This window comes from Mauremys reevesii, linkage group 9, assembly GCF_016161935.1.
Source record: "Mauremys reevesii isolate NIE-2019 linkage group 9, ASM1616193v1, whole genome shotgun sequence".
Classification (NCBI taxonomy): domain Eukaryota; kingdom Metazoa; phylum Chordata; order Testudines; family Geoemydidae; genus Mauremys; species Mauremys reevesii.
Genome location: NC_052631.1, coordinates 87,003,197 through 87,075,285, shown reverse-complemented (window position 1 = coordinate 87,075,285; position 72,089 = coordinate 87,003,197). Strand labels below are relative to the sequence as shown.

The 72,089-nt window shown below is 39.7% G+C and overlaps 1 protein-coding gene across 5 annotated transcripts; it reads left to right on the top strand.

Annotated features, from left to right (window-relative positions):
- The first annotated feature begins 20,872 nt into the window (after positions 1-20,872).
- Positions 20,873-70,768, top strand: LOC120371690 (phosphatidylinositol-binding clathrin assembly protein-like). Of its 5 annotated transcripts, none has more exons than XM_039487747.1 (21): positions 20,873-21,363; positions 35,674-35,816; positions 38,818-38,893; positions 39,864-39,966; positions 40,137-40,230; positions 40,355-40,466; positions 41,902-42,008; positions 42,643-42,684; positions 45,261-45,346; positions 48,780-48,903; positions 51,491-51,627; positions 52,187-52,293; positions 53,440-53,586; positions 55,835-55,945; positions 57,261-57,377; positions 57,485-57,515; positions 58,397-58,517; positions 64,455-64,478; positions 64,628-64,684; positions 64,971-65,078; positions 66,113-70,768. In XM_039487747.1, exons 1-21 carry the CDS (start codon positions 21,234-21,236, stop codon positions 66,125-66,127), a joined length of 1,992 nt encoding a protein of 663 aa, XP_039343681.1. In that variant the 5' UTR covers positions 20,873-21,233; the 3' UTR covers positions 66,128-70,768. The 5 variants fall into 5 exon arrangements, with proteins under 5 accessions (XP_039343681.1, XP_039343685.1, XP_039343683.1 ...); XM_039487750.1 differs by lacking the exon at positions 20,873-21,363 and adding an exon at positions 22,776-22,793; XM_039487749.1 differs by lacking the exon at positions 53,440-53,586 and having other exon boundaries at positions 21,234-21,363.
- The last annotated feature ends 1,321 nt before the right edge of the window (positions 70,769-72,089 follow it).

Below are 72,089 nucleotides of genomic sequence, written 5' to 3'. Positions count from 1 at the left end.
CTCTCAAAGTATTCCAGCAGATGAGTTAGGCATGATTTCCCTTTGCAAAAGCTGTGTTGACTCTTCCCCAACATATGTTAATTTATGTGTCTGATAATTCTGTTCTTTACTAGTTGCAGCTAATATGCCTGGTGCTGAAGTTAGGCTTACCGACCGGTAATTGCCAGGATCACCTCTGGAGCCTTTTTTAAATTCTGTCATTATGTTAGCTTTCCACCAGTCATCTGGTAGAGAGGCTGATTTAAGCAATAGGTTACATACCACAGTTAGTAGTTCTAAAATTTCATATTTGAGTTCCTTCAGAATTCTTGGGTGAATACCATCTGGTCCTGGTGACTTTAATTTATCTTTTTTTTCCCAAAACCACTTCTATTTACACCTCAATCTGGGACTGTTCCTCAGATTTGTCACCTCAAAAGAATGGCTTGGGTGTGGGAATCTCCCTCACATCCTCTGCAGAGAAGACTGATACAAAGAATTCATTTGGCTTCTCTGCAATGGCTTTGTCCTCCTTGAGTGCTTCTTCAGCACCTCGATCATGCAGTGGCCGCATTGATTGTTTGGCAGGCTTCCTGCACCTGATATACATTTAAAAAAATTGCTGTTAGTTTTTGTATCCTTTGCTAGTTGCTCTTCAAATTCTTTTTTGGCCTGCCTAATTATACGTTTACACTTGACTTGCAGAGTTTAAGCTCCTTTCTGTTTTCTTCAGTAGGATTTGACTTCCAATTTTAAAGATGCCTTTTTGTCTCTAACTGCCTCTTTCACTCTATTGTTTAGCCACGGGAGTGTTTTTTGGTCCTGTTGCTTTTTTTTTAATTTGAGGTATACATATAGTTTGAGCCTCTATTATGGTGTTTTTAAAAAGTTTGCAGGCATTTAAGTCTTATGACTGTTCCTTTTAATTTCCGTTTAACTAGCCTCCTCATTTTTGTGTAGTTCCCCTTTTTGAAGTTAAAGGCTATTCTGGTGGGTTTCTTTGGTATTTTCACCCTACAAGAATGTTAATTTATTTCCATTATGATTGCTATTACCGAGCAGTTCAGCTATATTCACCTCTTGGACCAAGTCCTGTGCACCACTTAGGGCTAAATAAAAAATTGCCTCTTCCCTTGTGAGTTCCAGGACTAGCTGCTCCAAGAAGAAGTCATTAACGGAATCTAGAAATGTTATCTCTGCATCCCATTCTGAGGTGACATGTTCCCAGTCAATCTGGGAATAGTTGAAATCCCCCATTATTCCAGGGTTTTCTGTTTTTGTAGCCTCTCTAATCTCCCTGAGCATTTCACAATCACTCTCATCATCCTGGTCAGGTGGTCAGTAGTAAATTCCTATTGCTATATTCTTATTATTCAAGCATGGAATTTCTATCCATGGAGATTCTCTGGTACAGTTTGAGTCGTTTAAGATTTTTACTATATTTGACCCTATGCTTTCTTTCACATATAGTGCCACTCCCACACCAGTACAACCTACTCTTTCATTCCTATATGTTTTGTACCCTGGTATTATCATGTCCCAAGATTCTGTGATGCTTATTATATCAATAGCCTCATTTAATACCAGGAACTCAAGTATTTATACTTCTTGCATTTCTACACTAGCATTTATAAAATTTGTCAGTATTTAGCTGTCTGCCTTCATAGAATCATAGGGTCAGAAGGGACCACAAGGGTCATCTAGTCTAATTGAATGAGACTCTTTTCATTTGACTATTTCTCTTTAACTCCTACCTGTACTTTATCTGCTTCAATCCTCTCCTGTTTAGGATATAGAGAATCCCCATTAATAGATCCTCCCCTAAGGGACATTCTCTGTTTGAACCATGTGCTCCTCTGCACTTGTCAGCTTTCATCCAGCCCTTAGTTTAATAACTCTTCTACAAATGTTTTTAATTTTACATGCCAGCAATCTAATTCTGTTTTGGTTTAGGTTGACCCCAACCCTCCTGTGTAGTCTCCTTCTTGACCAAAAGGTTCTTTAGTTCCTAATAAATCTAAAGCCCTCCTCCCTACACCATCGTCTCATCTACAAATTGAGACCCTGCAGTTCTGCCTATCTAACTGGCCCTGCTCCTGGAACTGGAAGCATTTTAGGGAATGTTACCATGGAGGTCCTAGAGTAGGAATTAATGGTAAATTCTCAGAATGGAGAGGGGTAACTAGTGGTGTTCCCCAGGGGTCAGTCCTAGGACCAATCCTATTCAATTTATTCATAAATGATCTGGAGAAAGGGGTAAACAGTGAGGTGGCAAAGTTTGCAGATGATACTAAACTGCTCAAGATAGTTAAGACCAAAGCAGATTGTGAAGAACTTCAAAAAGATCTCACAAAACTAAGTGATTGGGCAACAAAATGGCAAATGAAATTTAATGTGGATAAATGTAAAGTAATGCACATTGGAAAAAATAACCCCAACTATACATACAACATGATGGGGGCTAATTTAGCTACAACGAGTCAGGAAAAACATCTTGGAGTCATCATGGATAGTTCTCTGAAGATGTCCACGCAGTGTGCAGAGGCGGTCAAAAAAGCAAACAGGATGTTAGGAATCATTAAAAAGGGGATAGAGAATAAGACTGAGAATATATTATTGCCCTTATATAAATCCATGGTACACCCACATCTCAAATACTGTGTACAGATGTGGTCTCCTCACCTCAAAAAAGATATTCTAGCACTAGAAAAGGTTCAGAAAAGGGCAACTAAAATGATTAGGGGTTTGGAGAGGGTCCCATACGAGGAAAGAATAAAGAGGCTAGGACTCTTCAGCTTGGAAAAGAGAAGACTAAGGGGGGATATAATAGAGGTATATAAAATCATGAGTGATGTAGAGAAAGTGGATAAGGAAAAGTTATTTACTTATTCCCATAGTACAAGAACTAGGGGTCACCAAATGAAATTAATAGGCAGCAGGTTTAAAACAAATAAAAGGAAGTTCTTCTTCACGCAGCGCACAGTCAACTTGTGGAACTCCTTACCTGAGGAGGTTGTGAAGGCTAGGACTATAACAATGTTTAAAAGGGGACTGGATAAATTCATGGTGGCTAAGTCCATAAATGCCTATTAGCCAGGATGGGTAAGAATGGTGTCCCTAGCCTCTGTTCGTCAGAGGATGGAGATGGATGGCAGGAGAGAGATCACTTGATCATTGCCTGTTAGGTTCACTCCCTCTGGGGCACCTGGCATTGGCCACTGGCGGTAGACAGATACTGGGCTAGATGGACTGGATAAATGCATGGTGGCTAAGTCCATAAATGGCTATTAGCTCTCAGAGGATGGAGGATGATGATGGGAGAGAGAGATCACTTGATCATTGCCTGTTAGGTTCACTCCCTCTGGGGCACCTGGCATTGGCCACTGGCGGTAGACAGATACTGGGCTAGATGGACCTTTGGTCTGACCCGGTATGGCCATTCTTATGTTCTTATGTAGACTTTAATCTCTTACCTAGCAGCCCAAATTTGGCCTCCAGGACCTCTCTCCTACTTTTCCCTATGTACCACGTCCACTGGTTCCACCCCAGCACCGCAAATAAGTCTGTTTAGATGTCTCGAGAGCTCCACAACCTTCACACCCACCAAGCAATTCACCATGCATTTCTCACAGTCATCACAAACCCAACTATCCATATTTCTAATAATCAAAACCCTTGTTCAAATAATAAAAATAATAGTAATAAAAAAAAACCCAAAACACAAGATGCTGAACATTGGCAAATAAAACTTTTTAAAGGGCCAATAACCCAGCAGAAAACTGATAGGGATTTTTGACATATGTTGCTCTCTCCTCAAAAAGGGGAGAACCCAGATTTAGAGCCTTTAATAGAAAACACATTTCTATCATGATCAGCTTTTTGAAGTTCAAAAATAGTAGAAAGGGAGAATTTTTTTAAAAGATTAAAAAAAATAGAAAAAGATTCATCATCATGCTTTCCGGGCTGATTTCCTCAATAGTTAGTCATCAGGAAATGCTACCTCAGGAAATACTTCCTGCATGATCAGCACAAGGAACTTGTGCAATCAGAGAAGAATGGGTACGGAGTCAGTGTTACCAGGCAAGACAATGGGGGAAGCTTGAAGAGATAGCTCAGAGCAAGTCGAGGTGAGGTATAGAAGGCAAACATTCATGAACAGGAAAATACAATAATGATGTATTATAGCTTTCCGCAGTTCAGAGTATAACCAGGGCCAGAGTCTGATCTCTGTACACCAGTGTAAATCTGCAGCAACACCACTGATTTCAGTAGTTACTTCAGATTTATGCTGCTTGCTTGTGTTACAGGTAAGCAGCTAGCTCTGTAACTTCAGCTCCTCAGGCTTTACTGGTACGTTCCCCCCAACCTGTCCTGTTTCCTGCTTGAGATGAACCCTAGGTTGTTGCTATAAATCCATTTTATACCGCAGAATTCCCAAGCCATCTCTGTTCCGCTTGGTTGGCTGCTGCTGTACCTGTTACTCTTCATACAAGCTACAGCTGGGTTGGTTCTCACCTAGTGACGGTCATTTTCAGAGAGTGGCTGAATACCAGCTCCAGATTCTCTGAATCAAGCTGGGGAGAAGAAGCCACTGCTATTTCCTCATCAAATACAGTAGTCTCTCCAGCCATGGGCTGAAAAAAAAGGAGAAATACAAATGAATATGAGGATCTCTCTTTTCACTGGGAAACGCTAGTGTTTCCCATTAGCTTTTGCTGAACTGTGGCTACAATGAAGCACTCCGTCCTCCAGATAGCCCCTAGGGAACAGGTGGGAAGAAAAATCCATTCCTCTCTACACTGGGAGAGGGTTAGAAAGACAGAACCATGCAGTAATTTAAAGAAAAGAGGAAGGATTAAACGGAAGAATAGTTGCACGTACCATACCATTCACATCACACCTGCAAAAGCCAGGAATCCCCTGTGCAGAGAAAAGTTTAGAAACTAAAAGGAACATTCCTATGGTCTAATTGGCCTTTATGGCACGGTGAAAGGCCTAGCTCTTTTCTCTGGCTCTGCCTTGAGGGGAATTGATTTAATTAGTAGCAATATTTATTTGTTTATACTACAGTAGCACCCAAAATATGCTGGGTGCTTTATGGACACATAGAAAGGGATAATCCCTCCCCTTAAAATCTTGGAGTCTAAAAATACAGTAAGCTATTTTCAGAAATGACCTGAGCACTGAGGACCCAAAGTCTCACTGAAAGTCAAAGAGACCTACGATCCTAATGGCCAGATTTTTAAAGGGATTTAGGGGTCTATGGACAGAGATAGGTGCCTATTGGGATTTTCAAAGGTATCTAGGCACCAACTCTCATTGATTTCAATGGGAGTTAGACACCTATGTGCTTTCAAAAGTGCCTCTTTTACTATGTATGCACCAACGTCCTTTCAGAGCTCCTCACCCCATGTGAAAAAATGTCTACAAAAACAAGCAAAGAGGATCAGAATAAAGTACTCTCACTGGGGAGTTAATGCAAAAATATAGTAATTCCTTGCTAACTATGTTGTTTGGTCTTCAGCTAGGCTGAATACTTTTATGTCAACACTTTTCAAGCAAAGTTTTCTAGACAGACTAAACACTGCTGCATATCACAAGCCAAATCAGCAACATGTTCAGTAGGCTTCTGTTCTAGGTACATGTTTAGCAACTCAGTTGTAAAATAATAGTTTGACCACTTCCTGATGTGATGCTTACTTCCTCTGTGTGCAATACACAAAAATACAAAGGCCCAAGTTCAAAGGTGAGTCTAATCAAGTTAGAATTGTTGTAGATGTCCCCAAAAGAAGAATGTGTTAAGAAAAGCAACTAACAAGGTGTAAAACTGTGCAAGGTAAAGACAGGCCTAGCTCTCTGTAAAATACTTCTTTCAGCAATTTGGCATGTCAATTACAGCCTCTCACTCTTCCTTATGCTCATTTACATATTGGTAGGTGGTTGTAAATAGCTTGTAGGATCTACACTAATAGGAAGCAGTTCTATACTAACTGAGCACGTGGGCACAGGCGCCGACTTTCCAATGTGCCAGGGGTGTTTGACCCCGGCTCTGCCCCAGGCCCTACCTCACCCCACCCCTTCCCCCAAGCCCTGTCCCACCCCACCTCTTCCCACCACCCCTTCTCCCAAGTCCCTGCCCCCACCCCGCCTCTTCCTGTCCCATTCCACCCCTTCCCTCGAGCATGCCGCGCCCTCGCTCCTCCCCCGACCAGAGCCTCCTGCATGGCACGAAACAGCTGATCGCGGGTGGGAGGCGTGGGGAGAAAGGGGGAAGCGCTAATTGACGGGGACCACCAGCAGGCAAGAGGCACTGGGGGGAAGAGGGGAGCTGATAGGGGGGTTGCTGGTGGGTTTTCAGCACCCACCACTTTTTTCCCTGTGGGTGCTCCAGACCCAGGGCTCTCACAGACACCTATGCATATGGGAGTCTGTGTGTAAGCAAATCCACTTACACTAATTTAAACAGCACATCTTACTTTGACCCAATGGCTTGACAAGCATCTTGGTACCCTGTGATCTATCAGAAGACTTAGGCCCAGACCCTCCAAGAGGCTTAGACGCCTAACTCTCATTGAAATCAAGGAAGTTAGGCTCCTAAATACCTTTGAGGATCCGGGCCTCAGAACCTAGACTCTCTTCTCTGCAGGTACCTCTTGGCCTCACTGATATCAGCTCATTTAGAGGAAAAAAGAAAAAAGCTTTCAGTGAAAGAACATCATTACCTCTTGTTAGCAAATTGCTTGTGCTTATCAATAAGAGACAGCGAAGATCTTATGGATGTATCATGTCATACCAAATTCCGCATTGACCTTTAATGGCAATAATGCTTAAAAACTATTGCTGTGACAGGCCCATGGTTCATAAGTTAACTGAAAGTGAACATCTCTCAGCCTTTATTTTATCAAGGCAAATAAGATGGGCCTTGATATACCTTCCTAGGGCTTCTTAGTTAATTTTATTTTCAAGTTGATGGACTCTCTTTAATTGTGACCATAGCTGTCCTGATGAACTAAAGAATGTGGTGATAGCATGGGGAGAAATGAAGCATCCCTTTTTTTAACTTTATGTTTGCTATTGGAAAAACATGTTTAAGTGCTTTGCTGGATTGAGACCAAACTGAGCAGCACTTTGTAGGATTGAGCCCTGAACCTGGTCCTTGGCGTTGGATTTTAACCGTCCTAAATTCCTAGGCTACCATTCTGCTTTCAGCTGCATAACTACAAACCCACTGAAGTCAGTGGTGTAGCAAGTGTATATGTGAGAGAATTTGGCCTGCTGTCTGCACAATTCTCCAAAATGAAATTTTGCATTAACTTTCAGCTGCTTCTGTTTCACGCTTGGAAGATTAAAACAAAAGTTAGTTGACATCATTGCAAGCTGTGTCGATTATACTAAATTTAATTACCTTTTCTTGATCACTACCGTACATTACACTGGCCATACGTCATTCTTACACTTGTGTTGTTTGCATAGGTAATTCTCTAGTAACAGTGGTTGTCATTTCCTGTCTGCCTCAAGCAATGGTACCATTTATACTTTTATATCTCACCAACTGGCCCGTGCGAGCTGGCAACTAAAACACAGCAATTTGAATTCTAAACAAGAGAAAGCATGTGTATTTAACTATCTGCATATTCAGGTCACACTAGTGCAAAGCTCTCTCTTAGTTCACCAGAATGTTTCTAGGACTTTGTCCTGGATAGATAACACACTGAGCAATATCTCACTCTACTCAGCTATAGTGCAACGTACTGTACTCTGGATAGGGTTACCAGACAGCAAATGTGAAAAATCGGGAGGGGGTGGAGGGTAATAGGAGCCTATATAAGAAAAAGACCCAAAAATTGGGACTATCCCTATAAAATCAGGACATCTGGTCACCCTAATTCTGGCTCATCCCTTAATGTTTTGGAGGTTTTGCTGAGTAGCATCTGTATAACATTGATCAGCTAACACTTTGAAGGTGGAATGGCTGTGATGTGTGTCACACAGTGTATGTATGTCTGTCAGCTGCTGTACTTTAAGTTCATTTTCCTTATTTTGACTCTTATCTATATTCCTTCTGATTCTTCTCTTTATCATTTTCTATGTTGAGTTCATTTGTCCAGCCTATGTCTCTCCTTTGTGCCTTTTTGAGTTGTAGGAAGTTCAGCAGCTTCTTTTCACAGGGGTTCACGTGAATATTTTATTCATTTGGATGCATGGGGATTTGTAACCCCTACTTCTTGCTTTTACTTTTGGGCTCTAACTCCTAAAACTCAAAGACAGACAAAACTATGAGCATGGGAATAGCCTCTTCTGCCCCAGAAAGTACTAGGGCCACTATTATCTTCTATTGGGGGCAGCCTCCCCACCCACATGTTCCAGAGAAGTCAGTTGGCTTCAGTTCTCCGATATCTTCAGGTGCAGATGGCTGGCCTATTCTCCTCCACTGCAGTGGTTCGCCTGCAGCTCCCCACCCCTCCCATTCCCCTCCACAATCTATAGAAACCATCTGCATAGAAATGAGTGCTTTGCCCACTCCAATTCAGCAGCAGGGAGACTCTAAATGAAAAGGGGAGGCTGATTCATGGCACTCCAGGATAAGAGACTATTCTGTGCCCGGGGCCCCTCTAGACATTTCGCCGCCCCAAGTATGGCGGCATGCCGCAGGGGGCGCTCTGTCAGTCGCCGGGAGGGCGGCAGGCGGCTCCGGTGGACCTCTCGCAGGCGTGCCTGCGGAGTGTCCGCTGGTCCCACGGCTTTGGTGGACCTCCCGCAGGCATGGAGCCACGGACCCTGCGCAGGCACGCCTGCAGGAGGTCCACCGGAGCCGCCTGCCGCGCAACCGGCAGAGAGCCCCCTGCGGCATGCTGCCCCAAGCACGCGCTTGGCATGCTGGGGCCTGGAGCCGCCCCTGTCTGTGCCTACTGGCCAGTAATGCTTCGTAGCTCCCCATCCTCAGTCTCTAACATTGTCTTCTTTGTTTTCTGTTTCTTCACATCTTAGTTTAAGCAGAGGAACAATCAGCCACTCCCCCAGCAAGTTAGGAAAGCTGGGTACTCTTTCTTCCACAACCGATGTAACTTACATTCCTGTCAGACTTATAATAGTCTCACAGAATCTTACAGATGGAAAAAACCTGTCACACTGTCAATCCACCCTGTCAGTTCAGGATTGTTCCTTATGTTCTATCCCCAAGAATCCATCAGTTCTGAGTAAATTGCAGAGAAATATCAAAGGACTGGACTTAGAATAGGGGTTCTCAGGACAAATTTTTGGTGGCCTCAGAGTGTGGCCACCAACTCTTGCTGAGGGCCACTCTCACACTTTTTCCTAAAATACTTAATTAGATTTAGGGAAAACAAATAAATATGCACAGAGACACGTCCAAATCATTGTAATTTATTTATTGCTAGCTAGTAAATCTGTTGTGAAAAGTGATATTAACAAATATTTAAGTATCACTTTTCATAGCAGACTCAGTCCCAGCAAGCCTGGGGACAAATTAAGCCCTGGATGGGAGGGCCAAGGAAGGCAGTGGAGGGCTAGAGCCTGGAGCCCTGCCACCGGAGGCTGAGGCCTGCTGCTGTGCAGCCAGAGACCGGGACTGGAGCCTGAAGCCCCACAGCTAGAGCCTGCCACCCTAGGGTTGAACCCCAAAGCCTGAGCCCCACCACCCCTGGATAAATGGAGGACCCACTGGGTGCCTACTCCTCCAGCATTGTGCCCCAGGTGTCTCCAAAGGATAGCAGGGCCCAACACCTGCTGACGGCCCCAGCAACCAACACCAAGGCAGGGCATCCAGGAGCAAGAGGGCGAGGGAGTGGCAGAGGTGCGTAATGACTTCGTTGTTTCAGTTTTCACCAAGAAGGTTGGTGGCAATTGGACGTCTAACATACTGAATGCTAGTGAAAATGAGGTAGGATGAGAGTCTAAAATAGGGAAAGAACAAGTCAAAAAATTACTTAGACAAGTTAGATGTCTTCAAATCACCAGGGCCTGATTAAATGCATCCTAGAATACTCAAGGAGCTGACTGAGGAGATATCTGAGCCATTAGCAATTATCTTTGAAAAGTCATGGAAGATGGGAGAGATTCCAGAAGACTGGAAAAGGGCAAATATAGTGCCCATCTATAAAAAGGGAAATAAGGACAACCCCCTGTCAAGGTTCCTTCCCCACTCTGAATTTTAGGGTACAGATGTGGGGACCTGCATGAGAACCTCTAAGCTTAATTACCAGCTTAGATCTGGTTTGGCTGCCACCACCCAAATCATTTAAGAGTTATTTGGGAAATTCTGTCTACCTCCCCCCAGAATATATCCCTCCACCAATTGGTGAACACTGATCCAAACCCTTGGATCTTAAAACAAGAAGAAATTAACCATTCCCCCTCCTTTTCCCCCACCAGTTCCTGGTGAGTCCAGATCCAACCCCCTTGGACCTTAAAACAAGGAAAAATCTATCAGGTTCTTAAAAAAAGAAGCTTTTAATTAAAGAAAGAAAGGTAAAAAATCATCTCTGTAAAATCAGTATGGAAAATAACTTTACAGGGTAATCAGATTCAAAGAGCCCTGAGGAACCCCCTCTAGCCGTAGGTTCACAGTTACAGCAAACAGAGGTAAATCCTCTCAGCAAAAAGGAACATTTACAAGTTGAGAAAACAAAGATAAACTTAACACGCCTTGCCTGGCTGTTACTTACAAGTTTGAAATATGAGAGACTGGTTCAGAAAGATTTGGAGAGCCTGGATTGATGTCTGGTTCCTCTTAGTCCCAAGAGCGAACAACCCCCAAAACAAAGAGCACACAAAGATTCCCCCCACCAAGATTTGAAAGTATCTTGTCCCCTTATTGGTCCTTTGTGTCAGGTGTCAGCCAGGTTACCTGAGCGTCTTAACCCTTTACAGGTAAAAGAATTTTGGTATCTCTGGCCAGGAGGGATTTTATAGTATTGTACACAGGAGGGCTGTTCCCTTCCCTTTATAGTTATGACACCCCCCCAGGGAATTACAGACCACTCAGCTTAACTTCCGTACCTGGAAAGATAATGGAGCAAATAATTAAGCAATCAATTTGCAAACACTTAGAAGATAATAAGGTGATAAATAACAGCATGGATTTTTCAAAAACAATTTATGTCAAACCAACCTGATAGCTTTCTTTGACAAGGTAACAAGCCTTGTAGATAGGGGGAAAGTGGTAGATGTGGTATATCTTGGCTTTAGTAAGGCTTTTGATACTGTCTCACATGACCTTCTCATAAACAAACTAGGGAAATACAATCTAGATGGCGCTACTATAAGATGGGTGCATAACTGGTTGGAAAATCATTCCCAGAGAGTAGTTATCAGTGGTTCACAGTCATGCTGGAAGGGCATTTTGAGTAGGGTCCCACAGGGATCAGTTCTGGGTCCGGTTCTGTTCAATATCTTCATCAATTATTTAGATAATGGCATAGAGAGTACACTTATAAAGTTTGTAGATGATACCAAGCTGGGAGGGGTTGCAAGTGCTTTGGAGGATAGGATGAAAATTCAAAATGATCTGGACCACTGGAGAAATGGTCTGAAGTAAATAGGATGAAATTCAATAAAGACAAATGCAAAGTTCTCCACTTAAGAAGGAATGATCAGTTGCACACATACAAAATGGGAAATGACTGTTTAGGAAGGAGTACTGCAGAAAGGGATATGGAGATCATAGTGGATCACAAGCTAAATATGAGTCAACAGTGTAACACTGTTGGGAAAAAAAGCAATCATTCTGGGATGTATTAGCAGGAGTATTGTAAGCAAGACACAAGAAGTAATTCTTCTGCTCTACTCTGCACTGATTAGGCCTCAAGTGGAGTATTGTGTCCAGTTCTGGGTGCCACATTTCAGGAAAGATGTGAACAAATTGGAGAAAGTCCTGAGAAGAGCAACAAAAATGATTAAAGGTCTAGAAAACATGACCTATGAGGGGAGATTGAAAAAAGTGGGTTTGTTTAGTCTGGAGAAGAGAAGACTGAGAGGGGATATGATAACAGTTTTCAAGTATATAAAAGGTTGTTACAAGGAGGAGGGAGAAAAAAATGTTCTTCTTAACCTCTCAGAATAGGACGAGAAGCAATGGACTTAAATTGCAGCAAGGGCGGTTTAGGTTGGACATCAGGAAAAACTTCCTAACTGTCAAAGTAGTTAAGCACTGGAATAAATTGCCTAGGGAGGTTGTGGAATTGCCATCATTGGGGATTTTTTAAGAGCAGGTTGGAAAAACACCTGTCAGGGATGATCTAGATAATACTTAGTCCTGCCTTGAGTGCAGGAGACTGGACTAGATGAGCTCTCAAGGTCCCTTCCAGTTCTATGATTCTACTTTGCCCCCCGCCCTCCAGCCCAGGAGGCCATGGCTGCAGGAGAAGTCCCCAGTGGCTGCAGGAAAAGTCCACAGTGGCCGCATTTGAGAAACGCTGACCTAGAAGATATGACAGTGGCATCCATTTTAATCAAAGTTCAGCTACAGACTCAGGAAGAGGCACTGACTTCCGTTCAAGATTCACTCATTCTTAATCTTTTACAATTAGTAGTTATTGTGACATTTTATTAAATGTACTATTCAATTGTTTACCTCCTCATGCTAACATGCTGCTACTTTTCCCATTGCCATAAATATCCAGTACAGTGTGAAAGATGCACTAGTTCAAGAGGGAACCTGTGAATGATGACTATACTACTCTTTACGAAATTAGGTCAGTATTATTACAACTGATCCCTACGAGGCGGGAGGTGTTGGAACAGAATGCCAGTTGAAGCATCTTTCACTAACCAATCCACGTCATATGCAACTGCATGTTCAGTGTTCTGTGAATAATACAAAGAGAGCCGATACTGTCAATACATGTTACAGGCTAAACTCTACATTACATAAAACATAGTTTCTATTAAGTATATAGGAGAGTATGTTTTCTCATTTGTAAGATGAGTGTCTGGAACGGAACCCTAATCAGCCTAAAAGTAGCATCAAAGGGGAAGACCCTGTCTGTTTGTCCCCTTGACTCCAATGCGGAAAACACACACCTGCATTAATCTGACAAAAGCTGCATCTGGGGCAGCAGTCTTTTCCTTTAATAAAAGAAGAGGAATTATTCCTTTATCAATCAGTACCATGGAATTACACACGTTGGATGCTCAGAATCAAAAGCCAATGCTCACTCCAAGTAAAAAAACAAGGCACAACAAGTGTCAGTTTGGATTATTTTTACTGTAAAAATAATCACATTGGGTTTCCTTCCTAAGAAAAAGAGACAGAGTGTTATCACACAGAGAATGAATCAAATTGCTCTTGCTTTACACTGGGAAATCTGGAGTTACATTGTATTTACTGTTACTAATTAGTTCACTGCCATCACCATTTTTATTATGTTTATTGTGGTGTCCACAATGTGCAAAGTACTGGCTGAATGCACAGGAAGACACAGACCTTGCCCTGAAGAGTTTACATAATCAAATAAAACAAGGAACATTAGAGGGGTGGGGCAGAGGGACACATTAAATGCATCTGTTTGTAACATATTGCATATTTTTTATAACAAATGTAAATAAATATCAACTATCTCTGACTGTCTGTGATGGAGTGCTGGGAATCAGCAACTGAACCAGAACGCTGGTCACTTTTTAACCAATTTGGCCCGATAGGAGAGCCTCAATAAGGAGAGGATTTCCTAATCACCAGATCCGATTGGGGTGGGTAGCTAATGAGCTCATTAACCAGGAGACTGGATAAAAGAGCACAAGAAGGATGTGCTGGTGGGGGCTATCTGGTCCTGATAAAGGAAGTGGGGTGGGTGTGTGTGGTGAGACTAGCCTCATCTCAAAGGGATAGTTAAGCTGAGTGACTCTGTAAAGAGTGTATATACAAATGTCCCTAAAAGCCTCTTGTGAAGGACCTAATCAGCTCTTTTTGAAAATCCAAATGAGTTATATCAACCATTTTGGTTCTGTTAGCTGCTATTTTGCCAACATGCTCAAAGAATTCTGTCTATTTAGAGAGACAACATTTCCCTTTACAGGGATCATGTTGGTTGGTTGCTATCCTATCATGTTCATACAAGCTTTATATTTCCAACCAATTATTGTTTTAACCAATTTATTTGGTAGTGAAGTAAGGCTTGATAGTTTGTAATTCCTAGGATCACTCCAAGCTGATTTTAATACGATATTCCTTTTTGTTGTTGTTGTTAGCAGTTTTGTGAGTTGTTCCTCTCTGTTTTCATAGAGGCAGTGCAGACCTGCTACTCAGCAATTGAGGGCTAAATCATTCTCCCTTTGAATAGATGTTTTTTCCCTCCTTAAGTAACAGTAGCAGTTCCAGGCTCTTATTTTTACCCATGCTAGTCAGAATATAGGCTGCCCATGCTACAATCACCCCCTTCCTTTGCTGTGTAGATGTACACGCAGAATGGCCCCGCACCAGTGGGAAACATACTGTACCTGGGTGAAGAAAATGGAGAAATAATTAAGAAATGTATTGGTTAGCTTCTGTTTTGTTTTGTAAATGGAAAAAGAGCTGCAATGGAGACTGGAGTGTAATTCCTAAGATAGTTGCTATCCTTTGTTACTGAGCTGATGATGATACCAATGACTGTTAATGTAGAAACTGCATCTACAAACAAAAATATTACTTTACAAATTGTGTGTAACTGTGTATGAGGAGCGAGGATCAAGCAACAACTGCTATTCCTGAGTTAAAGCTTAAACCACTCAACACCTATGTAAAAGGCATAGGCTACTTTCATTTAAATAACTATATATGGATATAAGACCTTGACTTTTGACCCCCAGGTTTGGGAATGCTGGCTTAAATCTACAGTTTTAAAATTAGTGTGGTGTATGGAGTCTGAGAACTCTGTTTGCATGATTGTTGAATCTTTAAAATCTGAGACATAATTTCTGGAGTAGAAGAGTTCAAAAGTCTCTTAATTTGAGTTAGATACCAAACTAGCTATGGCTTTGTTCATCTCAAAAACACAGCCCTTATAGAAAATTAATCCATTTACTTTTGCTGTGTCATGTTCTTATAAACTGTATGCAATCACATCATTTGGTGGCCTTCCTTGTAAAGTCTTTAAAATACCTTACCTTACCTAGATGCATTTTAGAAACTATACTGAAATTCTATCTAGTGTTGTGGCACTAAAAATCCTCAAGAAACAAGTTCAATTTGAAGCAAAGAACTATAAAACAGCTTCCATACCTGGAGATCCAAGAACGGGCGCCTGTCTTTCTTCTATGACATTGTAAGCATGGCTTAACTACATTTTTTATTTGTTTCTTCAGAATTTCAGCAAATTGCTTTACAGATTGCAGCAATAATACTTGCAATGGCTGCACCCATAGAATTCTGTGATACTGAAAATCCCCAACTGCAAAACTATGGACAACTCCTGAGATCCACAACAAGGCAAAACTTCCATTGTTTATCAATGAGAGTTTTGCCTAACTAAGGAGCATGTGAAGTATGATTTATCAACATGGGGCAGATACTGAGAAAGTTAATGTGGCCTACCAAGTACTACCTACATACTGTTATGCATTGGAAGTACCACAGACATTTTAGATATTCTAAGTTCTTTAAAACTAAATAGAGCCAAAGACACCAGGTTTTGTGTTTGATTGCAAACATAACCCCTGAAACATGGGTGATTGGGATTTGAACTACCAATGTTCAGGGGAGTTGGATAAAAGGTTTTGTCCCATCTCAGTAGGGTCTGGTGAGGCTTAGTGGTACACAGACCTTGTATTTCACACTCAGTATTTTGGGCCATTACTAGAGTATTGCAGTGTTTTCATAAGGGCTGCAAGCTCAGCAACAACTATTTTTCCTCTGAGGAATTCTTTTCATCCATGAGGATTGTGAGGGACTGACATCAAGTTTTTGACTGAAGGTAGGTTTTGTGTGTGCGCGCGCGCTCTGGCATGATTTCCCTCAGACTTCACAGAAATCTGCACTTAACTTAAATTCTTTCCCATGGTAGTATAATGTGCCTGTCTGCCCACAACACACACACACACACTCTCTCACACACACTTTTTAAAATATTCTTTTTTATCATACTGCATTGAAGGCTGACAAACATTTCCCTTCATTACAGTTAGTTGGAATGTCCTTAGTTGTGATGAGTTCACCATGAGTTCACGCTGTCCTTGTGGTATCTTGTAACTTTGTTCACCTTTTTCCTTATGTGATCCCACAGATATAGAATTTCACCCATTCAAATATCTCCAGTTTACTAGCAAAAATGTCTGAATTATGTCACAGATGTAGAAATGCATCTTGGGATCAATGGATTACAGATCAAGTCATGCTCTTGTCATCACACCCTTTCTATTTATGCTCTCACTTGCTCATCAAGGCCAGGTCCTCCATTCCTTTTCTTGCTCAAAGGTTCCATTGATCCCAGGATCTGTGGTAAAGTGGAAAAGAACTTACTTGCACGGTGGAAGATGCCAAACATGTTCAGAGCTGAATCTGGTTTGTTTCCCTTACATGATTTTTTAAAAAGTTGGCACTCTTTCCTTTATAAAGCAGTAGTGTGAGTTAATACTCATGCAATAATAATTCATTAGCATAATTTAAAACCTGTGTCCTTTAAAACACACACACACACACACACACTCTCTCTCTCTCTCTCTCTCTCTCACTCTGCTGAACAAATAAATGCAGAAGCTAAGAAATACCCTACCCTAGCTGCATTTTCTTTTATCCCCTTGTAACATGCTAAGGAGTCTTTCCTTTCAATGCACCAGCATAATTCACTGGTGGAAGCGGAACAAGAGTTACACAAGCACACAGAACAAGATGACTCAAGTATTATCTTACTAAGAGTTAGAAATATTTAGAATGTTTGTTTAATCTGTTCAACTTCTCTTCTGGTGAAGTTCTGATGTCAGGCCGTGATGATTCAAGCTTTTTCTAAGCACTACCAGTCTCAAGGCAAAACTGAGGCAGCGTGAGATTTCCAGTTGCCAGAGGGACTAATGAAGATTTCTTACTTTTTTTTTAACTGCAGGACGTGTTTGTCATTACTAACAGCAGTGATCATGTTTTAGTGCACTTATGCCCTTGGGTTATATGAATCTTTCACCTGTCAGGAGTTGTATTTTTTTCCTGAGAGAAGAGTTGGAACACTTTCTCCACACATGTGTTGGATCACAGGACTGCTAATATCTCTGCACTGCTTCTTTGACAATATACTATGTATGGATTATTTGATAAACAAATACATGAGTGTTTTCAAAACAGTCATTCTGATGAGCCTTATTTCGAATGTAAACTTCAGGACAGGGGCTGTCTCTTACCAGGTGTTCGAAGGGTCTAATATAATAGAGCCTCAAGACTGACTGGAGCCTCAAGGCGCTATTGAAAAACAAACAACAATTCCCGGTGTGACAATGACACCTAGTCACCATGGGACTCAGAGGAATGCCACAGTTTGGAACTGTTAGTACAGGATAAATAACTACAGGTCTGTCGCATCTGACGCTGGGGTTACGTTCCGCAGTCAGCGCGTAAAGCAAAAATCACGTATAGTCAAAATTACATTGAGTGTAATGGGCAGAATCACCCGCGCTACAGGTACAGTATTAAAATTGTTAATTTTTCTTTTTTCTGTTTTTGTTTTTGCCGACCGCGTAAAGCTGAAATCGCGCATGTTAAATGCGCATAAGATGCGACAGACCTGTATAATGTCACTGTCACAGTTTCAGGGTAACTGTACCTGTATTCCCCCACTATGGTCTGCCAAGAGCACCCACTTTTATTTCTGGCTCCCAGCCATCACCTTTCCTGGGTAGAAACCCCCATCTTTATCCCTCCGGACCAGGCTCCACAGCTCCCTGGTTTAACCTGTGATATTAAGGCTGCACAGCTCCCTGGTTTAACCTGTGATATCCCCAGCAAGCCTGACTGCCTATAAGGCTGCACTGTGGTTTCTCTCCAAAGGCTATGAGCACAGTATTGCCCTCAGTTATAAGTCACCACACAGCTCCTTCTAAGCAAGCATATTTATTCTTAAAGTAAAAGCAAGATAGAGAAAACACATTAAAGCAATAAAAGAACCTATACACATGCTAAAATGCTTATCAAAGGTCAACCTAACACCAGCCTAGGGCTTTGGTAGGTTTCAGTCCTTCCAAACCCACAACTGGGTTTAGCCAATGATTACAAGTTCATATCTCCCAAGCCCCATTTTTTATACAACTCCAATCTGCCAATTTTACACTAACAAACTCTCTGGCTGTGTAACAGGTAATGAACAGACAAACACCTCTTCACCCTCTGGGGTCAAAGGATGGGGAAAGACTGGGGTTAGGTCTTGATTAGATAATTCTCTTAAGGATACCCTAGGAAAAATCAAAATCAACTTTATACTCCAAAAGTCCCAACTTTTCAGTCCATTTTTTCACATCCCTCCCATCTTCCTGATCTCACATCTCTGTCATCCATCCCAGAGATCGTTGACACATATCCCAGCTCACGATGATACATAAATAATACATATTAAGGAAAGCTGTATATATCAATATGTTATCATACACGCCATAGCAACAACATACAACATAAGAGAGCAGAGCATTAATACAGTTTAAGAGATTTGTTTTGTCCCAGGGGAAGGGTGTCCAATTTAATTTAATTTTAAAATTTAAATTATTTTGTCTCTGCTGCTGCTGCTGCTCTGCGTAGCAATTTGCAGTAATGTACTACGGTCTGATTTCTTTGTGAAAGCAAAAAGTATCTTTTCCAAAAAAAAAAAAAAAAAAAAGATAATCTACTTTTTGCTGTTCCTCCCAGTTTCCACTCCCATTGAAGTCAATGGGAGTTTTGTGACTGACTACCATTGGAGTGGGAGGAGCAGACGCTCAATAAAAGATTTCCTTCAAAGAGCTGCTGCTTCTCTCATGTCTTATTCCAAGAGCTGCCATTTTTTATGAATATAGACAGGAGAGTGTCTAAGACAGTCTTTCAAAATCACAACCAACTGACCTATGGGAAGCAATCCAAACCCCACAAACCAGACTAGTGAATTTCAGCTATAAAATTATTCCAAGTAGGAGAAGGCCCTGACTCACTTTTACAGTTCCCCTCAACCATCTGCACTATTTTAGCCAGCTGATCAGATGGCATAAAGACAGCAGGAATGGATGGATCAAGGGAATTGCTAATGAGTTCCACAGTCTATCATTTCTAGACTGTTTAAATCCAGTGGCCAAATATCATCACCATTTGATTGATTATTGTTTGACAGCACATTTGAAATGAGTTGTTGGATACAGTCCAGTTCCTAATGGACAGGTGTCCATATCACAAAAGACCACTATCACACTTGACAGTCACCACTCTCCTTGTTGGCTGTCTCAGCAAAGAACTGAATGTACGTATGTAGTAAGCTACCCCGTTTCTTCCATTCTGACTAGATCTATCCCCAGGTACCATCCTGTTTGGCTTCCAGTTACAATTTTAAAGAAACAGGACATATCCTCATAGTCAAACCAATGTCAGATAGCTTCCACTGTGGTTAAAGAAAGGTTTTCAGTCTCCATGAATCAATGTATGCCCTCTGTGAAGGAATCACTCATGAAGCTCTTAGTATATTTGATCATACAGAGACTCATCATAGGATCACTGGGAAGAGACTAGCAAGGGAGCCAGCTGTTCAGGCCAAAGTTTCCCCTTTTGTATCAGAGCAATTCCACTGGAGCCAATGGTGTTGCACAGATGTAGCTGAGAGACCTTGGCCACAGAAACTAGAGATGCAAATAAGACCTATTAGGCCATATCTTCCATCACTTTGACAATGCACAATTGTACTTTTACTAGTGTTTTTAATACTTCGCTTATCCACAGCAGAAAAACAGAATAACAGCAAGCAAGTTTTTCTTTTTTTTAACTCACAAGGAGCAAGAATCAGATGAGGACAGCGGACAAAACGGCCAAGAAAAATGACAATTTTTTTTCTTGGAGGAGCCTTTCCCTCTTTTCTAAGTTTCCCTAGAGGACCGCTAACTGCAATATAGCAAACATTGCATTGCAACATCTTCATGCCACATCATGGCTGGCATCATTTCATAACTTCCTGATGTGCTGAGGCAGTCTGAAACTACAATTCAAGCTGTATGATCCACATCTTGATCCAAATTCCTGAGGCTTGGGGGATTTTTTTTTTAATTGTGTGACTCTTGAAAATCTAATAGGTCCTCCAAAAAACAAGATGAGTAGCACACCCACCCAGGATCTCTTTACAAAGACTCATGTCTAGTTCAACAGCACTTGCCTGGACACTTACTTATTTAAGCGGATGTTGCACCTATGACTCTGTCTCCCAGCAAATTAACTGAATGTGTGTGTGTTTTTTGAGCCATAAAAGGCCACCCCCTGGGTCAGTGCATAACAAAATGCAATCGCATTTTCTCTCCTGGAAAAGCTTTGTGGGGCAAGGAACGAGCCAGGGAACACCTCCCATTCCCCCACTCCCCCCTTTCTGCTGTTCTGGCCAGGAAAGCAAGTGGGAGGCCAAGGTTAATTGAAAACTGCCATATGCTATAGTGCTTGCCCGAGGGAGCCCCGGCTTTGGGGTATTTCTTGGTGGGGGGCTGCCTGAGCACCCCGGGGGTCGGGATGGACACACTTTTGGGGTGGGGCTCCCTGAGGTGGGCAGGGGTTTATTGAGGGGCTCCGGTAGCACCGAGACCAGCTGGATTTCGGGTGTATTTGGGAGGTAGTGGTTGGGGGAGGCTCTGCGCTAACTCTGCCCCTGACCCCAGCACCGCTCTGGGGCGGGTGGGCCGGTTCCGCCTTAACGCGGGCGGAGGCGGGGGAGTGAGGGGAGCGGGGGAGGCGGGGCAGCCGCTAGGTCACGTGATTCCGCCACCGAGGCGGAGCCGCCGCCATTTTGTCTGGGAGTGGAAATGTGAAAGGAAAAGCCGGAGCGGAGCCCAGGAGACCAAGCGGGGCGCGCGGCGGAGAGAGCCCCTCCCCTGCCCCCCCGGAGAGCAGCGCGGCCCAGTCGGTCCGGGCCCGGCGAGCAGCCCAGGGAAGGAGGCAGGGGGCTGCGGTACCCTGGCCCCCGGCGCACAGCAGGGGCCGCAGGGGACCTTGGTTCCTAGGCTGCGGGCGCTCCCAGGGCGGGCTGGTTCCCGGCGGGTGGCAGTTCCGTCTCTCCCCTTGGGCGCGGCGCGGTGTGGGGCAGGCCGGGCGGACCGCAGGCTGGTGAGGGGGGCCGGCGGAGCGGAAGATGTCGGGCCAGTCGATTACCGACCGCATCGCGGCCGCCCAGCACAGTGTCACCGGCTCAGCCATCTCCAAAGCCGTCTGCAAGGCGACGACCCACGAAGTCATGGGGCCGAAGAAGAAGCACCTGGACTGTGAGTATCCCCCAGCGCGCCGGGCCGAGCGGCGCCTGGGCACGCCCGGGGCGGGGGAGCATCGCGACTCCCCTCCCGTGTGGCGGCTGAGCGAGCCGAGGTGAAATGCTTGGCCTCGGGGCCCGCAGAGGCGGTGCAGCGCCAGGAATAGGACTCACGATTCCTGTCAGTCACCTGCTCTGGCTGTTAGGCAGCGCCGGAGCTCCCTTTAGAAACCACATCGCTTCGCTTTCTGTCGCCCCTGAGATAATGGGGCGGAGAAGAGAGGCGGGGGAGGAGGTGACTGTGCCGCCACAGCGCCTTAGAATCGCTACCTGGAGCCGTGACAGTTTCAGGAGGGTGAGATTCTACCCCCTGCAAGAAAGTGAGCTTGGAAACGTGTCCACAAAACACCTGGATGTTACTGTGTGGAGACAACTGTGTGTAATTAGTGATGCTGTTTAACTCCGCTGTTAATGTCCAGCATGAGACTTGTAGGCACTGCTCTTACTGTGTAGGAAATAGTCTGATTTTTAAGAGAGAAAGCAGATTAATATGGTAACAGAGGTACTGTATGGAGGCCCTTCAAAATGATGACATACCTAACATTTAATAGCGGCTTTCCCAGATATTTTATTTCTAGTATGTCAGATTTTTTCTTTTTCATTTTCTGCTGCCTATGGTAGATTGGAGTTGAGAGGTAAACCTGAAATCCATAAATTGCAATGTAACAGGAAGACAAAAAATGGTGAGAGTGAGAGGTTCTTCTTAGTTGTCTGAAGGTTTCAGCTGTTGACTTGATTAGTGTATTGAGTGCATCACTTAAAATAAAACCGAGTCTGATGTAACTCAAAAGATGAGGAAATGTAAGTTGCCTGACATTCTGTCTTCAACTTGCCACCACAGTAACTTCCACTGAGATTGTATTGTGTTCATCAGATTCCTTTGGATGTCTTTTGATACAGATCTCTATTTAGAGGTATCGCTTTTCTACAGGGATTTGTGTAGCAGGAATTCCATGGTTTGACATGGATTTTTGTGCTATTAAGAACAAATAAGCATAATTTGGACTGCGTATAAGAAGTGAGGAGACGTCATGGGAGTGGTTGTAATGTAGACATTAGTGAAAATGTCTTATTCATTGGAATTTTTCACAGAAGCTGTCATGGTGTAATACATCCTAACTGTTTTTCAGGGGCAAGGCTTAAACTTTTACCTAGCATTTGTCATTTGGATCACAAGTGTATAGAACTTTTTCTCTTGTTTCTGGTGTGTGTGTTAGTTACAGCTTTCCCTCTGTGTAGATCCACAAAGGTTGAGTTATTACAGCCATAAGCTACAAAGGCATCCTTTGCTTTTTGGCTTAAGCTGGCAGCTCCTACTTTTAGGTCTGGAGGTCCCAGGTTCAATTCCTGGTACGTTGGCCAAGAGAGCAGTCTTCACATAAGCAGGTAGGATATTAAAGTATATGATCATATAGCTGAAATATCCATAAAGTATGTTTCTTAGAAGTGTGGTAAATATATTTCCTGCACAGAACAAAGCAGAAATAGGGCTTTGGTTAAAGTGAAAATTACTGTGGTCTCCTCCTGGTCCCTCATTGCTGCTCAAAAATGAATCCAGGACTAGTATATGTCTGTTGAGGATTTCTACATTTGTCTTGGACTATGCCCAGCTTCAGTGCTCTTCCTCAGACTAATACTAAATATCTCCAAATACACTCTCATTTAAATAGTAAGAAAAGCACTTAATGTTAAGAAAACATTGTTATAGACAATGACCTACACATATGATATGTGTGTGTATGTAAGCATTTCCATAGTGTTATGGAGCTTTGACTTTGTTTCTCTTGGGCTGCTGAGTAGTACAGTCACGTAACTAATCTTTGTTAATTTTTGTTAAGTCAAGGGATCAGAGCCGTGTGAATGGAAATATTCCATTTTTAATGTAGGTCACAATGTCCCAAAAGTAAATCAGCTGCTCTATTTTTCATTATGTTAAGATATTAGACCAAAGTAAAATAACTTTTATGGTGGTATTTCTGCATTCCCAGTGGATCACTGAGATTCTCCTAACTTCCCCGCTTACTTTATTCTCCAGCGTCTCTTCCCACCCCCCAATTTTATGTTGCAGTACTTGGGTAGGGTTAGATATTTTTAAAAATAAAAGTAGATCAGAATCACCCTCTTAAATGCACACCCTCTCTTTCCTTGTTGGCTGTCTTTAGCATGCATCTTATCCAGTGGGTTGAATGTTCTGTGTCTGCTGACTTCACAATCCCCGCTTCTTTGTTTTCAGAACAGGTCACTTGCTTGGCAATATAAACTCTGCCACGAACACACTGGGGAGAAAATAAACTGATTAAAACTAGTTTTTAAAAAATAAATAAAACCTGTATTGAGGCTAGTAGCATCTTATATAGTAGGCAAAGTTTTAGCCCAAGAAAACTGCTTTAAATTTTTGATTGGTAGTATTTACCTGGGATTCAAATCACATTGAATTATTTGACTCAAATAGAAATTTAAAGAAACATCAAAGCCAAGATTATTATTTTTCATTTTTTAAGTATACGGAAGTCAAGACATACCTAGGAAAAATTGAGGGAAAAAGTTACAAGATATTTACTGCTGTTGATTAATCATACAGTTAAAATTTACAGTCTGTAGAGTATACAAGTTTTAAATGTTATGTAGGAATGGGGACTACTGCACAGCTAATGAAAATTGTACTTATACATTGCAAAATTAGGCTCTGATCCTGCCGTCCAATCTGCACAGGCAGATTTTTGTGCTGTGTAGACCCTCTTTGACTCACTTGGACTTTGTGCAAGCAGAATGGTCCATCTGCCTAGATCTGATTGCAGTCACACTGATGAGCAACCCTGTGGTAACAAATTAGAGGATGTAGGGAGGAGAAGTCCAATATTTTCTGTTTCATACTTCAAAGGAACCGTTAAACAATAGTGAGTAAAACAGTGGGTTTTTCTTAAAATGTTCAGTTCCTTGGCACTTCAAGGTGCTTGCTAATACCACTGTTTTAGCAGTCTATAAAGTATACAGTTTTCCCATACTAATATCCTGTAACCAGGGGAAAATTTATAACATCTAAATATACCTTTGTATATGTTCTCATATCATTAGAAGTATTCTAGGGGGTCTCATTGTTAAATTTTGGATTATTTCTTGTCTTATATGCCAAGCTTTTTTTTTAAACTTTTGCAATATATTTTAGTGTGTTCTTTGCATATCAATAATCTTGGACATTTTCTGGTTTTGTCTGAATGCATTTTGGCAGAAGAGAAGAGGGTGTAATTTTTTGTCACGAGAGTAGAAGATGACTATGCAGTAAAATATGTAGTAGTGCCAATTAAATATGTAATCCAATTGAGACAGTACCTATTTTTAAACGCTCTTTTGTACTGCCCATGGTGTGTCAGTCCAGTATTTTTGCACCAGTCTTTAATACCTTCTTTATTGATCCTCTGCATTTACTCATAAAGGGTGTGTATTGTCATTTCTACAGGAAGGAATATATGCACACAGCTAGTGCTTTAATTTCATTTTTGTACGTGAGGTGGGGCCCTAAGATAGTTAATACAAGGGCAAAGGGATATTCTTCTCACACCCTCAACCTCACATAATCCTTCAAGAAGGACGGGGGAAGGGAATTCAAAGAGTTTAATGGAAGGTTTTATGTCTGTATTTTAGTTTCCAATCCACATCTTTCATTGATGTTTTCTAAGTTTTCAGTGCTTGACTCTGCAACCTTAATGTTCTTTTAAAATAGTGTATGTAATAATAAATATTGAAGGTGGTTGCATCAAAACTGAAACGGGTTTAAGTGTTTTTATGGTATCAAGCCTGCTAAATTTGGTATGTGTTTCAGTGGACTTTGTCTGAAGAGGTAAAGATTAGAAACTAGGGATGAGACTTCAAAAACGGCTCAACTTTGTCCTAACAAATCAATACTGAGTGCTTTTGACAATCCCAACCTAAATGTAGGCTAGATGGTGATATCCATTACATAGTTCACTGGTTTAGATTTGTGAGGTGGGGGGGGAAATGCCTTGTATCAATTTTTATAATTGATTCAAAATATCACAATAATCTAACTTGATAGTTTATTTTCTTTTAAGAAGATTGTCATATTTATGACCAGACTAATTTGTGAAGTGGAATAAAAATACCTAGTGGCTTCTATAGTTCAGTTATCAGTTTAATCCTGATTTTATCTGAACACTAATGAGGGAGGTGAGATAGTGTTGTATGTAATGTGAAATTATCTGAAACTGAAAATTGTTTCCTTCACCTACTTCCTGTGTTTCAGTTTTTAAGAGTAGAACCTATTCTGTATCAATGTATCGAAATAGAATAGTGGACAGATTGAACTTTGACCGTGTACTACTAGTAGAGACAGGAATAACACATGCATATGCAGTGAAATATCTTGATGTTTTGAACGTGCTAAAAATGTTACAAAAGTTCAGCCAAGGATTTGAAAGGGATTTAAAGACTCTGTAGTGAATAATAAGGATCTTCCAACTCATTTTATTAAAGAGTTTGGAGCGTCCATTTCTTATAAGATGAAACAAAAATTGAGCGCACATAGTTTGTGTCCTGAACATTTTATTAAAGAGAACTTCAGTGAAGACTGACAGACGTTTGTTTAACTTCTGTTTTGCATCTCCTGTTGATTGGAAGGCTTTCCAATCAGTTATGCTTTCCAGTTGGTCAACAGTTGGTGAAGGAACAAGAGATAAGGATTGTCTGTGCAACAGTTGGAATCTACTTTTTACGGCTTTTTTAAATTATTTTCTTGGCAAAATTGATTTGTCTAAAAGATTTTAATTGCAGAGAAAATATTAATCTGACTTTCTTAAAACTGATCATTCTAATGATAAACTTGTGGGCTTTTGGAAACTAGTCATTTTAAGTTGTGAATTTGCAGTTCATTATGATTTTGTTTTTTATAGACCTGATTACTCAGAATATTGCAATGTCATCACAAGCCAAGTTTAAGAGAGCACTAATGCTTTTTTGTGTAAACCTTACATACCAACAAATCTTCTTTAAGTTTGTTAAAATAGAAAATCTTTGCTTGTAACTGATTGTCAAACTTTTTTACAAACTGATTGTAAAGCTTTGTAATTCTTAAAGTAAGCTTGATACATCTATTCAATAACTAGATTCAGTGCTTAATTCAAAAATAACTTTTCCTGTCACTTTGATGTCAATGTGCTAAGAACAATGGAATGTGCCCCCGGAAGTCCTAGAGCCTACACAGGTGAGAACAGCACCAGTGTGGCCCCAGTAATTCAAATATGGCTTTGCATGGTGGCCACTTACAGCTGGGCCCAGGTCCTGATCAGCTGAATTAACTTCACATGCAGACGTACCCCCAAACCCTTAACTTGAGTGTGGTAGTGCTTTTGGTCTTGTCTACATGGTGTAGCAATATGCACCAGAAAGGTGTAAATTGTAGACTTCTCTAACTGCCCTGTGTAGGCCCTGCTGACATGCTCTGAAAGATACCCAGAACACAGTTGTGTAACATTTGAAACAGTACTACTTCAGTGCACACTAGGAACCTTTCAGACCATGTCAGCATGGTCTATGCAGGGAAGTTAGAGTGCTCTACAATTTACACCACTCTAGTGTGCATTGCTGCACTGTGTGCCCTTTAACTCTAGTTGACAGTCAGGGATATAGGGTACAGCTCAAGGGCATGGCTACACTTGCGAGTCAGAGCGCATTAAAGCAGCCCCGTGCACTCTAACTCATGACACATCCACACTGGCAAAGCACGTAGAACACTCTGACTCTGGCTGGAGCGCTCCTGGTAATCCACCTCCGTGAGAGGCATAACGCTTGGTGCGCCCTGGCTCAAGCGCCGTGGCACCAGTGTGGATGCCCTGGTCTGTTAATGTGATCTGATTGGCCTCCAGAAGTGTCCCACAATGCCTATTCTAGCCACTCTGGTCATCACTTTGAACTCTACTGCCCTGCTCTCAGGTGACCAACCATCAGACCCATTCTTTAAATTCTCTGGGAATTTTGAAAATCCCCTTCCTGTTTGCTCAGCAAGGCGTGGAGTGCTCTCAGCGCATCTTTGCAGGTGACCATGCCTCCACGCGCCAGGCAATCCCCAGTATGGAGCAATGGCGAGGTGCTGGACCTCATCAGTGTTTGGGGGAAGGAAGCTATCCAGTCCCAGCTGCACTCCCGCCGTAGAAATTACGATAACTTCGGGCAGATATCAAGGGACATGATGGAAAGGGGGCATGATCGGGATGCACTGCATTGCAGGGTTAAAGTGAAGGAGCTGCAGAATGCCTACCGCAAAGCCTGCGAGGCAAACAGCTGCTCCGGTGCTGGCCCCACGACCTGCCATTTCTACAAAGAGCTGGGTGCAATACTGGGGGGCAACTCCACCTTCACTCCAAGGACCACCATGGACAATTCAGAGCCAAGTTCAATAAGGCAGGAGGAAGAGGAAAGTGGGAGTGAGGGTGCTGAGGAGGAGGAAGACACCCCGGCATCCCTAGATGCATGCAGCCAAGAGTTATTCTCAAGGTGGGAGGAAGGTAGCCAGTCTCAGAGGCCAGTGCTTGGGGAAGGACAAACACCAGAGGACGTGCCCAGTAAGTAGCTTTGGGAAGGAAGTTATTCGGTGCGGGCTCTTGGGGTGAGGAGGGTTAGGGCTGCATGCGTGCCTAGATGTGGAATAGGGCGTTGATGTGCTCTCTCACATCACGGTATTTGGCCTCAGTGATCTCTCCAAAGGTCTCATCCAGAAGCTGTGCAGTGCGCTTGCGCAGGTTCCTTGGGAGCACTACTGTACTCCTTCTCCCAGTCAGGCTAACATGCCCGCGCTACTGTGCCTAAGGGGTGGCGGAACCATTGCTGCACCACAGGCAAGCTGCATATGGGCCAGGGTGGAAGCTGCATTGCAGTAGAAGACCCTCCCTTGCTTCCCAGGTCACCCTTAGCAGCAAGAAATCTTCCAGGACGAACTCCTGTGGAAAATGTGGGGACAGTGTTCAGTATAGGGGCCCCCTGCATCTGTTAGCTCTCCCCAAGGCACAGAAACCCAGAGGACAGTACAGCAGTGAAACAATCAGTCCCCCTCAACCCCGTGCTTACTCACCATTTTGAGGCTCCTGTGGGTTATGTGCGCTCGCTTTGGGACAGGCAAATTTTGCTATTGTCTAGACTGTGCCCGTCTTTAAGTACGGGCGAATCATTGCACTGTCTGGTGTGAACAATGCTGCCTCTGTTAAGTGTTGCATTTTGCCTTTACACATGCAGCCTTGAGATCTCAGCCATCCATGTTATCACCGTCCGAAAGACTCCAAAGAATTAGGAAGAGGCCACGTAGAAGCAAAGAAAATGTGTTGCATGAAGTAATGCAGCATTCCCTTCATGAAAATCAAAAAGCACAGGAGTGAAGGGAAAGTGAAAGGTTCCGCCAGCAGAATGCAGAGCGCTGGCGCCAAAGCACAGAGCGTCTGATAAGCATTATGGAGTGCCAAGCAGTCTAGATCCAGGCACTTGTAGCCATGCAGGTAGAGCACTGCTGCGCCTGGCCCGTCTTCTCCCCCCCCCCCATCCCCCCGCAGCCGTTGTCCCAAAACTCTTGTGCCCCCAGGTCACCTCCAACCCACTTTCCCCAGCATCTGGGTTCTTATCACCACCAGCTGCCTCCAACACCTGTAGCTTCACCACCCAGCCCTGCAAATGACAACCTTTACCCACTGCGCTCAATCCCCATCACCATGCATTTTAGCCAGCCTGATGCACAGCACTCCAGACAGGAAGGCTGAGTATGAGAACAGGACATAGCAAATCTGTGATTGAATTGTTCCCCACCCCACCCCCTTGTCCTTTCTGTTTCCCAAGCAGTTGTTTCTTTTCAATAAATGAATTTTCTTTTAAATAAATGGCTTTTTTGGCTTTGAAAACATTCTTTATTATTGCATTGAGTAAAAGATACCTTAGCCCAGGAAAGCAACAGGCTCTGCAAGTCAGTGTAGCAAGCACAGATTCCTGCTAACATTGGAACCACTGCACTTCGCTCACATGCAGAGCACCAAACATTACTGGTGGCTTTCAGCTTCAGATTGCTCCCTCAAGGCATCCCTAATCCTTGCAGCCCCGCGCTGGGCCCCTCTAATAGCCCTGCTCTCTGGCTGTTCAAATTCAGCCTCCAGGTGTTGAACTTCCGAGTTCCATGCCTGAGTGAATCTTTCACCCTTCACTTCACAAATGTTATGGAGGATACAGCATGCGGATATAACTCCCGGGGATGTTGTCATCAGCCAGGTACATCTTCCCATACAGAGCCCCAGCGGCCCTTTAAACAGCCAAAAGCACACTGCACAGTCATTCTGCACCTCAGTCTGTTGAACCGCTCCTTGCTGCTGTCAAGGTTCCCTGTGTAGGGTTCATGAGCCATGACATTAAAGGGTAAGCAGGGTCTCTAAGGATCACAATGGGCATTTCGACTTCCCCTACAGTGATCTTCTTGTCTGGGGAAAGAAGACCCTGCTTGCAGCTTCCTGAACAGGCCAGTGTTCCGAAAGATGTGTGTGTCATGCACCTTTCTGGGTCAGCCTGCGTTAATGATAATGAAACACCCATGGCGATCCACAAGCGCCTGGAGAACCATAGAGAAATACCCTTTCCGATTAATGTACTCGGAGGCTAGGTGGGCTGGTGCCAGAATTGGAATATGCATCCCATCTATCACCCCTCTGCAGTAAGGGAAAGCCAGCTGCAAAGTCATGCATGTTACCAGTGTCACAGTTCTTCTGAGCAGGATGTGATTAATGGCCCTGCAAACTTGCATCAACACAATTCCAACGGTCGACTTTCCCACTCCGAAGTGGTTAGCGACCGATCGGTAGCTGTCTGGAGTTGCCAGCTTTCAGACTGCAATAGCCACTCGCTTCTCCACTGGCAGGGCAGCTCTCAATCTCGTGTTCTTGTGCTGCAAGGTGGGAGCAAGCTCATCACACAGTCCCATGAAAGTGGCTTTTCTCATCTGAAAGTTCTGCAGCCACTGCTCGTCATCCCAGACTTGCATGATGATGTGATCCCACCACTCAGTGCTTGTTTCCTGAGCCCAAAAGCGGCGTTCCACAGTGGTGAGCATGTCCGTGAATGCCACAAGCAATCTCATGTCATATGCGTTACACGAGTCGATATCATCAGACTCCTCTCTCAGTTTGTAGCTTAAGGAGTAACTCAACTGCCAAACGTGACATACTGGCGAGACCCAGCAGCATATTCCTCAGCACTTTGGGACCTATTCCCGCAGAACGAAAGGGAAGACAGAGTGCACAGTACAAAAAATGTTGAAAGATGGAGCCAAATGTGGATGGAAGCACAGGGATTGCTGGGATGCGAAGCGATGCATCGTGGGGCGTTTGGACAGGACCCAGAATGCCCTCCCCACCCACCCTCTTCCCACAAGCCACAGTGCCAGAATGGGAAGAGGTGCTCTGTGGGATAGCTGCCCATAATGCACCGCTCCCAATGGTGCTGCAAATGTGGCCACGCCAGTGCGCTTCCAGCCGACAGTGTTGGACACACTACAGTGCTTTCCCTACTGCGCTCTCCGAGGGCTGGTTTAACTCATAGCGCTCTACATTTGCAAGTGTAGCCATGCCCCAAGTTAGTATAACTCATCAGCTTCTAACACACTCATTCTGTAGAACATGGGTGTTATTTCACAGTGTGGCCACTCTTCTGAGTGAGGCTAATTTAAGAGGCGTTGACTTGTGTAGATAGCCCCAGTTTCATATGATGTGATTCAGTCACACTGCAATAGCAACTTCCTTGCATATTTCTAAAATACAATCCAATTCTTACAGCTTTGGAAGAAGATAGTGATCTATATTTTAAAAAGGGAAACTGAAAAATTAATTTACTTTCCGGGTAATCTGAAACCAGTTTACTTGTTTCCACAGCCCCAGGGATTCTTTCTCCCCAAATTTTAAGTTCTTAATTAAATCATAAACCCATTTGAGTAATTGGAGAATCTGACTTGAACTCAGAAAAGTAAAACAAAATCACAGTTAGGGCTAAGCTTCTTCCTAAATGTTCTCGTTGTGCTTGTGTTGTAGCTTGTAGATCATACAGGTTTGGAAATACCTAAAATGAGTTGATACAATGATTATAAAGAGCAGCTTTAGTCCTAATGAACAAAGTAAAGAAACCTGAAATTGAACTTGCTGCATGACTTAGCCATTTATGAAAACTGTGATTATTAGATCGCTATCTCTGGACCTCTGGCTGTAATCATGAATACAATTGAAGAAACATTGGTCTTGGTCAGTATTTGGCTGAGAAATCTCTAATGAAAACTCTGTGCTTGTCAGGAAGTAGTGTGTGTGATTCGTTGAGTAGCTGTTTGATTTCAAATGAGCTGTGCTGATATTTCAGATGTTATAAAATGGATGTCCTGAATGTTTTGTAGGACATTAAAGATCCCATGACCCTCTTTATATGGTTACATGGTATTAATCTTGGTGTCTTGGCCAAATTCTAGTGTGGTTAATTTTCAGCCCGTCTATAATCCCCTTCAGTTTTGATGGGATATGGTATTCTTCCAATCTAAAACTGTTGTTTAGTGTTGCTCTTATAACAGTTTCTAAATTCCATTCCAGAAATAGCATTTCACTCTTGGTGGAAGTGATGCCTGTGTTTGTGGTTTGTAAAACACTCTAAGATGAAAGGTGCTATATAAATGAAAAGTCATATTGGAGAACTAACATCTTTTACCTGATGTGTTTCATTCCTTTCGTAACCTACAACATTTATAATATTTACTCCTATATTAGACTTGTGTCTACCTGTTGGTCTGTCTCACTGCGCACACATACTCACTAACTGTTAGAGGTAGGTGGGTGATGGCGTGTAGAGTATGTTAACAATAGTCGACTGTCACAGGCCTGCACAAGTTGAGGTGTGGTTTTGGTAATATTTTTTTCTCCTAGTTTTTTTCCCTTTCAGTAACAAGTTCAATTATTTAACATTTCTCTGAAAATAACCTTTTTATAGACCTATCTATTCTGGAAGAAGTCACTCAGTTTTTTAAAATCATGAAAACCGCAGCAGTTCCTTTATAAAAAGTATTTACCAGCTGCCTAGTGGAAGATAACTAATATTTCACAATCATAACTATGCTAGAGCAGCAGGAGTTCAGCTAAAGGACAACAGAATCTGGCTAATGTGTAACTAAGGCAATTAATACCTTGAATTTAGAGATCTAAAACAAGCGAGCTATAGTAGTCACAGGTTTGGTTTTGGTTACAACATATTGCATACAAGAATAAACATAGCTGTGGAATGAATCTAACCTTAACCAGATTATTATTTGTATGTTAAAGTGTTTTTAAAATCTTATTAAGGGACTTATGTCAAATTTAAGTTTAGTGAAAGCAAGCTTTTAGCCTATAAAGCACACTATTTCCATGAGCTCCCTCCCTTTTTATTAAATATTCCAGTAGAAAGATTTCTAAAAAAAAATTCCTCAATTGTCATCTAATACAACACCACAGTGTCTGGGTTGCGGTGTATGAGAAACTGAAAGTGGAATTGTGTAGAAAATGAATATGTAAGACAAATTTTGGTAGATAGAATGATATACAAATTCTAGTTCAGCAAGAACTTGGAAACTAAGGGCTTAATCTCAGTTAAATCAACTCCCACTTCCTTCATTGGATCGAAGATTGTACCCTTGGTTTGATCATGTAAGATTCTTGAGTACCCATAACTCATTTTGCCGTTAACTTTATTGGGTTTATGATTTCACTTCTAAGATCCCTGCTCACGTGAAAAATACTATTGTATCGTTAGTCACCACTGTGGGTGAGCTCCCATCATGTGACGAAAATGCATCCCAAGGTGGTAGGTTTGCAGGATGCCTCACTTGTTCAAAAGTGTGGCTGGCTACTCATCATAGAAATGTAGGGTTGGAAGGGACGTTGAGAGTTCATCTAGTCCAGCCCCTGTGCTGAGGCAGGACCAGATATACCTAAACAACCCTTGACAGGTGTTTGGAGGTTTTTAATAACCAGTTAGACAGTGCTGGGGATTCCACAAACCTCCCTTAGTAACCTACTCCAGAGCATAATTATCCTTATAGTTAGAAAGTTTTTCCTAATATCTAACCTAAATCTCTCTTGCTGCAGATTAAGCCAAGTACCTCTTCTCCTCCTATCTTTATTAGATGTGGAGAACAACTGATCACTCACTTATTTATAACAGTCCTTTACATATTTCAAGACTTAGAGGGTACCTCCCTCCCCCCCAAAGTCTTCTGTTCTCAGAACTATGCTTGTCCAGTTTTTCTAATGTTTCCTCAGGTCAGGTTTTTCTAAACACTTTATCACTTTTGTTGCTCTCCTCTGGACTCTATCCAGTTTGTCCACATCTTTCCTAGAGTGTGGTGCCCAGAACTGGACACAGTACTCCAGGTGGGGTCTCACCAGTGCTGAATAGAGCAGGACAGTTGCCTCCTGTATCTTACATGAGACTCCAGTTAAAACACCTCAAAATATTAGCTTTTTTTGGCAACTTCATCACATTGTTGGCTCATTCAGTTGGTGATCCACTGTGAACCCCCAAGACCCTCTTCTAGAGTACTGCTTTCTAGCTAGTTATTCCCCATTTTGTAGTTGGGCATTTGTTTTTTCTGTCTTAAGTGTAGAACTCTGCACTTATCTTTATTGAATTTCCTCTTGATGATTTTAGACCAATTCTCCAATTTGTCAAGGTCATTTTGAATTCTAACACTGTCCTCCAAAGTACTTGCAACCCTTCCAAGTTGGTGCCATCTACAAATTTTATAAGTATATTCTCCACTTCATTCTTCAAGTTACTAATGAAAATATTGAATAGTATTGGACCCAGGCAGACCCCTACGCGACCCTCTCGATACAGCATCCCATTTTGACAGCAAACCATTCATAACCGTTTTTCGACCAGTTGTGCACGTCCCCCAATAGTAATTTCATTTCAACCACATTTCACTAGTTTGTTTGAGAGCATCATATGGGACCATGTCAAAAGCCTTATTAAATTGAATATATCCTGTCTACTGCTTTCCCCCCGTCCACTGGGCCAGTAACCCTATCAAAGAAAAAATTTAGGTTGGTTTGTCATTTGTTCTTGACAAATCCATGTTGCCTTTTGCTTATCCTATCAGTGCTTACTAGTATTACTAGAGAGAACTATAGAAATTTTTATTCTTAGTATCTTATATTGGTATTGAGCTTCATTTCTGGAATAAAAGATAATGGACACAAATTTTAAAAGCTCCTAAGTACCATTGATTTTCGTTTCATTATTGCCACATGCTAGAAGACTGATTTTGTTTTGTGTACCAAAGAATAAAGCTGTTATCTGAGTTCAGAGAACACAGATTAAGACATTCAAGTGACTTTTATTGGGGAAGTAATGAAATAAGAAATACCATTGTGATGGCAAATTGCACAAATGAATTTTTTATCATATCTGTAATGGACATAGGTATACAAGTGATGGTGATACCTCAAGTGTTCAGTTTTTTTAGTGGTCCAAGCATCTTTTGTTACATATATTGGTAGATTCCTATTTTCGAAGACTTAAAATCTTATGGGGGGTGGAAAACCCTAGGATTAAAGTTTTTTTTTAATTTAATGTAAATATTCTATAATGTCACCAGGAGGAGTGGGGGAATCTTGTGTGTTTTTAAAAATCACTTTAATCTAATCTGGGCTCACTAATATCTTTTAATCATGTGGTTGTTGCATTATGTTCAGTAGAGGGTGAAGTTAAGATTGTGAGAGTGGCCCCTAACTTTGTATTTCCATTTTTTAAAGTTAAATTAACCTTAACTCTGAATTTGTAATGCTTGATTTTGAGAATAATTGCAGCATCCCTATAATATATTTTACTCTATCTTAATATAGTTTTTGAATTGTAATGTATGTAAGGATTTTTTCCTTTTTCTATTTAAAACTTTTAGAGCACGTCTACGCTAGTAAATTGATATGTGTTTTAGTAGAGAAGCTTAGAATAAAGAATTCAGTTCCACATTTTAGTTTAGTTTTCATTTATTTTCTGTAAAGCTGCTATTAAGGAAATAAAGCAAGAGATGGCAGACTGTTTATGGTTTGCAACTCCAAAAGGAAATATAATTGTTAATGCGTCAGGTTAAAGCTTTCAAATGGTATGGAGTCCTGTATAAAGCAATTAACATTCATGTTACATGTTCAGCCTGTGAAACTTATTTCTGTCGCATCTTTGAATGTCTAAACATAATGCTTTATTTTTTTTATTTTAGATCTAATCCAGTGCACAAATGAGATGAATGTGAATATTCCACAGCTGGCAGACACGCTTTTTGAGAGGACTGTTAACAGTAGCTGGGTTGTAGTGTTCAAAGCTCTAATTACAACACACCACCTCATGATGTATGGAAATGAGGTAAGACTGATTACCTTCTGATAGTTATATTATGGGGGCATCTCTGGAAAAAAATCAGAATGCCATAAAGAAATAGTTGTGAGCTGTGAACTTGAAGGGGGGGGGAAAAAAGTAATACACTTAATTTTTCTATCATTATTGGTTGTAAATTACCTTTCTGATAGAAAATTAGTGAAGTGCTATTCATCACTACTTATAAAGTCAGTTAATTTCAAACAAAACTCAGTAGATGTCTAAATCCATGTCATGCCTCTTTTCCAGTAACTTTCCGTCCTAAACTACTATTGACATTCATTTACCACCTATGTTTAGTTCAGTTTAAAAACAAAAGATCAGCAAAACTTATTTTTAAAACCTTGTGGTATAGTAAGTGATGGGACAGATTTTCTTTCCCAGACCACAAAATGACATTAGAAATTTCATCTTTAATTGTACACAATTTCTCAACTTTCCAATGAAGCCTAAACAGTCAACCTTTTATGTCAGATAATAGAGCTCGTCATCTCAAATATCCAAGTCTGCATCCCCATGCTTATTATAGGTTGTCTGTTGCGAATATGACAGAAATCTGAGTGCAGAATTGTGGCTGAGGCAAAGTATCTCTAGAAGAAAGTTTTACCTTTGCTTTAAATGTAAACATTTAAAGAACCACTGTGAAAGATTTGGACCTGATCTTCAAGGGGTCTGACCAGGTTATTGAAATAGGCAGTATATGACTGTGACTTTAGAGAGACATGGTGGGTGCAGTAAAATCTGTTGCTGGAAGAGACAAACTTTCTAGCTTACACAGAACTCTTCTTCTTCAGGTCACGGAATATTGACTCTATTGAGTTAATTTATTATATGCATATGTTGATTTAGTTATAGCAGCCTGTTTGGAAATAGAGTACGGGCAGACAGTGGCTCCAGATAAAACACCACCTGTAAACAATTCAGGAGGTTAAGATCACTGTTGAGCTCTATTAGCTGTGAAGATGCTACTTCCAGGTTCTTGCCAAAGTTACACAGTTTCTCAGCCAAGGCTGAGAAGGAACAGATCAAAAGGGCTATAAACAGTTCAAAATTTTCTCTCTGTCCACAGTGAGGGAGATTGTCATAAGGGAGTTGTTCACAAAGAACAGCCTGACACAGCCACAGACCCTGTGGGAGGGTCTAAAGCAGGCCTTCCTAAATTTTAACTAAGATGGACATGCGTATAGACTGTTTCATAGTTTTAAAACCTGTTTCCTCTTCGCTTTGCTGTATTCCTACTGTTAGGATAAAAATGGTTGGTGTTAAAAAAGCTGCCTAGTCACTGTGTTAGCCACTGGTCACTGAAGCTGGGTGGGAAATACTTTGCCTCTCCTGTGATCATGTTTGAGATTTCTAAAATGTCCCTGTTCTGCATTGGGATGAAACCAAGATCTTTCAGAGGTGGGGTGTGTGTGTGTGTGTTTGTTTGTTTTTGGGTGGAAAAACAAGAGACACACCCCTGGATAGCTTGGCATTGAGGGTATTCACCTTATTCAGACTAATGACTTGAACCTGGGTCTCCAATCTCCCCGATGAGTACCATTACCTCCAGGCTATAGAGTCTGTTTCTGTCTTTTGAAACTGTTAGTGTGTATTAAAAAAAATTCATTGGGTCAGAGAGCGGGGGAGAGAGAGAGAGAGAGAGACAACCACCTCACCCCAGAATAGCAGCCTGGTGGTTAGGACACTTAGGATGTGAGAGACTCAGGTTCAAGTCCTTGGTCTGAATCAGGCAAAACAGAGAGTTGAATCTGGGTCTTCTACATACTAGGTGAGTGCACTCACTACTGGCATATTCTGGGGTGGGTTGTGTGTCTGGTTTTGACCAGAAATGCCATACTGAACCTGAGAAACCTTTCCCTATGAAAGTTTTTTGTTGAATCTGGTATGTTCCCAGGTAAAGTTTCCGTTTTGACAAATTGGACTATTCAGACAAAAACCTGTTTTATTGAAAAATTCCCAACTAGGCCTACTGGTCACAATTCACTAAAGGCAGACTTACAGTACCAAACTCAGCCGGCCCTTCGAAGCAATCATTGTTGGTAGGCAACGTGCTATAGCCCAAGACCTAGGGGGTTGCAGGATTCCACCCTGAGAGAAGTGAAGGTATGCGGCTTTAACCTGAGGGGAGCTGCTCAGACTCAGTAGAGGTCAGCGGTGCAGTTAGTCCTGTAACTGTGGTGACTATTCTTTTTTCCTGAAAAGAAGTTCTAACTTATAGTTTGAGTTGTAGGAAGACATGATTGTGTGCATATTAATATGTATTGAAAGTGGCAGAGAGACTTAAATTGTTCATGAAGCAGTTTCCTTTTAAATAACATTAAGTCAAGCTATAGATTTAGTCGTCTCCTCTTTCTTGTCTCATCTGTTTAGCCAAATATTTGAGCAGGAGGAGGAGGAGACTAATGCTATAGACATACTTAGAAGTAGTATAATGCCAGGTGAGTTAATTACTCCATTAATAACTATACAAATACTTGAAAGCTTTAGTGTCTCAGTGTTTTTATAAAGCTCTGTTAAAATAGAAAAACATTCCTAAATAGTTTGTAATTGTCTCTTTAACCCTTACATAGAAGTTATAGAGTCGTACAGAAGAAACTTTTAGAGCACCTATAGTTTTTCTCCAATTTCCCTACTGTGAGCTACAGAATTAACAAAACTTTTACTTAAAAAGGCATGTAAGCAACTCCCTCCAATGCTAATGTAGCTTCATGTGTGGACAGTGGAGTGCTTTTCTTCAGACTGAACTAATTTCCTCTGCTGAACGCTCAGTTCTGAAATTTAATGTATTTAATTCACATTAGTTTACTAAGTTTTGGTGAATCGTTTTTGTTGCAACTTTTTTGTACGTTGTAGATAAAAGTAAATGTTGCCTCTGAAATACCCAAGTTACATGCAGTTGTTTTGTAATCTGATTCTTAAATGTATTACATTTGATGGAAGAAAAAGTAATTTTCAAGCAGTTGACATTTTTTTTCCCCTTCATCAGCGCTTTATCCAGTATCTTGCATCCCGAAATACATTGTTCAATCTAAACAACTACCTGGACAAAAGTGCCATGCAGGGTAAGAATATTTTTCTTTGTGAAAACTAAGTTGCAAACAGTAAAGTATTACCTTTTTCAAGACAAGGTTGGCGAAGCAACCCCCCCCCTTAAAAAAAACCCTACATAACGAAACAATTTTTTTTTCATGTCTTAAATATATGCATTTTTCTAGCTCTGCATTAGTAGTGATTGTAAGTCACTGGTGTTTAACAGAAAATGACATTTCCGTGAAAGAGGGCTTAATTTATATTATGCAGTGCAAAGTGATGACAGTAAGCAAAGGAAACGGGGAAAATTATGGGATGGCTGAAAGTTACACAGGTGAGAGCTAGAAATGTGCTTATAGTTACATGTGTCTTTTTAAAAAGGCATTTATAACTTAACACATGAGCACTGGAATAATCTTTTTCATATGGCTTCATTCCACAATGGGTGGGAGTTATTAATTGTCAAGCTTCATAATATGGTCACTAGAACACGTTACTAGTGGTTAGTGAAAGCCTTTCATGCAGATCTCTGTAAGGTGTTAGAGGTAATTTGTGTGATGACAAAAATATATATATTTTAGTATTTTTTTGAGAGCATACTTTTTTTTACAGTAGCTGAAGTTCAGTAGTTCCCATCTTTAGTCTTCAGCATTTGACTGATTTCTGTTTCCAGTGAGCTGTATACTATAAGAATAAGAGTGCCTCATGGTTGCCAACAGTAGCCTCTCCTGCTGTTGTTAGGTGAGGCATTAACATAGTCTAGATAACTTCCATGGAGTTGTCATCACTTGGGAAGATGGTGGCTGCACTGTGCCTCAAGGCTAGTGCAAATAAGAGAAGAATATGGAGGGAGGCTTTAGAGCCTCTGCAAGTGAACATGGAGTTCTCTCCTTATACAAGTTGTGAGCAATGACACACCTTATAGAATAGTACTGGAAAATGATTACAAATTAGATAGTCTTCCTCTTTGAAATGTCTAACTAGTAAACATTTAATTTTCAGGTTATGATATGTCTACCTTCATTAGGCGATATAGCAAATACTTGAATGAAAAAGCACTTTCTTACAGACTTGTAGCAGTTGACTTCACCAAAATGAAAAGAGGGTAAGAAATATTCTCCTTTTTGCCTTTCATTTCAGATATAAGAGGTTACTAATAGTCATGTATATGCTTGCCATAGAACTTTGCTGCCTTTTAAACTGTAGTTAAATACAAGGCATCATATGTTCTAGGTCACATGTACATTTATACATTTGGCATTTTACACATTGTAGGATAGATGGAGTGATGAGAACTATGAATACTGAAAAGCTTCTGAAAACCCTTCCAATTATTCAGAACCAGCTTGATGCGCTCCTTGATTTTGATGTAAGCACATTCTAAATTGTATTTCATTGTTAAAATATTTTATTTAATTGATATGGGAAGAAACTTTTATTGATATTTTTCTCTCCACCAACACTTTTAATCTATCTCTTCACTTTCTACACAGGCAAATCCAAATGAATTAACCAATGGTGTAATAAATGCTGCCTTCATGCTTCTCTTTAAAGATTCCATTAGGCTTTTTGCAGCCTATAATGAAGGTGTTATTAACCTATTAGGTACGTGGAACTGGTGTGTATATGTGTGCATATGTTCTTGAATCTTTGGGGGAAACAGTGAGGGAGAAGTAGAAATTTAAAAGCAAATTGAGTCTGTTTAATAGCCTAACAAATTAAGGGCTAGATCCTGCTTCTGTTGAAGTCAATGGTAACTTTTTTATCATTGCTGTCACTGACAGCAGGATTCACCTTTAAAGACATTGATATATAGGCCTTATTATTTTTCAAGCTGAAGTGTAAATCTGAGTTATTCTTGTCTTAATTTCTATTTTAGAAATACTAGAAATGTTTTGAATGTTCCTTATAACCAGGTTATAAAATAGTGTAGCCTATAAGTACACTTTAATTGGGGGAGGGGCTCTAAAGTAGGTTGGCCTGTGTTGGGTTTACTGGGCATACACTTTTTTAAAAAGTTTACTATTTATTTGCTGAATACACAGTGCCCAGTGCACATTGTTGGGTTTCCCATGTCTTTGTTTTATCAACTTTAACAACTGGTGTTCGTGGTCTTGTGCAGATTGTAGAGTTCTACCTTGCTGAGTACTTGGCTATGGTTAACATATGTCAGATATGGTTTTTAAGTGGATTGTGCATTCAAGAGTAAGGGGGGAAAAAATGTGAGAATCTTGCACAAAAAAGACAGTAAAGCAGTAAAATAATGTATTTAATAATTTTTGGATTCTGCTTTCACTCTCCTCCAGTAAATCTGCCAGTGTATTTCATTTTATTGATGCATTAAAATCTACAAGTTTGAGTATGAAAAATAAAACTCAGTACTCAAGGGTGCAAATACTATTCCTGTTTGACAGGTTTACTCCTAAGGATACTGTACATTAATATTGACAAGTCAAAGTTGGATACATGTGAAAGTTGAGTTTTCATTTTAAATGCTTCCTTCAGATTTTATATCTCCATTTACAAACCACAAATGCATAGTATTGAGATGTTGATGTGTAGTTTAAAAATGCTTTAAAAATAGATAATACTCATGGTGCATTTTTAATTTACTAAAATCAGCTACTGCATTACTAGTGGTTGAGTGCATCTCATGGACTGACTTTCTGCAAACATTTTTCTTCAAAATAAAGTCCTGCTTAGCTGACAAAGAATTTAAAAACACATTAAACACTTTACATTCAGGCTGACTACAACTGTCCACCAAGTTATAACTTGCTGAAATCAACAAACTCATTGTAAATATGGAGATTATTATGAGTAGTCTGAAACACGTTACTCTTAAAGATAACATGGCTTTCTGTATTAGTTAATATCTCCTCTCCCTAAAATTATCTAAAGTTATTGTTTGCAGTGTTGTATCTTTTTAAATCTCTTGCAATAGTGTTAAAGTTTTCTTGTTCTGGAGTTTTTTGGGGGAGAAGGGTTTGGGGTATTTTTGTATCTTTTTTACATATGTCCTTTTTTTCACACTCTCCAGAAAAGTATTTTGATATGAAGAAGAACCAGTGCAAAGAAGGTTTGGATATTTACAAAAAGTTCCTAGCCAGAATGACCAAATTGTCAGAATTCCTCAAAGTAGCAGAGGTAAATAAACTTACAGTTCATTAAAAGGGTGTCATTTAGCTATCTGTACTGGTACAGTAGTCCCATCACAAACAGTCTAATGTTTGTGTGATTTGCTGTGCAAAATAAAACTTCTGTAGGTTGCTGAATCTGAATGTCGCTTAAATGCTTTTTTTCTATATTGAGTGATATTTTTAAGGCACCTTTCTTTGCCTAACAATTACTAACAGCACAGTAAACCTTTCTGTCTAAAATGCTATTAAGAATCTGCTTTTACACATTGATTAGTAGATGGAAATGACTGGACTGGATGATATTTATAAATATTTACAAAGAATTCCTTTGATATTTCTGCTCCAAATAGAGCATAAATTCAAGCAAGCTGTGTTATTTCCAGCTCTTACAGTAAATTTCAGCATTTTTGCATGAAATAGTGCAAATAGAAGTATAGTTTGAGCTTGTTTGACATATACACTGAAATTCTAGCTTAAAACTTGTGTTAGAATTGGCATGAACAGTGTACCAGTTCAGAAAGTTATTCATGTCCCTTTTGATACCTTAGCTTCTGTGTAACATTCAGACCTCAGTTTTTCTTTTCATTGCCGCTGCATGTAGTAATGTACATTTTTTTTCCCCCCCTTTTTTGTGAACCCAGCAAGTTGGAATTGATCAGGGTGACATTCCAGATCTTACTCAGGTCAGTGTACATTTCATATTAATTTAACCCAGTTCTTTTGTCCTTTGTGTTTTAATGGTTAATGTATATCATATTCATCCTGAGAATATATTCTCTTCCATATATTTATATATGGAAATATACATGTTCACTTTTTTCATAGATTGTTATATGTACACAGTTCTTAAAGGGTTCTGCAATTCTTTAATAAGAGTTCTGTTTTAAAGCAGTGACATTTATCTGGTTTATGGGGATAGTTTTACTAAAACAGAAGTTTTTCCTTTGAATCCTTTGTGAATCTGCCTCTCAAGTACACAGGCATACTGTGCCACATCTTGGGGAAAACACTCAACTCCATTCAAGCAACAGGTTTCATACAAAGTTACACAGCAGTACATACCTATATCTTAAGCTTTGTTACTCAGCTATGGAAGCTTTTCCAAGGTGCACAAAGATAACAATGTAGGTCTACTGATATTTATATTGGCACCAGCCATATGTTCAGCACTGTAAGATATGCACACAAATAAAGTCCCTGCTCCCCAAAAACTTTAATGATGGGAGACACTAGGAAATCGGGTGGTGAGGGTAATTTACAAGGCAGAATAAACTAGGTTGATTCTAGGTGTCTTGATAAATTGGAATGGGGACCGTACAGATGGAATCGGTATGTATAATCAATTTAGAGGAACATTGACCATCCTTATAAGAAGACCTTTTTATTTTATTATGGAAAGTGTTTATTACAGCACCCATCTGTCTTTCTTTGTGCCATTCATTGTTCTGTACAGTATACCTCCATCTAATCTTTGTAATTTTTTTTACAAACTAAATAGCACTAGTCTCTGATCTTTGTGAAAATTTCCCACCCCTATCAATGTTGTTAATATTCATAACAACATATTCCCCTTTTTTGGGACTTTGCTATTTCTTTGTTTGTAATAAAACAATCTGGATTTCTTGAAATAGTTGATTTCTCTTTGCCTGGTCTAAGTAGACCAACAAAAACACTGCCTGTCTATCTTCTGTACCAGTCTAGACACTTGTTAGTTCCTTTCAACGATTTATTGGTATATACTTCATAGGCAGCTGTAGAAGTGGCCATCAGATCTCTAGAGACCAAAGATGAGGACTTGTAACTGGCCAAGAAACTCCCATTTCTGGACTTGCTCTCTTGTTTGTGAGAGTCCATGTCTATTCTAATCCAGTCAATTTATGGAGCCATGGCTGTGTTGACGACGGGGAGGCCTATGTGTAAAACAGTGGAGAGAAAATTCTTGCTCCAAAGCCAGACTAGCAGCCCTGCCCTTAAAGGCAGGTTTATTTTCAAGGAGGGGTTGAAAAAGGCTAGGATCATCTGAAACATTGTTAATGGTGTTAAACTGGGTCAGTCAGTGTTGAGGGGAAATTTCAATTGAGTTAAACTAACTTGAATAAAAAAAGACACCTATTTTTGCCCATGTAGACAAGGCTTTTTATCAGCGGCTGGCTACTTTTTCTTACATCTTACTAAGAACTAAATCAGCACCGGATTTTGGTGTGGTTTATTCTTCTACTTTATTAGCTGCTTGCTTCTGTTCATCCATTTGTCAGTAGTTCAGGTGCCTCATTCACTCAATCTTAAGCACTTCAGAGAGAGATTAAGGTTTCCAGATATAGAAAGACTTTGTAAATTTATTTGTGGTATTTTAAACACATTTACTGAAGTCTACTGTTTAGCTATTTCACTTTTTTAAAAAGTCTGTACTGTGGCATTTTAAAACCTAGCTTTTTGCTAGGGATAGTGGAATGCCGGAGAAGTCTGCTTTTTAAAAAAAACATTTCATGTATAACACTTTTGTCCTGACTGAAAACTATCACCGTATAGTCAGTTTTAATGTCTAGATTATAAGAACTGCTGGTATCATGTGTTGATTTTAGTTCACAGATGGATCTGAGAAAAGAGGGAGGGAATGTTAACTTGCCATAAAGATATGAGTGGTAAAGGAATAGCAATTAATATTCTATGTTGGTGTGAGTGCAGTAAAACTATTTTGTTGCTTCCAGTAAAGTGGTTATGTGGGTTATACTTCAGTTTCTAAAAGGTAGTTCCCCGTTGTACTGAGATAATTGTTTGCTCACACTGGTTGAAAGGATATATCATCTGATTTAAATTTGTTTATGGATTTTAGACAAATGAAAGTATATCTTGCCCTTTTTTTTTTTTTGCTACTGTAGCTAGAGAATTAACACTTTCTGTAAGCACTCTCACAGTTTTGGGGCATGCTAATTAGAGCTGAGTATAATTAACTGACCTGCCTTGTTACTGAAGTGCTTAACACAGCTAATGCTGTTGCTAGAAAATTCCAATCTTTGCTTCTATACATGTGCCCATTTGGGGGAACTTCTGTTTCGTAAACCAGCGTTTAGTGATCATGTTTGCATATTTTGATTGAAAAGGGGATATTGCCAAAAAATGAATCTTGCAAATCGAATTCAAGTGTATGATCTAAAAAGAAATGCATAATTGTTTAGTTGGTGGACGGGGGAATTAATCTGTACACAAGATGATAATGCATTGTTATCAAGCAGATGTTTTATGAGAACTTTAACTTTAGGCACCCAGCAGCTTGCTTGAAGCATTGGAACAGCATTTGGCTTCTCTAGAGGGGAAAAAAACGAAAGAAGTCTCAGCTGCCAGCAGGTAAGCATCAAGTGGATCACAAAGATGTCTTATATTTTAATACTCAAAATACCTCAGTACAAAGAGAATCGGTAAGTTTGAGGTCTTCCCTGAGATACTCGCATCCTCCTAGAAGTAAGTGGAAGGAAACAATGTGTTTTCCTTTTTTAGTAAGTGTGGAAAGCATAGACTCAAGCTTTATGAATAGTGTTGCTCTGTTAGTAGAGGATATTACTTGAATGTACATTAAATGTTCTTATCTAGTGCATTTTAACATACAACTGTAGTAGCAAAGTGTTGAGCTGAGGCCACATATAATAGCTTTCCTCAAAACGTTTTTACCTTATCTGTTAAAGTAGTCTGACAAGTCATGAGAATTTAACTGGCTTTTAAAGTACACACATGCCTTCAGTGCTTGCTATCTGGTGTGTATATTGCAGAATACAAGTTCTTCTAAAGACCTATCAGTTGTGTTAATTAACCTTATTGTGTAATTCCTTAACCCCAAAATATGGATTACCCTACTACCTTTATTTTATTTATTTTGCTTTCTTGTGGCATTATTGTTGCGTAAAATAGTTCAGAAGCCTCTAAGAACTTGTCACTTTCCTTGTGCTTGATACTGAAAATTTCTTCAGAGAAACTTAAGGTGAGTGGTGAAATATTTCCCAGTATCCGAAGGAGTTCCATGTAGGAGTTTGTTTAGAAACCTAATATTAGGGAGATAAGATTTTATTATTTGAATATTCCTCCTCAATGTTTGAAGCAGACATCTTGTAGAATTGTCTTAATGTGCAGAATCAGAAACTGAAGCAGATTGTTTTAATTGTTCATGATGAATGAAGAACAAAAATTAATATATTAAAATACAGATAATGACTACTAAATTAGATTTGTAAAGATTTTTAATTTCAGTAGTCTTAAAGGGGTTTTAAACACATGTAAGGAGTCTTTTTTTTTTTTTCTTATTTGATCTGTAACATCTCTTTATTCTATTTTTTCTTTTCTTTTGAATTTGGAGAGAACAGGAATCAAGATGTCCTGAGCTCTAATCCAGATTCTGCCACTGACTTCCTCCATAGCCTTGAGCAAGTTACTTTGCGACTTGCAAAATCAGCAATTGTGACTACCTAATAATTTGTACAGTGCTAAATGTTAAGTAATATTTATTCATGACCTCATAATCATTGTCCTTCTGCCTGAGTATTGGATATGACTTCTTCAGGACCTGGCAATACTCCTATGCAATATCCCTCGTGATAATTAAGAGATGGAAGGACCCCATCATGGGATGCACTTCCCAGTCCAAGCAGCAAGCTATTAGACTTGTAAATTAAAGGTAGACCCAGTCTGTTGAAGATATTATCACTTTTGGCCTATGTCACCAACTTTACTTTTGTAAAAGTAGTATTGCTTTTTAAGTAGAGATTTAATGAGTTGCAGAAGGTGTAAGAGATGGATGCAGAGAGTTGGGAATGTGTTTATGGAAATTATCTCCTCTCCCACTGTTGTTGTGGGGGGTGCAGGAAAATAGTAAACTTTAAGGGCAAATTTCTCCTGTCAGATATATGTGGGCCATTCTCACTACTGTCTGTTCATCCTTGCACACAGGCAGGGTAACTGATGTTACTTCAGATCCTCCTGTGCCTCCTATGTCGATAGGAACAGGAGTACTTGTTGCACCTTAAAGACTAACAAATTTATTTGAGCATAAGCTTTCGTGGCTCAAATAAATTTGTTAGTCTCTAAAGTGCAACAAGTACTCCTGTTCTTTTTGCGGATAAAGACTACACAGTTGATACTCCGAAATATGTCGATAGACTATCCCTCAGCCCATGCCGCTTCCCACAGCACCCATTGGCCTGGGACGGCGAACCATGGCCAGGGGAGCCACGATCAGCTGAACCTGCAGACGTGGCAAGTAAACAAACTGGCCCGCTTACCATGGCGGGCCTCATGCCAAAGGTTGCCGGTCCCTGGGCTATGTGAAGATGTTTCCATTTCCTGCAGTCTCACAGCATGTGGTAGACTTCAACCAGTAGGCAAATCCAGACCCAACTATGGTATTCTGGGATCTGATTGATTATCAAATGCAAAATTTGCTTCTTACTTCCACCTTGCCTGAATGCACCTAGCGTAGCTTCCTAATTGTGATTAGCATTATCTGAACTCAGAAGCCAGACTATGGTTACACTTGCTCAGATAGCATGATGATGATCAAAAGCATGGTATACAAACTTAGAATCATAGTCATGCTGGAAATTGAAGAGCACAGCCATTAGTTTTTAAGATTGTTCATGACATGTTATTCCAAAACTAGTGCTTATTACACATGGGTAAAAAATGCAAATCCTCTACTGGATCTTGTTTCAAGTCCTGTTTAGTTACCAAGTAGTTGCAGCTTTCTGTAACAGATACTGCTTGCATATGATCCCATGATATTTTTGGTATGCTAACCAAATTTCACTGTGCTAATCGCTGGTAACCAGCCTTCATAGGACAGCCACTAATCAGGAATGCCATGTTGTTTTTGCTGCACTGATTGGTAAGCCATGCTTGCCACATATATGGCAGAAAAATCATGCTAATAGAATTTTGAATGGCTGACTACCTCCCCACCTTAAAATGGGGCATGTTATGGTGTTTCACACCACTGTCCCCATTTGGCTCCTTACCAAGCTGTGCGTTTGGATGGGATGATGGCAAATCCATTTATTCTTCCTACTGAAAGATGCGTTGTCATTGAATGATGAGGTGAGGAAGAGATGGATATAGTTTTAGCTTCTTCACCAAAAGATACAATAATATGTACAATCAGTGTTTGTGAGAGTTGGACAAAACACCCTTTTTTTTGGCAAACTCCTTTTTTGAGAGATGAAGTCAACATAGGTGTGCATGTTTTTCAGACAGCCACAGTTCTGCATTGCAGCAGAGTCATCGCTTGAGCCTCTTACCTCAGATTTTCAAAAGTAGCTGGGAGGGTTTGGCTCTACAGCATCAAGTGTGTGTGGGTGTGTGCTAGCTCACTAGCTCCTTACAGATTTACAAGTGCTCTTTCTCCTGTCAATATAAAATACTAACACACACCTGTTTATATATGCCATTTGCCATTTTGTTCAACTTATTTAAAGTATCATATTTACAGCAGGTATATAAATTGTGTGGCCAAAACACAAACATCTATATGAAATTCTGTACTTGATTATTGATCTGATATCTCTTCAGCTGAAACCATGGGAAAATAATTAATTCTACACTTGTCCCCTTCTTTACGCTTGTCCCAAATGTACAGTATTATGCGTTTGCTGTTTTTCCTCACCAAAAGGTGATTGTATTTAGTGCTGAGTCCAGACACACATAGCATACTATCTATGAAGCACTTCCGGTGCCTTTTGGATGCAAATTAAAGGTCACAATTTAAAAAAATCATTCTCTTGATGAAACTTTATTTTAGAGCGAGCACCCTATCCAGTGCTGTTTCCACACTTGCCAACACAGGAATGTCATTTAGCAAAATGGATGAGAAAGAGAAACAGCAAGCTTTGGAGGAAGAACAAGCTAGACTGCAAGCACTTAAGGTATTCTATCTTTTAAGGATTGGTGTTCCGGGACCCGATGGTTAAATATTTTGTGTGTGGAATCCTGGTCCCATTGAAGTCAATGGAGAAACTTCCAGTCACTTCAGTGGGCCAGATTTTCCCCTAAATATGCAAGCATGGTGGCTTCCAGTAAATGGTGGCTCTTGCCGTGATTGCATAACTTGATAACTAAAATCTGAACACTTTATTCACGTATACTTCTAAAATAGATTGGGTACACATTTTGTCAGAATACATGTTGTCCACGTAGGTTTTTATATTTAGGATGATTTAGCAAGTATAGCTCTTATGTCCGCATAAGCTAGAATCCTGGGGCAAGAGCCATATTACTACTCATAATGCTCCAGTGTGGACAGGACAATAGTTGACTTCCCTGTCCATGAAAATATAGAAAGGCAAAAGTGTTAATCTTGCACCACAGTTTATTTTTCAATCCCAGGGCACATCTATGTCCTCTTTAAATTACAGTTTTGACAAACTAGTGGCCTGTCTCAGGAAAATGAGCTTGTTTTTCGTTTTTGTTTTTTGTCTGTCCTGCCTCCCCCTTTTGGTTCCTTAAAGACTCTTCCTTTATTTGCCCTCTGTTACTTGCTCAGAGGCCGCCATGGCAGCATCCCACTATTGTTGGAGAACTGGAAATTAGTCCTTCAAAATCCTATTTCTGTAGTAGCTCCCTCTGGGGAATGTGGTGTGGTATAGAGAGACATAGCTAGTATAGACATGTGGTTGGTGAGATGAAGTGAGCTAGGCAGTTGATGAGTATCTTTGGGGTATTTCTGTCTTATTGTTGTTAATTAACCGGGGATGGGGGGGGGTTGGAGGTGCAAAAAAGGAGCACTTCTTTGTGCTTGGAATTTGCCATCAAGTTTGGTAGGACTTGTGAGCTGTTTTTCTGTATTCGAAATCTAGGCTTGGTTGCTGGCTGACTGGGCTAGATTTTCCTTTATATAGGAGAAGGAGGCAGGTTAAATTATTGATAAGGAGCAGAGATCTTAATTAAATGCAAAAATAAAATTTTGCTGGCAGTTGCCTTCTGGAATGAAAAGCTCTCCTACTACTATCAACATGTTTTTGTTTTTTCTTCAAATAACTCACATTTATTTTTCAAAATTCCCATTGACATGCATAGAAAAGAGATTCCATTGACTTAAATAGTATTTCAAAAACAAACATGCACCCAAGCAGAGCTGTTGTCAGGAAAAGGAAGGCGGGGTAGACTCCATGAAGTCTGCTAGGAACTTCAAATGTTGTCAAATTTAACAATGATGGACAGAAGTATAAAAACCTAAAGTAGATAGTCATCAGAAATGTGTCGTCGTCGTCGTCTTCCTCTTATTCACTCCCAGTGGAGCATAAGGCATCAACCGTTCTCCTCCATTCATTTCATTCTTGAGTGAGGTAGCAAATTTCATCCCACTTCATTCCCATGCCTTTCATTTCCTCTTCAATGGTCCTTCGCCACGTCCCCAATGGTCTACCTCTCCTCCTTCTTCCTTGTGGTGTCCATCGTAGGGCAATATGAGGGTGTCTGTCAGCACCCATTCTCAACACATGCCCCAACCATCTCCATCTTCGTTGTTTGGCTTCATCCACTATGTTGTTAATGCCCGTTAATCGGCTCACTTCAACATTGGTGATACGCTGCGGCCAGTGTATGTTAAGAATTCGCCTAAGACACCTCCCTTCAAAACCCCGAAGCCGACTTTCTATCTTCTTGTTGGTCCTCCCATGTTTCCGCCGCATAAAGCAACACAGAGCGGACGTTCGACCTGTAGATCTCTACCTTGGTTTTCATTTGCAAGATGGCTGACCTCCAAATGTTCTGAAGTCTATAGAATGCAGTTGCTGCAAGACCGATTCTGGTAGATATCTCCTTCTGAATATTACCATCAGCCGATATGTAACTACCAAGATATTTAAAATCGTTCACCTCCTCCAATTCTACGTCACATACTACTAGAAATGTGTCTAGTACAAACAAATGTTTAGAGATGGGTATTCATAATCAGTTTGTCTCCACCCTATACAGGGTAGTTTATAAAGATTCACCTTTATCTAGTGTTAGCTACCTGCTGGGCCTGGACCATAATATTTATGTAACTTTGGAATGTTCCAGAGGTCAGGAACCTCCTTGCAGGAGAAGTTAGTTCCTTTTACATAGCAAATGTTTGTAATCTAAACACTGTAAAGCATATGCCTATCCTACAGTGATAGGTGCTATATAAATGTATGCCACAGTAGACAATAAGCATGTACTATGGGACCAACAGCATGAGTCAAGTATGGTGTGCTAGCTTCAAAACTAAACATCCTGGTATTTGTTCTTTGTCAAATTATTGATGTTTCAACATAATTTTGAGATTTCCACTTTTCCCTTAATATTTCAGCTAGCAATAATTCAGCTAGCTATATTTCTATTTCTTGGGCATCCCTAAAGAATATGTGATTGGTGTTAATCAAGCCTTTATTACTAAAAATCCTTCTTGAAAAATAGTACTTTCGAAGATTGAATAGCTAGTACAGTTAAGTTTAAATTAATTAGTATGTCTCTCAATTTATCTTTCAGGAGCAGCGGTTAAAAGAGATTTCTGTAGTACCAAATTCCACTTCTACATCAGCATCTCCAAGCACCTTATCAGGGAAAAGTGTGAATACCACTACAGCTGTTGACCTCTTCGCAGCACCAGCACCTACAACCAGTAGGTGAGGGACACTTTCTTCCCTAAGCAAGTGTAAAACACTGCCTTGGCCAATTGCTTGAAAAATTGAAAGGCATAGATAAACTTTACAGAATATATTTCTCCAGAGTCAGAATAATCTTATTGCTGACTGTGAGATTTTCTTGATATTAGACCAAACTTTAAATGCCTCACTTGAGAGTGTGTGTGGTAGGGGTTGGAGGGGGGGGACAGTTATGTCCTGTAGCACCATTCTTGGCCTTCACTATGACTTCCAGAAAAGTAAACTTGGACACACATGAATTACTCTGTAATTCTAATAGCTAAGTACAATGAAATTGAATATTGGAGGCTGTAGCAAACAAAAATATTTTGTGCAAACCACATACTTCAAAAATTGCATTAAATGCATATTGGATATATTTTTAGCTGTTGGTATTTCTAGGAGTTGGGACATGTGTGCAAACACTTAAAAACAAACTCCATTCTTCTTTAATCTGCTCAGGAAATTTAAATCAGAAAGCAGACCAAATGCTGCTTAATAATTAACTTGTGTAGCTCATATTTTTTCTCTCTATTTTCAGCATGCCTAACCTTTCCAGTGATCTCTTTGATCTTCAACCTGCATTTGTTCCAACTGTACAGAGTACTCCAGCTATAGCAACATCAGCAAGCAGTGCATGGGGGGGAGGTAAGTTACTATGGTGGTTTAACAGAATAGGTAATAGTCTTAGTATCTGGGAATTCATCTGTTATCGTTGTCTGACTAAAACAAAAACTCATGCGTAAGGATTAAGTTGTATGTTCAGTTAACTGCCAGAAATCCAAATACTATTTCTTACCTTGATAAGAGATGAAACTGTCCATCTTAGAGTTGACATTAAGTTTAAATGCATTAAAGAACATTGCATTCTGTATTTTAGAGAAATTACACGTTATTCTGTTATGGCAGAAAACAAATTTGGAGCACAGTTAACAAACTCCTGTTTAAATTTGCAAACTTAAAAAGTTATTTCTCTGACAAGAAATATGTGAAATCTAGAGTTGGTTTTATTCTTTTACTGCAAACAATGGACTTGAGGAGCATTCTTCTAGTAGAGCCATAGTAAAGCTATGGAATTAAAATTTAGGTGACTGTTTGTGTTAATGTGTGAAGTAGAGTAGATTACAGCTTGCTCCACTGCAGCTACAGCAATTGGCTTTGCAATTTTTGATGATAGTAAAAATTGATACTTCATCGTAAACAAAGCAAATTTAACTGGGAAAACACAGGGCCAAATTCTGTCCTTCCATTTGGACATGCATCTCTCATTAACTTCAGTTACTTCAACTTGCACATGCACAAATGCCATTGAATTACCTGAGGGAAGAACTTGTTAACTAACAAGGTGCAGTTTTTATAAACACTTAAATAAGGAAATGTTGCCACCACTAAAACTGGTAGTGTGTTAGTCAGTGGAGCTGTGAATGATCCCAGTGCCATTTGCTAAGCTTGGAGGCCCAGGAATGTGTCTCCATAGGTAGTGCCTTCCGGGAATTCAGTTCACAGGTGAGTAAATGTCTTTTTTCTTAACAGGATGATGATGTGAAAAACATCAGAATTAAATATTGTCCCTTGAGGCAAGGATACTGGTATGAGTTTCAGTAAAACTGTTCTGCCCAACCCAGACACCATGTGGGAAAAATTATAGCTAGACATTTATTTCAAATAAGTTTGCTTAACCCTAGTTCTGGGAAACTTTTATATTGTGATGTTCACAATCTCTGTGCTTCTCTGTGTGCTATTTGAACTCTAGATTCTCTTCTTTCCTTTCTTTATTTCTTCTATATCTGAAAGGTCCTTTCTCATCCTCAAATGGTTGTGTTGGTTCTCCATCCCATCTGGACATCTTTGACATGAAGCCAGTTGAAGAAGCTGTAAAATCTACTATCCCTTTCGTCTCTTCCACCTTTACCTCCAAACAAACAGTGGAACAGTTTAGTGGTAAAACATCCTCTAATTTCTTTCCAAATGGAGACAATAGTGATAGCAAACTGGGTTGCATAACTCTTTGTATGTTTCTAATCCCTTCTAATATTAAAAATAAGCGCTATTAATTTTTTTAATCGCTTGACAGCCCAATCATGCAATTAATCACACTGTTAAATAATAATAGAATACCATTTATTTAAATATTTTTGGATGTTTTCTACATTTTCAAATATATTGATTTCAGTTAGAACACAGAATACAAAGTATACAATGCTCACTTTATATTTTTTGATTACAAGTATTTGCTCTGTAAGAAAAGAAATAGTATTTTTCAATTAACCTAATAAAAGTACTGTAGTGCAATCTCTTTAACATGAAAGTTGAACCTACAAATGTAGAATTTTATGTACAAAAAAAGCATTCAAAAATAAAACAATGTAAAATTTTAGAACCTTCAAGTCCACTCAGTCCTACTTCTTGTTCAGCCAATCGCTCAGACAGATGTTTGTTTACATTTGCAGGAGATAATGCTGCCTGCTTTTTGTTTACAGTGTCACCTGAAAGTGAGAACAGTCATTCTCATGGCACTGTCGTATCCAGTGTGGCAAGATATTTGTGCCAAATGCGCTAAAGATTCATATGTCCCTTCATGCTTCAACCACCATTCCAGAGGACATGCGTCCATGCTGATGATGGGTTCTGCTCATTAACAATCGAAAGCAGTGCGGACCAACGCATGTTCATTTTCATTATCTGCATCAGATGCCACTGGCAGAGGGTTGATTTTCTTTTTTGGTGCTTTGGGTTCTGTAGTTTGCGCATCATATAGTATTGCTCTTTCAAGACTTCTGAAAGCATGCTCCACAGCTCATCCCTCTCAAATTTTGGAAGGCACTTCAGATTCTTAAATCTTGGGTCGAGGGCTGTAGCTGTCTTTAGAAATCTCACATTGGTACTTTCTTTGTGTTTTGTGAAATCTGTAGTGAAAGTGTTCTTAAAATGAACATGTGCTGGGTCATCATCCGAGACTGCTATAACATGAAATATATGGCAGAATGCAGGTAAAACAGAGCAGAGGACATACAATTTTCCCCCAGGAGTTCAGTCACAAATCTAATTAACACATTTTTTAACACGCGTCATCAGCATGGAAGCATGTACTCTGGAATGATGGTCAAAGTATAAAGGGGCATGCGAATGTTTAGTATACCTGGCATGTAAATTCCTTGCAATGCCGGCTACAAAAGTGCCATGCATATACCTGTCCTCATTTTCTGGTGACATTGTAAATAAGTGGGCAGCGTTATCTCCTGTAAATGTAAACAAACTTGTTTGTCATAGAGATTGGCTGAACAAGGAATAGGACTGAGTGGACTTGGCGCGGAAGTTTTAGGTTGTTTTGTTTTTGAGTGCAGTTATGTAACAAACGAACAAAAAAAATCTATCAGGTCACATTCTATCAGGGTAGAGGTGTATTTCTTCTGTTTATCATTTTTACAGTGCAAATATTTATAATAAAAAAATACACTTAGATTTCAATTACACAGAACATAATATATATTGAAAATGTAGAAAAACATCCCAAATATTTAATAAATTTAAATTCATATCCTATTGTTTAACAGTACAATTAAAACTCTGTTTAATCGCGATTAATTTTTTTAGTTAATCACGTGCGTTAACTGCGATTAATCGACAGCCCTAATAAAAACTGTTTTGGATTGCCATAATTTCAACCAAATAATATTGTATATTTCAGATCTTGTAATGCAAGTAAATATTCACATTTTAAAATGTTGATTATATTTCTAGATTTGAAAGTATCTGGTTTATATTTGTTTCTCTATTTGATGTGATCCAAGTATCCAAACATTTCTGCATTCATTCGTTTTTACTGCCTTTCTCTCAAAATTCCTTTGGACATCATTTTTTAAAATTCAGGAATGAACATATTTGAGGTTTCCAGATGATTTGCTATATATTTGTTAGATACTGGATTCTTCCTTTTTATTCTTGAAACACAATTTCAAGTCTGTGGTAACAATTAACTTTCTGGTTTTTTGTTATTCTCTTCTCTCCAATCTACATTTCCTTTCCTTTTTGCATGAAGATGAATTTAGTGGTTATAAATCTACATACACTTGTGTGTTCTCCTTTGGCGATTGATAACTTTTTTTTTTTAGCTTTCTGGGTTCATTTCAGGTGGACTGTACAGATAGCTTTCCTGTATATCTAATAATTTTTTTAATTTATATTTTAGGATTTCCTCTTCATTCAGCTCCTCAGAGCACCACCTCTTCCATAATTAATGTGGATTTTGATGCTGTATTTGGAGGAAAGTCAACGGCACATGAGTACAGGACCACAAGTGGTAAAAACTATCTTACATTAACAAACTTAAGAGGACTGCTGAGAATGCAAAATTGAACTTATAAATTGAACATAGGTTTGGTAATTTAACAAATCACTTTCATAATAGCTAGCTTGTTTGAGTTCTACTGTAAAAATAAAATACTTAACTAGCCTTCATTCATCTAAAACATTGTGTAATGTCTCTTCTCTCCCCCTTTTTCTCCCCATGCAATTTTCCATTGTGGCCCACTGGATATCTCTTAATGGGTAAGTTTACATATCAAACTGTTTTAAACACTTAAAATTGAATTGTTGTGTTGTTGCATAAAACTTGTGTTCTTGTTAGTTCTGTTTGAAGCATGTTATATTTATCTCAAACATGATTATTGTGTTTGAGGGATAAGACATGATATTTAGTTCATGCAAACCATTTCCAATCTGGGTAAAGGTAATATAATGGATAACACATTCTGTGCACAAATATTTTAATACAGTTTCTGCTGGTCACTAGTAGCTTGGTGTGTTCTTGGAAGGTGAAGAAGTTTTTTTACAATTTATATGCAAGTTATTAATAGCAACTTGCCCAAGGAAGTATCATGTTGCCATGCTTTTGTGACAGAACGCTTTTAGATTATTTTGTAACACTATTCTGTCAGGTAGTTTTTTCACGGTAAGACAGGAATGGTTCAGCTTTGTATGAAACTTGCGTACCTTTTCAGGTCAAATTATCTTAGTGTAGGAGCTTTCTAAAACTCCTGCCTGTAACCCTTTAAATGAAACTCATACATGTTCTGGTATTTTATTAGAATTATACACAGAATTCAGAATTCCAAGAAAAAAAATATTAACCTAAATTTTGCTTAACCCTTGAATACCTCGTTGGCATGTTGAAATTGTGCCCAAGCTATTGACAGTGTCATCTGAGGGCTAGTCTACACTTACCTGCCGGGTCGACGCGGTGAGTTCAACTTCTCGGAGTTCGAACGATTGCATCTAATCTGGACGCGATAGTTCAAACTCCCCGCGCGCTCCTGTCGACTCCGGTACTCCACCACTGCAAATGGCGGTGGCGGAGTCGACCTTGGACCTGCAGACTTCGATCCCGCGGCGTCTGGCTGGGTAAGTAGTTCGAACTAGGGTACTTCGAGTTCAGCTACGCTATTCACGTAGCTGAACTTGTGTACCCTAGTTCGACCCCCGCCCTTAGTGTAGACCTGCCCTGAGAATAGTGCTTTCTGGAGAATGGAAGTTTGTTTGTCCATTTTCTGTATCAGCCAAAATGTGGTTGTTTTAATGATGACATTTCTATGTTCTGTTTTCAGTTTTTATTCCAGAGGACGTATTACAACCAACAGTACCGACACAATGTCAGAGAACCGTTCTAATCAATCAGCAGAGTGGAAAAATTTTAGCAAATGACCTTGATTCATCACTTGCGAACTTAGTAGGAAGTAAGTGTGAGATTTTTTTTAAACTTTTTTTCCTTGTCTATTAAAGATAGATAACATATTTTGCTAAATAAACATATTTTTTGGGGGGGTATCTTTTTTTGTTACAGATCTTGGCTTTGGAGGAACCCCTTCCAAAAAGTAAGATTTTCTTTTTTGTACTCTTGACTAACTCTTAAAATTATGCCGTGTGAAAAGTAATATATTCTTTTTAAAAGAACCACTTGTCATAAAACCATGCTATAGACTAAGAAACATAGTCCATCAACGTAAGAAACACAGATCCGTTAAGATCTTTGGTTAACTAAGATCTTCATTCTGAAAACCATCTACATTGGTCAAGAAATCTTAAGTGTTCAAACATAATTGTGACTAATAGGTTCTCAGCCAGTATGTATGGACTGGTTCTAAATTGCATTTGATAGTATGAGTAAATAAATCACTGTAAGATGGAGAACTGTCATGTATCCAGTCCTTGTTTTTAAAAAAAAAAAACAAAAAAAACCCTGTGAATTAGAAAGCTCAGGATGAAGTAGCTACCGGTTCAGTGGCATCCTTTTAACAGTCTAAATTAGACTTGGAGATTCGAGCAACCTTTCCTGTTAAGGTCAGATAAGGCATAGTTCAAGTGAGCCACTGAATAAATAGCTCTGGCAAATCATTTTCTGTAACATGCTCTCTGAGAAACCATTGAGCTACATTGCATTGGATGATGTTTAGAAAGTTTACTTCTCATCTTGCTCCAAAAGCAGTGGAAACTTCATAAGAGCAAGAACACAGATGATAACAGTGATGATTGAAATAAGTTAATGGTGAAAATTAGATTGTGTTATAAGAATTTCTGTAAATTTCTGCTGCCTACATGAGTTTTCATCTATAGTGTTAAGTTTTACTGATCCTCTGATATTTGTTTATCTGCTCATAAACAGAAATTGTTTTCAGTTTCAGGTCAAAGTTGTTATACTTTATGCAAGAGCCTGTTAACTCCATGGGGAAGCTTAGTTCTGTAATTTCTTTTTTAGGTCAGACATGCAGTGGAATCAGCCAACAGAGAAGAAACTTACTGGCGGAACAAACTGGCAGGCAAAAACAAGCACATCAACTACATGGAATACTGCCCCCATTCCTCCTGCTCCACATATGGTAAGTGTTGTACCATTTCTGACTTCAAATTATGCACCATGAAAGTAAATAAACTGCCTTTTCTACTGATATGAATTTAAAAAAAAAAAAGTACCAGAGGCTATTCCACTTGAGGCTGGAGAATTGCCTACAGAGCAGCTCCACACTCAGTGACTTGAAGGGAAGTTGACTTTCTCCCCTCTGCCTCAGAAACTCCTGGCCTTTTGGGTTGGGCTGAGGCTAGGATTGTGCAGTGAAAACTCTGTTCTTTTAAGCTGTCTACAGATTCAAGAAGACCCACTGTATTGGTTTCCTTTGTTAATAAATGGAAGGTCTATAAGGACTAGAAGCTTTTCTTTTAAATAAAAGCTTAGCAGCAGCAGAAACTGGTGAGCAAGTTCCCCATTCACCAGGAAAAGTGTTCTACTTGGAAGTGGTGAGTGGATTTGTCAAGACTCAATGACGAGGGGAAAAACAATTTCAGAAAATGTGAAAATGACAGAACTTTGTAAATGATTTTTTTGTTACCGTTTTCACCAACAAATTTAGTAGCGATTGGGCATTTAATATAGTGAATGCCAGTGAAAATGAGGTAGGATCAGAGGCTAAAATAGGGAAAGAATAAGCTAAAAATTATTTAGACAAGTTTAGGTGTCTCCCTGTCACCAGGGCCTGATAAAATACATCATAGAATACTCAACTTGCTGACTAAGGAGCTGTCTGAGCCATTAGCGATTGTCTTTGAAAAGTCATGGAAGATGGGTGAGATTCCAAAGGATTGGAAAAGGGCAAATATAGTGCCAATCTATAAAAAGGGAAATACGGACCAGTCATCTTAACTTCAGTAGCCAGAAAGATAATGCAGCAAATAAATAAGCCATCTGTTCGCAGAAACTTAGAAGATAATAGGGTAAAAAGTAACAGTCAGCATGGGTTTGTCAAGAACAAATCATGCCAAACCAACCTAATAGCTTTCTTTGACAGGGTAGCAAGCCTTGTGGTTAGGGGGAAGTGGTATATGTGGTATATCTTGACTTTAGTAATGCTTTTGATACTGTCTCACATGACCACCTCATAAACAAACTCAGGAAATACAACCTAGATGGAGCCACTATAAGGTGTGTGCATAACTGGTTGGAAAACCATTCCCATAGAGTAGTTATCAGTAGTTCACAGTCAAGCTGGAAGGGCATATTGAGTGGGGTCCCACAGGGATCAGTTCTGGATCTGGATCTATTAAATATCTTCATCAATGATTTAGATAATGGCATAGAGCAAGGGTCGGCAGCCTTTCAGAAGTGCTGTGCCGAGTCTTCATTTATTCACTCTAATTTAAGGTCTTGCATGCCAGTAATACATTTTAATATTTTTAGAAGGTCTTTCTATAAGTCTATAATATATAACTAAACTATTGTTGTATGTAAAGTAAATAAGGTTTTTAAAATGTTGTTTTAAAAGCTTCATTTAAAATTAAATTAAAATGCAGAGCCCCCTGGACCAGTGGCCAGGACCCAGGCAGTGTGAGTGCCACTGAAAATCAGCTTGTGTGCCGCCTTCGGCACCCATGCCATAGGTTGCTTACCCCTGGCATAGAGAGTACACCTATAAAGTTTGTGGATGATACCAAGCTGGGAGGGGTTGCAAGTGCTTTGGAGATAGGATGAAAATTCAAAATGATCTGGAGAAATGGTCTGAAGTAATTGGGATGAAATTCAATAAGGACAAATGCAAAATGCTCCACTTATGAAGGAACAATCAGTTGCATGCATACAAAATGGGAAATGACTGCCTAGGATGGAGTACTGTGGAAAGGTATCTGGGGGTCATAGTGGATCACAAGCTAAATATGAGTCAGTATTCTGGGATGTATTAGCAGGAGTGTTGAAGACGTAAAACTTTTGTTCTACTCTGCGCTGATAAGGCCTCAACTCGAGTATTGTGTCCGGTTCTGGGTGCCACATTTGGGCCCCCCCCAGGAAAAATGGGTGCCCCAGCCCCAGAAGAAGCCCCAGGGCAGAAATCCCATTGAGGCCACCCTGAGCCCTGGCAGATGCCACAGGGGAAGAAGCCGTGAGCCCTGGCTGGAGGGGTGGCGGGGTGTAATGGCGAAGTCCCAGACAGGCCCGTCCCTAGCTATTTTGGCTGTGTGGGGCCCCACCCCAGGCCTCTGCGGGGATGAGGGGGCTGGCCCCAGGCCTCCGTGGGTGATTGGCCACTTCCTGCGGGAAGTGGAGTGACCCGGCCCCAGCCTGCTCTGCTCCCCTGGCTCCCAGGCTTGGGGGGGTAGGGGGACTACCCCTCAGCACTCCCTGGCAGTGTGGCTGGGAGCCAGGGAAGCGGAGCAGGCTTGGGCCAGGTCGCTCTGCTTACCAGTGAGGTGCAGGCCCGACCGCTTCTGGAGTCTTCAGGGGAGTGGGGTCGGGGCTGGGGCAGGGAAGAGGCAGAGCAGGGGCTGGAGCCCTAGGCAGCTGCATATTTTGCATATGGGTAAGGACGGCCCTGGCCCCAGAGCCTGGGCTGCCCCCGCCCCAGAGCTCGGGCTGCCCCAGCTTCAGCTGTTGGGAGCGAATGACCCCAGCCCGGCGCAAGCCACGCCTGGAGCTGTGGGGGGAAACTGAAGCCTGGAGTCCAGCTCCTGAGCTGCTGCAGCACAGAAATCAGGGTGTACCACCCTCATCTTTGCGCTTCCCTTGGAGGTGGGTCTGATCTCCCCACTAAGTGTGGCTGTGCAGGGGAAGGACAACTCCTGTCTCTCCCCAGCACGGCCGCATTAGCAGCTCGGCTCTGAACAGCAGGGGAAATCAGATTTCATGAGGGAGGGTTGATTTCATGGTCTGTGACATGCTTTTCACGGCTGTGAAATTGGTAGGGCCCTACATATAAGGGAAGATTGAAAAAACTGGGTTTGTTCAGTCTGGAGAAGAAAAGACTAAGAGGGAACACAAGTTTTCAATTACATAAAAGGTTGTGACAAGGAAGAGGGAGAAAAATTGTTCTCCTTAGTCTGAGACTAGGACAAGAAGCAATGGGCTTAAATTGCAGCAACAGTGGTTAAGGATGGACATATTAGGAAAAACTTCCTAACTGTCAGGGTGGTTAAGCACTGGAATAAATTGCCTAGGGAGGTTGTGGAATTGCCATCATTGGAGACTTTTAAGAGCAGGTTAGACAAACACCTGTCAGGGATGGTCTAGATAATATTTTAAGTCCTGTCATGAATACAGGGGACTGCACTAGATCTCTCGAGGTCCCTTCCAGCCTATGATTCTATGACTTGCAGGAATATTAGCTATTGATTTTAGTATGCTGGCCTTCGTACCATTGGAAAAACTTAGATTAAGGGCATTTTTAAAAAAAATCTAGATTCCAGTTTATTTCATTTTGGAGGTGGACAGAAATTAACAGTGTATGTTTGCCCTTTGGGGAAGGTACAGTTGTCTTAAGATGAAATTGATCTCAAGGGATAGTTAGGTTTGTTAGGAAGGGACCTAGTCCATCTTGCTTCTGAATCCTGAGAGAGACCATCTCACATGTAATAACTGCCATTCCCAGTTTGTTTTGTCCCTGTCAGGCTTCAACATGGCTGTTTAACTACTTCATTGCTGATAATACTTTGCCTTTTATACAGTCTTCTATGTAGAGTGCTATGCCAAGAACTACATCTTATTAAACCATCTCAAAGTACTTCAGTCATGAAACACTGCTGCCCAGGATGTCAGGTGAATACTATAAATATTTCTCACATGGCAACATGCTGACTAACCACTGAGGAAATATGAGTGCCAGAAATAAATCCCAAATCAATTATAAATTGAAAAATTCAGTTACAACTATGTCAAACCAATAGAAGAAGAGTGGGAAGCACCCATAGTTTATATCTGTGGCTCCTTATTTAGACAAACACAAAATGAAGGGAACAATGAAATAGTTAGGACTGATCTTTTTTAATTAAACTTGTCATCTGCTTCTATTCCATCCGTGGTTTAGAACAGGGGTAGACAACCTATGGCACATGTGCCGAAGGCGGCGGCACACACACTGATTTTCAGTGGCACTCACACTGCCCAGGTCTAGGAGGCTCTGCATTTTAATTTAATTTTAAATTAAGCTTCTTAAACACTTTAAAAACCTTTATTTTACATACAACAATAGTTCAGTTATATATTATAGACTTATAGAAAGGGACCTTCTAAAAATGTTAAAATGTATTACTGGCACGCAAAACCTTAAATTAGAGTGAATAAATGAAGACTCGGCACACCACTTCTGAAAGGTTGCCAACCCCTGGTTTAGAAACATAACTTCTGAGTTTCAACAGATCCCAGGAGAGTATGTAAGAGACATTGAGGCAAAGGTAGATTGGGGTTTGACAGTTGACTTTCATTTAGTACATTTGTATGTTTGTTTTTAATGTATCAGTTAAAGTTCTTTTTATTGAGTATTTGAAATACTTAGCCTGTATAGAAAAAATACAATTCCAGGTCTTGGATAACATTTTCAAAAGGGCCTAACTCCCATCTTCAAGGTTCCTTATTTATTTAGATACTTCTGAAAATTGTGGGCCTTAGGCTGTTTTGGGGGGGTTGGGTACTAAGGAAAATATTCAGTATTTTATGTCTCTTGCCTTTGATACATAGACTATACTTTTGGAAAGATGAGCAAATGCCCATTTTTGTTGGTTCACAGTTTGTTGTGCCACACCTAAATCAGGTCAAGCATTGTGACAGGGACTTTAAGTCATCCAGTGGCTGAGGAAAAATAGCTATGCCAGAACTGAACAGTAACTGGAAAGTCCTAAATTAAACATTCCATAAAGCGACCCCCAAAAATTCAAGGAACAGTTCTAAGCATCTTCGTCTTTCTCGGTAGTGACTTCCTGTCAATATTCTGGATGTTCAACAAAAGATACGGAAAGATGCTATGGATCTATTAAAATCTGCAATAGTCTGATTGTTGTAGAACCAATAATAGGGGATGTTCCTGGATTTATTCATCCTTGTCCTGAATGTATTAGGAACACAAAATATCTTCCTACCCTTGCGTACAAATGTGCTAATTGTATCCCTGAAATTGCTACCTTGGTTAAAGAAGTAGAACTAGAATGTTTGTTTTACTTATTAAAAGAATCAAAACCTATCCAATGGCCAAGGCGATTTGGAGAGCTACTATGTGTTCCCCAAGCTCATGTACAAAACACATACTCTTTCATATCTGTCATGCAGATGGAATCTTCTAGTCTCCATTTTCATATGCACTATAACTTACCAACTGTTAATAGTGTGCACATTTCCCATTAGGTCACAATGGGACAGCAAGACCTAGGATGTGGCCCTGTGTAGAAATTAATCCCTAGATGGTTGTTCTTGGGACTGATTTCCTATTCCACTTGCTCCTGCTCTTCAGTTTCTGGGATCGCTTCAGACACCTGGTTCTATATTGTAGAAAAACATGAAAGCTGTCTTTAGGCTAAGAATCTTTTATGATACTTGAACATCCTTTCCTTTCCATTCCTCACTGAATTTCATGATGAGTGATCAAGGCTTTCTTGCTCTCTCCTATTCTCTTCTTCTTCTCCTTAAGTAACTATACAGTGCCTGTTTCCTGAAGGTTTGAAAAGCAAATAAAGCCTTTAAATGTGGCTGGATTTAGCAAAAATATAATGAATTAATGCCTCCATTATTAGACTGAAACTAGTTGTTGTTTACATGTTAGAAAAGGAAAATTCTATCCAAGTTACGTGGTACAGCCTGTTAAATTAACTGCTCTTACTGTTATAGCACACTGAATTATATTGTTTGTACATTTATCTATTCTGGTTAAAGACTATATTATATTCACAATGAAAAGCATGGAGATAGCTAATTTCAGTGCTATATCATAACCCAATCCTGGGTTAAGTTGTCTAGTTTCAGTACCACGTCAATAATTTTCTGTCCTTATTCCTTTTTGGTATGCCAGAATGGAGTACATTATCCTGGATATGTAAGTTGCTTTCTTGTAAACTTGTAACCTATTTCAAGTACTTTACAAAATGTACCTTTTTATATTTTGTAAAGTCTCTTATTAAATGTTACTAGTAGAACTGTATTTTTAGATCATTTCAAGCATAATTTTTCTTCCTTACATTAAAGGTACCTGCTCCAATGACCTACCCAGTGACTACACCTCAAGTGCCTGTGTATGGAATGGTAAGGAGTTCATTGTTATAACTGTATTTTCACACTTTGGAAATGTAATTGTATATTTTAATTGTTTTGTTGCCATGTTTCAATATGCTAATTTGTCGGTTTATACTCTTTTCTTTACACAAACTAAAAGACCTGAAAGACTACATACCTGTTGTTTCTGTTGTTGTGCTGATTTCCAGTATATGACATGCAGCACAAAATATTCAATATGAAGTTTCCAAGATTAATTTGAGTTTAAAATATTTCTTTGATTAACTCTTCCCCTGTCTTTCTCTATACCTTACAGGTACCTCCTCAGATTGGTGCTGCTCCTTTAATGGCATCCCAGCCAATGATTTATACACAGCCAGGTCTCAGGCCAACAAATCCCTTTGCGCCTGTCCCTGGAACACAGGTGAGCACTTTTTTTTTTTTAATGTGAACTTAAAACATTATGGAAAATTTCTAGTCTTAGGAGTAAGTGAATGATCCCAAAACACAAAAAAAGCTTGGGATTCCAGTAGTTTTACATCTATCTTTTTCTAGGACCCTTAAAATTACAAATGCGCTTGAGTGAACTAGCCCAGTGTACACTGATGACCTCCTAGTCTGCCTTTAAAAAGGGCAAGTCCATCTTTTGTTAATATTGTATAGGTCTCTAAGGTTTAACGCTATGAAAAAAAAATTGCCATAAAGATTTAACACTGCAATCTAAAAGGATACCTTAAAGGATACAATGTTAAGTAAAACTGGACTTTCTTCCTTTCCAGCCAGTGTTACCATTCTGAACTCATTAGAGCTACAGTCCTCTATTTCCATGCTTGTAGGGGTTACTCTCATCTGTGTAGCGGCTCCTAGTAGGCACGACAGCCTGGAGGGGGAGGAGGTAAATGAATGGAGAACAGCAGAGCACAGGTTATTGGTCAGCTTTGCCTAGCTAGCTGTGAAAATCCTTGCCTAGAAACTTTAGGCATAGGGGGGATGAGAGGGCAGTATTTGGCTTCTAGGACTAGCCAGCCAGTCTTTCCCCTAGATGAGTTCAGCCTTACACAACACAGCAGGCAATGAATTCATGTCTTCTGCTGGTTTGGGCCCACAGTTGGGTTGATAAAATATGGTGGTCGTCATACATTTGATGTGGGATGTGGGGAGAAGATTCACACTAATTTATGTGCTTCATTGGGAGAACATATATTTCATGCTCAGCTGTGAATTTCACTCTGTATCTATTTGTATCATAACCCTAAATGTTTGGGTTTGGTGGTTTTAAATAACTCTCCATAAGAAACCAAATAAGTAGTGCACTATCTTCTACCTCACCCCCAAATAAATCCCGGTTGTCAAGTAACCAGGTTAACTGTTCTGCTTGTAGATATGTGAATTGATTCATTATTCTGCAGAAATAGTGCACTGAGTAAACAAACTTAGACTTTCATTTCTATCTTACAGATACAGTTTATGTAGAGCAGCCAAAGCAGCGAGATACATTGATGACCAAATACTGGTAAAAAGAAGAGATTGAAAATTCAGTGTTCTCACAGTGCAGTCTTCAGCAGGGCATCCACTTACGACTCCCTGTGTAACATAAAATTACTTTGAATTGCAATGCTTTAGAGATTCTTGTTTATAACAGTCACTATGGTATGGAATCATGTTTGTTCATTGGTTTTAGACTGTAAGACTAGCTTCAGTAGAAAATCAAAATCTTTGAAGCTAAAGGTCAGTTTAGAAGATGAGAAGAATCTGACTTTTAAGGACCTATACCTTCTGAAGAGGGGCTTACTTACATAATTGCTTTGCAACTTTATTCATCAACAGATGGCCTGTAGAAAGTTGACTGAGGGCATGATATTTCTATTTATTTTATTTTCTCCCTGAACTGTGTGGCTGTTGTAATCAAGGCACAACTCAAATGAAGTTGAGCAATAAAACTTTCGTATGCTCTAATAAAGTACTCTGATAGAGTAATGCTTGTATTATCATATAAAGCCAATATTGTGTGAAATCAGACAGCTTTCTCATATTAGAATAGCTTCTTATAATTCACAAATTTTATACTGTGAGTTTTAAATGCTGTGAATCAACTAACTATATATAAAAACAATTAATGGAAAACTGATCCATTGGCATTATGGCAGTGCGTTATATTGCCAACTGAGAGATTCAGACTTTGGCATAGGCTTGAGATCTGTCTCCAAGCAGGAGAAGATAGTAGTAATGTTACAGAATAGCATGTGCAGCTTACAAACAGAGATAGTGATAGCTGCACTTCCTTACAGTATCTTTTGTGCAGATAGCAGCATCGTTCTTAGCTCTAGCAGGAGTTGCCTTTATGTCACAGTAAAACTGCAGACACATCCAGCAGCAGCAAATTGGAGAGATTAGCAAATCTTGTTGCTGGCCACTAAAGAGGAGAAATGTCCACATTTGAGTAGTTTGGCAATTTAAAAAAAAAAAAAAGTTGATCTTTTTGGGCTAGGAATTACATTTGTGATATTGTCCAGCCTTTGTCTATAGCTTTTGCCACTTGTTCAACAACAAATCCAGTCCTTACAAATTACAAAAAAAGTAATTATTTTTAAATGTGTAAATATGTGTAAACTTTGAAGTACGTTTCTTTAATCCTGCAGTAACTTTATTTTGTTGAATTTTCAAAATAAAAATACTGCATTGCTTAAGAAATGTACGTACATTTCTTTTATAATAAAAATCTTGCAATCCATTATCTAATCTATGAAAAATATAACTGCAGTCTAGCTACGCATATGCCAAAATGATTTCAAAAATTAAGGTTTTCACTTCCATATTTATTAAATAAAATATTCCATAAAAATACCGTAGAATGTTGGATAAAAAATACAGCCTGATCTTTCATATCTTCGAACACCTGAAGAATAAAAATGATAACTTGAAAAAAGTATGTAATTTGACACACACACAATTCAGAACATGTTTCCAGAACTTTAGTGGGAGAATAGAAGAAAAGGGAAAAGTGCTATTGTATCATTTAAATCTCGCTGTGGGATAATCTTAAACTGGGTCATCATAAAAAGAAAATAAGCGTCCTTGTTATTTACGTCAGTATAGTAGTGACTGTCTTGTCTTGGGAATGTTACATTAGCAATAATATCATTAAGGGTAGCTTACGAATGCCAACATGTTTAGTAATCTTGCCAAATTGTTCTAGAGCAAACCTTTGAAATACAGCACTTAAATTCTATAATACCCTTTTCTGTAGGTATCTTTTTGTTCATTAATTTTGTGCCAAGAGTGTAAGGGAATATACTTATTTCGTAAAAGAAATATACTTTTTGTCAAACTAAATGAGAATTTTTAAGTCCTTTTGACACATGTATTTGAAATTTGTAACCACTAACTTTCTGTGAAATTAAATGTTGCAAATGGAACAGATGTATTACGCCAAAATTCTGGACATGTACTGGCAAAGATATAAACTGGACTAACATACAGTGATTAAATATTGAAATTTGAATTTAAAGGCTTTTGGCTTTAATCCCCTCTTCCTGGGTTGACCAAAAATACTGTATAATTAGTTTTAAGTCAGTGAATTCTCCAGTGCACACAGTGGCCCTCCATATGCTGGGGAAATCTACCCATAACTTGGAGTGAGTCATAATGTTTCAAACTTTATTCGATACAGGGATGAATTCCATTGAGTTTACTCAGCATTTAAAGATCTTGCTTCCAACAAATTCTTCTGTCTTAAATCCAGTTTAGATCAGTACCTGTGATAGACTAGTATGTGTTTTTTTTTAAAATAGTTAAGCAGTAATGTCAATGCTCAGAGGTTGTGAACAGGTAATGTCTGGCTCTGTAAAGTAAATATCAAGACTCTTTTTTCCTGTAGCAGATTATTTTATAGTCCTGTTCAAATCCATTTTAAATTATATCCCTTATGATTCATTTTAAATTGCTCAAATGAATGAATGGGCAGACAGCATACATTCACTGTAACTTTATTGAAGAGCTACATTCTGATTAGCTAGAATGTATTTGTTCTCTACTTCCTGCAGTCAGAAATAGGCTCAAATACTTTTTTTAAAATTTCTGATTTGTCTAGAGAAATTTTTAGTGACTTTGTTGGGCAGCTTTCCTGTAATCAGACTGTCTGATAAGTTTTATTTAGAATTAAAAAGGAAAAAACAGCCACAGTGTACATCTTAATCATTTTATAAACTACCTTCCCTTTAGTCTTGTACAGCATTTGTTGATGCATTAATGGGTTTATGTAAAAATCTTGATATAGTTTTATCTTTGAAGAAAAGGTGGTTTTAGCATATTTCTGACTTCACAAAAGTGTACAGAACTGCTTTTAGCAACTTCCTTGTGAACATACTTGAACATGTAAAATGCTGGAGTATCATTTTTAGCCCCCAACATATGGTTTCATAAATTAAGAATAATGTAACTGCAAGGAAACAGGACACTGTCAAGATTCTTAAGGCTCAGTATTTGCCCCTTGATCCTCTGAGAGAGACTTTTTGTTGTACAGCAAAATTATCCCCATTATTGGGGACCATGTGACTTAAAAAAAAAAAAAAAAAGCCTTGCCACCGTTGCAAATAGTAGCTGGTACAAGAGCAAGACAACAAAGGACCTGTATGTATATGGCATTGTCCATTCACTCTCCTACTAACCCTGTTTTTTGTGATTAAGCATCCTGTTCTGAGTGCTCTTCAGCTCCTTCCTTTCTCTCAAAATCAGTGAAATCTGAGGAATGCCATGCACTTCCATCATGTATTCCTGTGGCATTTGTGACTATCATTCTGCCTAACAGCTAAGATGTTAACACTGTTGCATCCCTTTTTTGGGAAGCAAGTTAATATCTTTCTGATGGGGCACTTTACCATAGAATCTATTGCAGGAAGTGGGATGGAACTTTGTAATATTGAGCTTGTTGGACTTGAAAGTGTCCCTTTTAAATAGCTGTCCCTTTTTAATATCTGTAACGTACGTTATGAATTTGCCTCCAGGAAGTTCTCTACCTTAAATTTAGATTCCCAACTAGAATTATGTAATAGAGAAATTTTAGTTCTGTGCACATAGTGGTGGAAAAAAATGTAGGGTAAAAATAGTGAGCATACTTTTTGTAAAATGTTGAATAACCTCTTACTACAAGACTGAATACAGGGTGTGTCCAGATCTGGTTTTTTGATGTGTGACAGAGAGGGTGGGTTACAATTTTAGAGTATCATGCACTGTGGATCGGTGCTTTATTTGTAAATAAAAGGGAAAACTTTTTTTCTTTTGGGTAGTTTGTATCGTAAGGATAACATCTAAAGGCACTGTGTACCAGTCATTTATTTCCATTTTAAAGATTATATTTTTGAGTAATGGAAATTGTACATGTTATCATTTATACATTTATTGGTAGAGAAATAGAAAAGTTATGTTGCTATTACTCTGAAGATGTATTTGATTCTCACGTATTGCTAAATACATTACTGCATAGCTTTTTTCCACAAGTATCTCATGTGCATTTATTTAAAGAGATTGTAATAACTGGTGCAGTTTAAAAAAAAGATGTACATTAGGAATCCTCCTTCAGTATCTCAAACCTGTAGCCTTGTGTTTCAAGTCTAATCCTTTACCAGATATTTGGCTGGGGATTTCATCATTTAGAGCACTGGCGCAAAAAAAAAGGTGCTGAACAGATTTATTCCTTTGGGATTATTTATTTAATGGCTCTTTCATCATTTTATATGTTGCATTTTCCCCATGTATAACAGGTTTGTGCCTTTTATTGGGTATTTATTTAAAAGGAGCTTACTATAATGTAGGAGGTTGTTTTTACAGGCTTATTCTTGTATGGCTGTTTCCTTAAATGAGTTCCTTTCCATTTTATAATAATGGATGCAGAATGTGTGGAAAACAATCCATTGACCATAAAACTGGGAGAGGGGGGAGGTTTAAAGATACAAATTCTGCAAAATAAAACATTGCAAAAGCACAAGACTGGCTATGTTGACATTTAATTGTGGCACTTAATTTAACAACATACAAAACTGTTTTGGGTTTTTTAAGATTGTTGCTCAGATTCATTCATTTGTTATTAAAAGGTTTTGAAAAATAAACTTTGGCACAAATAAGATGTGTTTATTTTTAATGTGTTCAGATATTTAATGCTTGTTTCAAAATTGCTATAAGAGAGTGGAGTTAATTGTTCTTGCTTCATCTTCCTAAACAAAGTGTGATAATCAAAAGGCTGCTTAGTTTGTTATATTTAAATATAGTTATGGCACTATGCCTTTCTTGCTGATGACATTCAAGTGGTGCCTGCGCTTTTGTAATTTGAGGGTTTGATCTATCAGAAAGTGAGTCCAGTAAATGGGAAGGTCAGTTGCTTTGTTTTCCTTATGCAGGCTAATCTTTAATGGGGAACTATTTCAGTTACTCACTAAACTTTGTGGGGATGTATTGAATCATTGAAAATAAAGTACATTAGAAAGACAGTTATTCTCCCCTATACTTATCCCTATTTGGGATCAGTGTCCATTTGCATCTTGGATGCAGTAGATTTGGTCAGCACAAATCTACTCATATGGATTGCACAAAATACTATGCCTCTGAATCCAGTATAATAGAAGCAAAAAGAGGCAACATCCTAGGTTGCATGGTTTCGTTATGTATACTGTTAACTAGAATCCCTGACACAAAGACATGCAATTGTTATTCTTAACATGTGGCTGACATTTGTAGCCAGTAAATTGCCTTTACTGAGATTTTTTTTTTATTCTCGAACAAATTAAATTGATAGTTTTTCCATCACAAATTGCAGCATTATGCAACTGCTTTGTTTAAAACAAGGAACAAAAAACTATCCGCTAATGTCAAAACTAAGGGCATAAATCCTAACCAGGCAGTGTTCACTGCAGGTAGTTACTTAAAAGCCTCCAGGAAACAGCAAATGAAAGGCAAATCCATTTACACATTGCATTCTTTGGATTTTACTATTTTGGTTTATTGTTGCCAGGGAAATGCTATGCCTAAAGTTCATATCATTTGATGTCACAGTGAGTTGCTCTTGGAAATGGCTGTCAGAAAGAACTGGCTAGGTCTTAAGCTGAGTCATAGGTAGCATGAACCAGACACAGTAATGAAGAACATAAATCCTGTCTGCATGCATATGTTCCTAACACTAATTTAGAAAGGTTTTTCAAAGTTTCCTATGAGACCAACACTTTAAGCAGCAGTATTCTGAACCAACTGCACTTTAGTGCAAGTTTGTTAGAAGATTTGTTTCAATTAATAACTTGAAATAGTAGACTGCAAATCCTTGAAGTACTGGGTCACTGCCAGCTGGTCACATTCTAATACAGAGGCATAGTTCCAGCAAAAGCTTTTGATTCATTATAAAGCATATCGGAAAGTTCAGGAAATCAAGCTATTTGGTTGACCAGCCCTG

Coding starts and splice junctions, on each gene's coding strand:
- LOC120371690 (XM_039487747.1), top strand. CDS start 21,234: ATGTCGGGCCAGTCGATTACCGACCGCATCGCGGCCGCCCAGCACAGT. Junction 55,946..57,260: donor TGAGTACAGGACCACAAGTG/GTAAAAACTATC, acceptor TTTTTATTCCAG/AGGACGTATTACAACCAACA. Junction 57,516..58,396: donor GGAGGAACCCCTTCCAAAAA/GTAAGATTTTCT, acceptor TTTCTTTTTTAG/GTCAGACATGCAGTGGAATC.